Source organism: Periplaneta americana, chromosome 5, assembly GCF_040183065.1.
Source record: "Periplaneta americana isolate PAMFEO1 chromosome 5, P.americana_PAMFEO1_priV1, whole genome shotgun sequence".
In the NCBI taxonomy this organism is placed as follows: Eukaryota; Metazoa; Arthropoda; class Insecta; order Blattodea; family Blattidae; genus Periplaneta; species Periplaneta americana.
The window spans coordinates 86,863,163-86,935,251 of NC_091121.1; the positions used below are offsets into that span (position 1 = coordinate 86,863,163).

At 35.1% G+C, this 72,089-nt stretch overlaps 2 protein-coding genes and 2 non-coding genes across 4 annotated transcripts; 3 read left to right on the forward strand and 1 right to left on the reverse strand.

The window, feature by feature from the left end:
- Positions 1–1,253: 1,253 nt before the first annotated feature.
- Positions 1,254–34,892, forward strand: Rab1 (RAS oncogene family member Rab1). Its single transcript, XM_069826193.1, has 7 exons — positions 1,254–1,430; positions 9,782–9,854; positions 22,292–22,339; positions 22,902–22,949; positions 23,851–24,078; positions 30,972–31,183; positions 32,786–34,892. Exons 1-6 carry the CDS (start codon positions 1,408–1,410, stop codon positions 31,167–31,169), a joined length of 618 nt encoding a protein of 205 aa, XP_069682294.1. The 5' UTR covers positions 1,254–1,407; the 3' UTR covers positions 31,170–31,183; positions 32,786–34,892.
- A 6,456-nt stretch (positions 34,893–41,348) lies between these two features.
- LOC138699958 (uncharacterized) lies at positions 41,349–50,655 on the reverse strand. The gene is made up of 2 exons (XM_069826194.1): positions 49,043–50,655; positions 41,349–42,860 (listed from the first exon to the last, which is right to left on the reverse strand). Exons 1-2 carry the CDS (start codon positions 49,961–49,963, stop codon positions 42,738–42,740), a joined length of 1,044 nt encoding a protein of 347 aa, XP_069682295.1. The 5' UTR covers positions 49,964–50,655; the 3' UTR covers positions 41,349–42,737.
- A 570-nt stretch (positions 50,656–51,225) lies between these two features.
- On the forward strand, positions 51,226–51,298 carry TRNAV-CAC (transfer RNA valine (anticodon CAC)). The gene has a single exon. It is a non-coding gene; the product is annotated as a tRNA-Val (tRNA).
- Positions 51,299–51,620: 322 nt separating this feature from the next.
- Positions 51,621–51,692, forward strand: TRNAM-CAU (transfer RNA methionine (anticodon CAU)). The gene has a single exon. It is a non-coding gene; the product is annotated as a tRNA-Met (tRNA).
- Positions 51,693–72,089: the final 20,397 nt, after the last annotated feature.

Genomic DNA, 72,089 nt, shown 5'->3' on the forward strand with positions numbered 1-72,089 from the left:
CTACCTCTAACGCTTGAAAGTGGAACTAGCCGCTGGCGCACAGAGAAACAAAACACAGGAAAATTCGCTCAGTGTCCATTCTTTATAATCTCTATTCGCTGGTTCCACTTTCAAGTGCTAGAGGTTAGTGTAATCGAGCATATGCAAAGATAATAATTGAGAATAAAGTTGAGACACGGGATCCAAACATCACCTACCATATTGCATAACCCAGTAACGCTTTGCTTCAAATAAATTCAAGTTAACAGCTTTTCCTTATTTCTCAGTGACAAACTAGTTGTAATAATAATTTTTTATATTTCAGATATAATAAATTATGTTATAAAAATAATATAATACATTATAAAATTATGTATCAAATTCGATTAATATTTATATATAATATAATATAGGTATATGGTTTTACTTCTCATAAGAGTTTCGTTTTTCCATTTTCAGTGCTATCAAATCATTACATATTTCAATTTTTGTTGAGGTCAACGTCTCAACTCTCATTATAAAGGAACTCTAGAGTCTAGACATTACAATTAATGTCGGATTTATTATTTTATGGATCCAATTTATTTTATTTGGGTACATAATGTACCTAGATGTATTAATTATATGTGTTATATTTCCGCTGTGTCGACTGCTAGCTGGTGTGATGTCAGCGCCAACTCTAGGGAGAAAGCAGAATCTCACGCTCTAGCTGGCTTGAAGGTAATTGAAATCAGTCCGGCTACATCAAAGGTACCGACGCGAAGTGTCCATTCTTTATAATCCCTATTCGCTGGTAGCATTATGTTCGAAGAGCACTACAGTCTAGCACATACAGTCACGAAGGTGGAGTTGTTGAGGGCAGTAGGAACAATAGACTGTGCCGGAATATTTCGCATTATCTGTAATGAGGCGATAGTAGCGATCCTAGTGGTTAGCAACTATCTATGGATGCATATCCCGTACGTATTGACCTTCGTGACTGGCATATACTGTACTGTGGTAGGACCTCCGAATGTAGCGCAGTCGTGGCTGTTAACGGAAACACAATCAATTTTCAACGTTCACCTGGTAATATGGCTCTGAATATGTTTTGTATTTCTCATAAGATTTCACTCTATTAGATTAATTGAACGATGTATCAGGAGTAGTTTGCGGACTTCTTTGTTGGAAAATATAATTGTCAACATCGGGATATTATTTTATTCGATTTCTGAACACTGTCGATGTATTTTGTATGATTATGTTTTCATACTCGCTGCCACTTTGGCATTACGTCAATGCTCAAGACCCCTATAGGATAATATTGCTCGGCCTGGGACGGTAGCCATTGTTGCTGTTTAGATTTTTGGGAATCATTGAAGAATAATTCAGAGTTCGTATCAGTTCGTGCCATCTCGAATTTAAATCTCTGTGTGTAGGGACTAGGTGATGTCTACAATGAATCCCGAATAGTAAGTACAAATGATTTTGTGAACTTCCTTTGTTAAAAGTGACTATATTTAGCAGACAATTTTATGCGTCTTTAGTTTTCAATTTGTCATGTACAATTGTTTTGGAAAAACTTGTGATATATTAGCTTCTGGGGATTTTTTTTCTTAAGTTAATGTAAGCTATATTATGTTCATATTTTTTATAAATGTTTAGTGAAATGTGCGTTAAACTATACATGAACTACACCCAGATAGTAACCATACTGCACAAAATAATGGGTGTCTCAAGCGTAACTGCTGTCCATATGATTCATGAGTCATTGTCATCCATGACAGATGAAGTTTTGTTATAACATTTAAAAGTATGAGAGGAAATTGGCATAGGACTAAATTAACTAGTGAAAAAAGCTGTTTTTGGTTATTAATTTGTAAACATATGCACAGCAGTAGCAGTTCAGTCACCATGAAATCAGAGTCAGCTGATGGAGCAAGCTGTATGCAAGTGATAAAGAACTCAGAAAATGTGTCTATTAAATACAGTTTTTTTTAAGGAAAAGGGCAGAAATAAACGATGAACACCGTTACAGTTTTCTTAAGTTTGGTTTCATAAAACGTCATATATTACATCGTTAATACTAAGGGCCAAGGCCTATTCGACAGTTTATTTTGTAGTCGTGAGATTATTAATTTGCAAGCACGTCTCTACAAACTTTAAACATCATTTGCTGATTTATGATACTTTAGTTAGAAACAAATACCTAGACTAATAAATTATGTTGAATTGTGTGCTATGTATATGCAATGATGCAGTTTTTTTTGTGTAGGTACCCTACCTAGGCCTACACTTATTTATTCTGTGGGTGAAACTAGCGCTGAGGTAGTTTCTGTGATTTCGACTGTGGAAATAATTGAATTTATAAGAATTTTTTTTTCTTGCGGAGTTGCAGTTTATAAGAGCCTAAACTAACCAAACCTAAACTGTCACAGATTCGTATATGGAAGGTGTATAAGCGGAATACGAAGGGAACTACCTCAGCGCTAATTTGGCGGAATTGCCTATAAATTAACATTTATAATTTTGTGAGTTAGACATAATAGGTCATATTCAGCCCCACCGAAAGATTGTGTAAGCTATATATCTCCCTCGTTTTCATGTTTAAATGTTAATAGGATTATTCTAGTTGAAATAAATCATTACCCAGCTTATTATTGTGTAAATACCTATTACAATTCCCAAACATGAGACTTCAGTGGCGCATCCAGAAATATGGTTTGAGAGGGGCTATGTATTACCAGTGTCAGGTAGATTTCAATTCAAAGATTGAAATTTCAGTCAACCAGTCACTTATTAACCCACATATTCGTGAAAAGTATGGTCGTGAACTACCATTAAGTTCCGAACATTGTCCAAAGTTCGAGCTTTTTAAAATACCGTAATTAAAAATATCTATGTTATAAGAAGTTCATTCATATACAGGCCTAGTTTAAAATTGTTTCAAGAACACACGTTTTCCACAATACAGTAATAGATACAGACACGTCACGGTATTAAAAAGCTTTCTCGTTCTATTTTTTTTATTTGGAGGGACTTGAGCTCTCTTAGCCCCCCTCCCCCCTCCCGTGAATGCGCCACTGTGGCTTTCTTCGTATTGAACGAATACTAGAGGTACGTAATAAAATATTTCTCAGATTAAAATGAATCCTGGAATTCAAATTGGAATTTTGTAAGGTTATTGTGATACAGTTTCCGTACCGGTATTATTGTAGGCTATTTATGTTTCGGTTTGGTAATTCTGGAGGACGACCACTCCACGATTTTCGAACTTTTTTTTTTCACGATGATTTTATGCTCTGTTTTTGAAAGGTAACGCAAAAAGAAATTCGGAAACACATAATTTCGACAGCAACCTAACATATTAAGCTCTCACAATCTAAAATAACCTAACCTTAACTAACTCAAGTAAAACTAAGCTATGGTTATTAGAGGAGAAAAATTCGCTCCGGCACTGGGGATCTAACCCTGGTTCTTGGTGCGATGTACCAAGTACCTACTCTAACCACTGAGCTACTCCGAAGTTCAATCCACATTACCAGATTGAATCTCTCTAGTTGACTTAATATGTGTCTAACATGGGCAAGGCCGTAAAGGGGAAAAAGATTAGAGGAAAGAGATTCGATCCAGTGCTGTGGATTGAACTTTGGTGTAGCTCGTTTCTCCTCTAATAACCATTGTTACCATAACAGGTGAATTCTGTAAGACCAAAAATTAATATTTACGTAGATTCTTCGCCCAACAGAGCATCATATACTGTGGAATCCCAGCCACCAAGACAATTGAATGCGCTCCTTGTATAATGGCAGTTGACTTAATATATTATGTCGAACATGGAGTAAGGCCACAAAGGGAATAATAACACAAGAGGAGAGAGATTCGATCCAGTGCTGTAGATTGAATTTCGGCGTAGCTCAGTAGTTAGTGCACTTGGTATGTAGAACCAAGGACCTAAATTCGATCCACGGCGCTGAAGCAAATTTTTCTCCTCTAATAATCATTGTTACCATAACAGATCGTTCTTATGCAGACCAGTCCCACTTCAACTTCTACCAAACAAAATCTGTTCAGTGAAAGTATAAAACATAAAAACTGTAAGAACATTGTGCCAAAGTAAAAAAATTACTTTAAGACCCTTCATTTGGCTGCTTTCAGAATTTTTTTTCTCATCATGCATGATACTATTTATTGTAATGACTTCACTTTTAATTAGAAAAGTTTAATATTCAGTTCAATTATTTGATTGTACCAATTATTATTATTATTATTATTATTATTATTATTATTATTATTATTATTATGCACAATTTACAGGGGGAAAAAAAAAACTTTAGTTTGAAAAAAAAGTCTTCAAATAATTTATGGGATCGATGTAAACCCTGCAGTGACTACATGTAATACATCAATAGATCATAAGTGTATGAAATAAATTTCAATTATTCAAGTTTGAGTTATTTCCACTATTATCCATCTGTGCAGTAAATCATGATTTGTCTTAAGTTGAAAGAAATCAGTATACAGAGGCTTTCATAAGTCACGAGTCTATAAAAAAATTAACTATTTTGGATAATGTTTTGAAATGATGTTCATCCTCACGAGAAAGAACCCTTCATTGTGTCGTACAGTTGATTTGGAAACAAACACCTCCTTCCCTTGCTGCCAGAGTTATTAAACGAAAGAATGGTTAGTGTTTTAAACCTAAAACACATTAATATGAAAACAGTTTCAATTGTTGACAAATTATGGTGTACAATTTTCAAAATGTCTTCCATTCTACTGACTGCACAAATGTAAGCAACATATTATCAACTGTTAATGGACTCTGGTGAGCATATCATACATAACCATTTGTATCGTGTGTTCAATTCGTTCCACTAATTCAGGAATAGTGTGCGGCTTAGTTGCATAGACACAATCCTTGATGAATTCCCAGAAAAAGAAGTCCAGGGGAGTCAAATCAGGTGATCGCAGAGGCAAACTGATTGAGCTGCGACCGATTCACCTGCCTGGAAACACTTTGTCTAGCAAGGCGTGAACATCACATGGATAATGGGTAGGAGTCCCATTTAATTGGAAATGTGTTTCAGGAGTCATGATGTTTCATTCTGTTCAACTCTGGGAGGACAAACATTGTCAGTATGTCATAGTAATCCACACTGGAAATTGAATTGTTGGAAAAATGAAAGGACCTAACAAATTCTGCGGTCAGGAGACAAAACATATTTACCTTAGGTCTGTTCCTATCATGCTCTCTGATTTCAGGTTTTTCCTGTCCCCAAATGCGACAGTTCCATATGTTCACTTGTTCTGATAAATGAAACGTCGCCTCATTGCTCCAGATTAGGTTATTTCTTAGTTCAGGATCCATGACGAACATTTTCCCAAGAACATGACAAAACATAATTCGTTTCTGGTAATCATCATGATGAAGAGTGAAAAATTGCAAACAATATGCTCGGAAATTGAGTACCTTAAAATGTGTTACACAGACAGTGAAATGTTTAATTCCTGAGCAGCTTTAGCTATTGACTTTTTTGGACTATCAAGAAATGCTCCGTGGACTGTTGCAATGTTTTCCTCGCCTGATGCCGACCGACGCCTCCTAGGTCTGTTCTTGTCTCTCACGGACCTGGTTTCTTGAAATCTTTAGCCAACTGCAAGAATATTTGTTTTCGTAGGTACCTGGCAGCGACCATCGAAATGTTAATGGAATAAATGCTTAATTTGAGCAACACTGTTTCCAAGTTCAAACCAGGCAGCAATTTTTCTCTTCTGCAATAACGTTAAACGGCTGCGTGGCATTTTATCATTCCAATCTGTCACAACAATGTGTGTAGGCATGGCTGTGTGCCATTATCCTTTGCGTATAGAAGGCGATGCTCCATCATTTTAAGTCCTTGACATATGGAAGGCCATGCTCCAGGTCATTTTAAGTTGGCATTAAATGCACATTAACATGGATAAGTCTCCTCTTATTGACGTTTCTGGCTGATATGTACATATATTATCAGGCAATACATCTCACTTGATGATATGTGTCAGAGGAAGAACAATTGTTTGCATGCATCTGAAGTCTGATCAGTGTAATACGTAGCTAGTCGGCGATGTATGCAATGGAGGGGGAAAGGAACTGGCCACCCTACCCCATTATCTCTGGCCTAGTTGTCTCATAAGAGTTGCCTTCTTGGTATCACTGGTGAGGTTCAGACTTGTCTTCGGACAGTTGACTAAACAACAACATGGATAAGTAGCTTTCTCTGGTGGTGGCGGGCTTGTTTCCAAATCGACTGTACAGCACCGGGGAGGGTTCTTTCTCGTGATGAATGCCGTTTCAAAAAATTAACCAAAATAGTTGATTTTTCGATAGACTCGTTACCTATGAAAGATTCTGTATTGTGCGTGGTATAAAATTTTTCTCATTGTAGTTTTTCTCGCTAATTAGGTCTAATGCATAGGTCTGCTTCATAATTTCATTTTGGCAAATAGTTAATTGCTATCAATATATTATTTTCAGTTGAACTGATTATTTTCAGATTTTGTAAAGGGTATGGCTTTTCATTTACAGGACGATATTACCAATAAAGGTGACAGAGTTTTCGCTTGCGAATTATTGAGCGTTATCTTGCATGTTCATGACGAGTGCAATGCTCTTGCAACTTTGTAACAAGACTTCTACAAATTTTTTAGGTATGTAGGCCTACTGCGTGAATTAACGTGCGTTAGAATTTGAACTGTTATAAACGATAAGAATTGGACTGAACAGTCAACAGCAGGCACATAAGTTGTTACATGTCTTAAATTAATAGGCAAGGTTACATTAATTGTGAATTGAGTATTAGCTTTGTAAGTTGCGCAAGTCAAAAGATAACAGCTGTATTTTGTCAAGTTTTGTCAAAGTGCAAAGGTTATTCCAAGAATATATTACATGTAATTACTGCGTATGTAATTAAATGATAATCCAAAACTGATATGCAGTAACGGTTTTAGAAAAATATTTTGGGTGGAGTCTGGCTCCAACTTGCATCTTCAGGTACATCTTTGGTACATAAGCATAACATTTATAATTTGAAGATAAGTAAAATGAAAAGTTAAGTAGGCCAGAAGTATCTCCAGAATGTAATGCAGCTTATATTTTTCCTGTTAAGATATTTAAATAGGTACATTGAAGTATAAAGAAACGCGATAAATTTGTTGAATACCATAGCAAAAATTATTACTAGTTGTTGGTTATTTATCAGCTGTCTGGCAATACCTAACATCACAGTGACTAAGAAATGACTCATCAAAAAAATTCTTAAAGGATCATGCGACTACGAAGTGTTGATTTTATGACTTTATAATCAATAAAATAAATTCTTAAATGATCATGTGACTACGTTAGTGTTGATTTGATGACGTATAAAAGTGCACTCCATTAACAGAACTTCGAAACACTATCATTCTACATTACTTTAAGGAAACTGGATTTTTCCTTCTTAAATATAGAATCCAGTAATTTTTATAGCTACAGTAGCAGGTCATTGAACATTGGTAATTATTTGCTCGTTACCTATGTCACTACAGTGGAGAAGAATACTGTAAAAAATAATTTGTGCGTAGTTTCCGGTTTTATTTACACATTTCATAGAAGTATTTTTAATGGTGAAAAAGTTAATTTAAATTTTTGGACGAACCGTTGCTGAACATATTGTATGTAGTTTTGAATTTGTATCTATTTTCGTGCGACTTGGGCTTATGGAGGGCCCAAAACAGGAGCTATTCCTGCTTAAACAACATTACCTAGTTGTACTTGTAATGTTAAGCCTCAGCCTCTGTTAGTATAAGTAATTGAAATATTACATGCGCCGAGACAAAATATTTTTATCCACGAAGAAGATGAGACGTATGAATTCGATCATGATTGATAAAATAACTTCAAGCTTTACATAGTGAAATGTTGCAATTTATTTTAACAGCTGTTCTCGCTTAATTCCGCTTGGAGGAAAATTTTGGAGTATCGTAGGCACTGAAACACGATAAATAATTTAAAGCATTGTTTTATTACTTCTTGATGATCATCAAGAAGTTAACTTTACGCGTTGGTCTATACCGCTGATTGTGTTATGTCTTTCTTGCTCATTTCATTTAACGAAAGATTTGTGCCACTTTAATAATTAAATACAAACGTAAACTATTCGAATATATTCAAGTAGGCCTAATAAGTGTTTTCCATCTCAGAACCATGCATGTCTTCGTATATCGAAGAAGGGTTTGTCATTAACAGGAAATTGATATATGACCATATTGTGAAATAGTAGAATGACTTATGGAAATATTGTTGTCCAAGAATGACGTATGGAAATATTGTTGACCTTGGACAGCTCCAGTCTTCATTTGTTTAATTTTCTTTGCTGTTTTTTGTTTAACTTGGCAAGGTTTCGAAGTATGTTGCCGAAAGGTATTCTCTTGGTATTGATCATGATGAAACCTGCCTTCAAGAAGTACTGTATTGTGTTTAGTCGTACTGGTACAGTGTAGAATACTAGTATATTAATATGTTTAGGAATTTGTTTAAAAGATTCCGTCATAGGAGACGTGTAAACTTAGCAGAACCGTAAAAAATGTACTGTATATATGTAATTAATAGGAAATATATATTTACAGACAATACAGTATTTAAATACGTATTGTTGATAAACCTTTTGTTTGCATCTATAAGATTGATTTTTTATGCACGTAATTAATTACAGAGGGTTGAGAATTTAATTGTCGAATAGCCTAAAGACAATGAATTTAAAATACACTAGCACAAACTGCTAAAATTTCTTATTTATTGTTCAACTACTATGGATGAACTCATAATGTAGTTTAATTTTTGTGAAATAGCAATTGTCCTTTAAATTCAAATTTAGATTTTCTGATTTATTGCTTATCCAAATAGCGTTACAAAAACGTGTGATCTGTGAGAGCATTCTCTCTTGTTAACGGAATTATTCAAGAGTTTCAAATTGACTATCACTTCGTTGGTTTCTGTGTAGGCCTAAATGTATTCGGAAGTTTGTACAGCTCATATAGTCGAAAACTTACGAAGATTTAAGGAAAGAAATTACTAGATACTGGAGAATTCATTATTACGTAATAAGTGGCCAGTAGGAATGTTTGACATTCTGTACTACTGGCGAGATTATAAAAACTTTACTGGTGTATGTGACACGGGAAGAGTCGTGTTCTAATAACCCATACACTTAACATTTATGACTTACGTGAAATGTTAATTGTAGTAGTTTCGCCAGTTTAGTTTATGGGTCATTTGAGTTGCTCTCATAATGTGGGAAGGAATTGGCAGTAGAAATAGGAAGACTGATAAGCGGAGAGGAGGAGTGTGGGGAATAAGAGAAGGATGATCAATTCCACATTGATACAAACTTACTCATCGACTTGCTCTTCTAATTATGTTAATATGTCTCATTGACTTCACATATTACTCTTAATAATATTAGTATTAAGTTTTTCATTCATTTCAAGGCTTAAACAATTCTATGGTGGCTCACCATTCAGGGAAAAATTCCACTATTTAGCATGGTTGAACTACAGAACCGCAATTTAAAAATCAGATTTTTTTTCACTCTTCACATCACAGACGAGCAGACAAGTGCTTTTTTCAAGCCCTGTTCATGTTGTTGGGAATGTATAATAGGTATTTAAATTAACCTAATACACTAGCCTAATCTTTTTTCTTGTTGCGAGAGAAGAATGCAACTGGTATACTAGGCAGGGCATGAATTGATGTAAATTGGCTTGTAAATAGACTTGTGTAATTTGTTACTGTGTTGTGTTACAGTGATTACCTGTTCAAATTGCTGTTGATTGGCGACTCTGGAGTTGGAAAATCATGTCTGTTGCTCAGATTTGCAGTAAGTGCAGAGAATTCCTTTCATATTACTAATCAACCATACATTTTCTACAACTTGACTTAAAATTTCAACACAGATGTTTAGATGTGTTGTGTTCATTTGTGTTTGGAAGAATGTTTGTCATCTAAGATCCACATTAAGACCAATAAATTATAATTCCTCATACGTCATCTTCACCAGTTCATATTTACTTGGTTCTTTCTTTAATATTTCAAATGTCTAATTTTTTTATGATGAACGAGTGTTAGGCTACTTATTTGTATTGTATTGTGTCTTGTAATTTTCATGTTGATTAGATTGTAAACATGAGATAAGTGGTTAAGAGATAACTGATCAAATTATAATTTTGGGAATTACACTTCAGCAGTTTTTGCAAGATAGGCTTTTAAGTTTATGTCACAGAAACAGATTTCACATAATTTTACACACAAATGCAATATAATCTCGGATTGAGATTGCATATTAAGTAGGCAGTAGGAACGTTTCCTATTTTTGTCGTAGTTAATGAACAATTTAAACCTAATTTTATATATATATATATATATATATATATATATATATAAACATAAACAATTTTTCACAGTTTATTTCAATTATACTTTTTTTTTTGTCATAGCTAATGTTCATCTGTTTGTTAACTTTTTTCTTACATGCCTCAAAATCATTGCGTGTGTCATAACTGTGTAACTGCTTATAAGAATATAGGTCAGTAGTTAAACTTTTTCACTATATGGCACTTCTTGAATGATGTGATAAATTTGGAAGAATATTTGGGTAAAATTGAAAGAATGAAAATATAAAAAATGTATGTACAATATATAAACAATATTCATGTATTTTCTTGAATATTCACAACAAAGTCTGTTTTCGACTGGCCCATTAACTAATTTGCTGTAGCAATGTTACGAAGACAATATATGGAACAGAGTCAGTGTTGTCTCAAACATGTTTGATGTCACTGTTTTTCCATCATTAGCCAAACCATTCGTCTTACACACTTGCATAACAGGAAATATGCTAAATAAAACATTTGAGATGCAGTTCTTGGAGCCAATTATTTTAAGTGTAATTATAAACAGTAAGTTTTCGTATTTTTTGTTCCGAAATTTTAGGTCGAGTTTTGCATGCTTTCCCGCTATTTCTTCACAACCCTCTTAAATATCTTTTATGCCTCCCCTTCGCTCTTTTCCCTCTTCCCTCTGCAGACTTGAGTCTCAAGTATTTGACATTGCATGTTTTAAATTTTCCATAAATCACTAAGTATAATTTAATACATTTACTCATAGATTCATATACAGTGTCTTTTGCTGTCTAGTCGCCCATTGCATGGCGGTGGCCGGCAATAGCAACCATTGATAACTGAGCTCCCACTGTGAGACTGACTGAATGATCCTGCTCCTACGAAGGGGAGGGGATTCAAATTGGCTGCAGTGCCGGGAGCTTGGTTATCAATGGTTGCTGTCGCTGGCCGCCGTGTAATGGGCGACTCGACAGTGAAAGGTACTGTAGTATTAATCAACTGAGCCATTTTGTAGGAAGATTTCACTTTGTTTCTAGATGTTTGACATACATAGAATTTATGTATATTTAGAAATAGTGTACTCACTACCCCTTTCTGTAACTTTCTCTTCAAGAATTCTTTGTTTTGAAACAAATTTTAAATGAAAAGTTGCTCCCTTGAACTAGGAATTTTTGACATCATGACGTGACTATTAAGGAAAACACGGGAATTTTACTTGAAGCAAATAAAGAAATAGGTTTGGAAGTAAATCCTGAAAAGACAAAGTATATGATTAGGCCTATGTCTCGTGACCAGAATATTGTACAAAAATGGGTGTATAAAAATTGGAAATTTATTCTTTGAAGAGGTGGAAAAATTAAAATATTCTGGAGCAACGGTAATAAATATAAATGATACTCTGGAGGAAATTAAACACAGAATAAATATGGGAAATGCGTGTTATTATTCAGTTGAGAAACTTCTATCATCCAGTTTGCTCTCAAAAAACTGAAAGTTAGAATTTATAAAACAGTTTCATTACCGATTGTTCTGAATGGTTGTGAAATTTAGACTCTCACTATGAGAGAGAAACAGAGGCTAAGGGTGTTTGAGAATAAGGTGCTTAGGAAAATATTTTGGGCTAAGAGGGATGAAGTTACAGGAGAATAAAGATAGTTACATAATGCAGAACTGCACTCGTTGTATTCTTCACGTGACATAACTAGGAACATTAAATCCAGACATTTGAAATGGGCAGGGCATGTAGCATGTAAGGACGAATCCAGAAATGCATATAGAGTGTTAGTTGGGAGGCCAGAGGGAAAAAGACCTTTGGGAAGGCCTAGATATAGATGGGAGGATAATATTAAAATGGATTTGAGGGAGGTGGGATATGATGATAGGGACTTGATTAATCTTGCTCATGATAGGGCCGATGGCGGGCTTATGTGAGGGTGGCAATGAACCTCCGGGTTCCTTAGAAGCCATAAGTACTAGTATAACTAGTAGGCTATTTTTCAGGTTCATTCCTTGTGTAGCAAAAAATAGTGAAAAGAAAATAGTGTACTTACTGCCTCAGTTCTTCAGATGAAGTTTCGAAGAAAAGGCTCTACAGACAGACATACAGACCAACCTGCTGTTTACCAAGGGCTTGTTTCTCGCATCAATATTGAAAGTGTTTACTCCATCAAAATCTTAACATTGGTTCTTAATACATTGCAATTCTTTACACTGCATACAATATAGGAGCAGTTTCATAAAAGGGCCAATCAATTCGTCATATTTTAAAATTGAGACAATAAAGGTCTTTCATATAACATTCTGTAGCTAACAGTCCCTGAAATATTATTTTGGAGTTGAAGAACCTACACATGTAATGTCTTTGATGTGAATGGTAATTATATGCAGTCATTCCTCACTTTCTGATAATTTAAGATGTTTCTTCTAGCCCTTATCGATAATATAATAATTATTAGACACTGTCTCTGTGTTAAAGACATATTTCACATCTGCCACTTCTGATTAGAATGAAGGCCTTCGTAATGTATGGAATTCACCAATATGTGCTACAAAACTCCGCAGAGAATTTTATTTATGTCCGACATGCATACGTGCAGAAAAGTTTATATCGAGTAAACTAATAAACTTATGAAAGTAAGGTGTCATATACAAAGTAAGAGCTAAGACTTGATGTTTCTTTTTAATTGTTTTTATATGTGAAATATGTGGTGTCAGGTGTAAAGGCAGCAGGCCCAAAAATTTTGATTATATATTACTCAGGAATATAATTTGTATTTTAGTATTTAGACGTACAATCTTTTAGCCTATTCTGGTTATATTTGTAATTGCTGTGTATACATTTGAATCACTTGTTTATGAAAGGCCCGTTGTCCAAAAACATATTTTTGTGGGAAATTAAAAAAAAACTGTTTATTGAAAATACTAAATATTTAAAAAATCTGAAAACATGATATGTTATACTACAAAATAAAGGGAACATGTTAAGGAAATTTTCAGTTACTATCATCAAAATTGTCAAGCATACAGCTTTTTGAAAAGGTTGGACAAAGGGCCTTTCTTAAATAAACACTTTTTTCTATTCTTCAATAAAACATTTATTACAAAAATAAGCATAAAACATGAGATGTAGGCCTGTGTTTCATTATTTTTTTACCTCTTCCCTTCTGTGTTTCCTCCACTTGCCTCCTACTTTGCTTTTTGGCCATGAAGATGTGAGAGTGCAGAACAATTCGCTTTTGTCTTCGGGAATGTCGGGCAAAAGCGATTTCAGGTCACGAACTTTGTCCTCTGTAATTAGTTGACAATCAGTGTAAGCCTTTTGGTTTGGCAGAGCTATTTCTGCTCCAAATGCAAATAGAGGTACTTGATTTGTAATCCTCCAGTGTAAGGTAATGCCTCTACATATCCATTTCTTTCTTCGTCCAGATGAACTCATGGTATGTTGATATTGCAAAGACTTCTCTTTCCTTTCTTAGAATTCTTCAGTCTGTGAACTTGGCTTTCTTCTGATACAGGAGATTTCTTATACGTTGTGGAGCACCAGGTTTGGAAGTCCAAGATGTCTTCAATTTTAACAAGCCTAACACGAAATTTGTGACTTGCACTTGCAATAATTTCTATCATATCTCTGATTGTATAATGTCTATCCACTTTGTTTTGCCTGCGCTTCACCGTACCAAAATCCCAGTCATTTGGCAGGTATGAATGTACACGTATTGGTAATCTGTACACAACTCTTGAAAAGCGACCCTTGTAGATAAGTGCCATCAAGAAGCAAATCATGGAATGATGTTTATTTTGCTTTGCTGAGTTATCACTGTAAATAAACAGCTCATCGATATTACTTGACACCTCTTCCCTCACATATGTGACAAGAAAGAGCACACATCACTACTCCCTTTGCTTGCAATGCCTTCATGATATACAAAAACGTAGGCCTCACCAGACTTAACATTGTGAATAGAAAATACATTCAGTGTCAGCGGCCTTAAGTAAAACGCCTGTTAGAATGGAATATGAGGTCGATATGTATTCTGTATTTAATCAGTGGTCAAACATAAAACATTGTCTTTATCTTTGCAGTATTCCTTCATTTGCTTCGTCGGTCTGGTTGGCGCAGTTGGTATAGTGCTGGCCTTCTATGCCCGAGGTTGCGGGTTCGATCCTGGGCCAGGTCGATGGCATTTAAGTGTGCTTAAATGCGATAGGCTCAAGCCAGTAGATTTACTGGCATGTAAAAGAACTCCTACGGAAAAAAATTCCGGCACACTGGCGACACTGATATAACTTCTGCAGTTGCAAGCGTCATTAAATAAAACATAACATTTTTCATTTGCTTCAGTGATGCATACGAGTAAAATTAATTGCTCCTCCTTTTGTGTACAATTAGTTGAGCTTCTGCCACTCTCTCAGCAGTTTCATTAAGAGTGAAGCTCCTCGCATTCACAGTATGTATCTATCTACGGTCTACCAAACAATACTCTTTAAAAATGTTATAGTAAAAACTATATTTTACAGAGCAATCAGAATATTTCTCCTTAAAAAGAGTATACATTTTTTAATGTCGAACTTTGCATCAAGGTAGTGTACTTCCTTGGATGAATAATGACTTGTTTTCAAGGAAAAACTTGCAATGTGAACTTTCACTTGCATCACTGTAGTGATTGGAATAGTCTTCTGGTTCTGTTGTTTGCCTCTGTTGTCCTTTTGGGATTTATCCAATAAAATGAGTTTTTGTAACCTTCTCACCAATAGCTAACAGATTCATGAATAGCTTTTTTTTACATACTTCCAATTTCCGTTCACCAACCATTACAACCCAAGTTTATTTATGAAAGGTCTTTACTCCAGGACATAAGGCCATTCGTAAATAAACAGCTATTATGAAACCCCATATTACACACACAATGAGTTGACATGTGGCCTTTCTTGCCTGTATGAAGCGCCTTGGTATAAGGATTTCATCCACACAATAAAATGAAAATGCCTATTTTGTGGACAAATGGCCTTTCTTAAATAAGCGATTCATTTATAGATTATATTTTTAGCTTCCTAAGAAGTGCATTTCCCACTATAAGAAAAGGCAACATCTTTTTTGATGGTGTCTGATCGCAATTTAAACCAAGATTTCTGTTTTCAAATCGTAAACATTATGGAAACAGCTATAACATAAGACTGCAATGGAAACTTTTTTTTGTCACCTTTCATGGTAAAGGGGTTGTAGATTGCCTGGATGGAACAGTGAAGAGGACAGTATTGTGACAGACAAGGGGAAATCATTTGTCACATCAACAAGTGATTTTTTATGATAGCTCAGTCATACAATCATTCAATTCACATTAAATATAATAGACAAAGGAAATTCTCAAGAATATCTCTTTTCTGGAAAAAGATTGACACAATATCCTGTCTATCAGGAAGTCCATTGTGACAAATGTTCGAGTGAAGATTGTTATTTTAGTAAGCAAGACATCTAGTGGTTCAGTAATGAGGGCAATCAGATTTAGAAGCACAGAAGATACTTTACTATACAACAGAAAGGGATAAAAAAGCAGGAGGAAATGTTGAGTACTGTGAAAGTGACTGGGTTATTGTTAAATATGAGAGCTGACGATCAATTTCAATCGGCGCTATGCCCTGTGCATTCAAAAACTTTATCACTGACTGCAATTCACACTTGGCAGAGCTGGAATAGGAACGTCAATCTTCAACCAATGCAACGAAGCTACTGAGAGCACTTGAGAAGTTCCGCTAGCGCATGCACCATGCCAGGACATTACTCTATCACGTACATGCAGTCGCTTCGCGCAACATTGGTTTGCTAGCTGTGGGATGAGTGGGAAAGTTACTTTATGGACGCGCCTCGTACATAATTTAATCTTGAAATATAAAAAATGTTGCAATTTTTACACCTGACACCATGAAACTGCCCATAGATTATTCATATTTTAATATAATATGTGTTTGTAGCGAAACAAAAAACTGTGACTTCACACAAAAGCTAGGATCATAGTAATGAAATGATATAGTACTAGTACTGGTTTTCTGTCTGTATTAAGTATTTTTATGAGGGGGGGGGGGGGAGGTGGAGGAAAAGAAAAAGTATGAAAAGTATCGAATCATTTGTTATAAAATGTGAACTTGTAAATTCTACTTATACATTCTACAAGAATACAAATTATGTTACATTTATCTCCAGTTCTTTGTATCATACAGTAGCAAAACTATTGTGAGGGTCTTGGTATAAATTTTCAAGGTTGATTTTCTGCAACTATTCATGAATTAATTTACTAATGCGTCATCCTAGTATATTATTACAAAATACTGAAGTAGCTGCCAAAATGAATAAAATGTCTACAACTAACAAATCAAGAATACAGTAGAACCTCAATAATCTGGACCTCAATAATCCAAACGTCTGATAATGTGAACACACTACCAAATGGACATTGAATACTGGAAAGCACAGAAAACGAGAATTCTTTTTGTTGAATATTCTTATACAGAAAGTATGTAAGTAGAGCTGTTCGTAGTGTTTGTATTGTTTAAATAGAATACGTGTATAATTTATTTTGTTTCTACTGTTGTGTATGTTTTGTTTGTTTGATTATTGTACTTCAAACATTGATCTTTACAACTTTCTATAGTAGGCTGCTTTACAATTGCTGTACTATCCTGATCCCAATTCGTTCAGATTATTGAGGTTCTACTGTATTACAAAAATTAATGTCACGAAGATAGCAGTGATTCCTAATTACATGTTTTATGCATTTCCAGATTTATTTCTTTATCATGTTCCCATTCATATTCCTGCATTGAAAAGGAATGCATTAATAATACTATTTACTATGTATTTTTTTTATATTCCCAGCAAGTAAGATACCAGGCTGCTGTTTACACAGTTTAGGTAGATGTAATTTTGTAAAAATTTATGTAGTATAGTAATTCATGTATTATAAATTGAGTCTGTTATTTGAGAAACCACATAAGTCCATTTTTAGTTAATTCGAATTTATTGTGTTCAACATTAATACATGTATTTGCATGTCTGTAGGAGAAAGTAGACATGTGTGCCTTATTTCAAGTGATGTCATGACAATATTTCCCTGAAGAGGATGATATTAATAGATTTTCATTCATTCATAGTGTTCTGCCCAAGAGCAAGTCTTTCACTGCAAGCCCAACTTTCTCCAATCTTCTTATCTGCCTTCCTCTTTGTCTCCGCATATGGTCCATCTTATCTTAATGTCGTCTTAATAGACTACATTAAGTTATCTGATATCTTTGCCCCAAATTCTTCTCTCATTCACCATTCCTTCCAGTGCATCCTTCAGTAGATAGTTTCTTCTTAGCCAGTGACCCAACCTATTCCTTTTCCTCATCCTGATCAGTTTCAGCATCATTCTTTCTTCATCCACTCTTTCTAACACAACTTCATTTCTAAATTCTGTCTACTTCACATGTTCCATTCTTCTCCATATCCAGATTTAAAATGCTTCTAGTTGCTTCTTTTCAGTGAATCAATGAAGTACAGTCGAGAGAGAGAGAGAGAGAGAGAGAGGGGGGGGGTGGAAGAGGAAGGGGAGATAATATGGGTGTGCAATATGCAAATAGGGTAGCATTTGCTGGAAAAATAAACTGTCAAGGATATTAATTCACCTCACTTCCCTTTTCTCTGGAAAGATTGAAAAAATTAGATGATCTTGCTGCCATTAGTTGCTTCTTCAGCTTTTAAAAATTACCTCACTGTATTTGCAGTTCAAAATTTACCAAGAGGACGCATAAAAATAGAGTTAAGGTTTGTTATCCTACATAATTTAATTTTTTCCAGTGGATAGTAGATTTAAAAATCTTATTTTGGTAGTTTTCTGTTCCTTGGACATTGATTTCCAAGATTTTTTCATTAAATCAGTTTTTGCCAATATTTTCAAATTCATTACCATCTTACTTTTCTTGTTCGTTGTAAACCATTACATATGAAAAACGAAATAGTTGCAGAATGTTACAGAATCATTCACAGACCAATTTTCGAATCTTTCTTCGTGTGTTAACTTAATTCAGAAGTTTTAATACAGTATTCAAACCTGAAAATAACAAATAGGGAAGCATTTAAATATATTACAGATTGACACTATTGTTCAACATAAATACTATTATGAAAAGACTTAGTGAACGAAAATAATTTTTTCAGGATCATTATCACGTGATTCAGCTGGCCAGATCCTATCTACAATGAAATTACATCTAAAAATAATAAACATTTTCATAACATCTTGTACACAGACCACATTGATATTCAGAATTCCCTTTTTGAATTACTACCAGTTAAGGTTACAGGTCATTGTAATTAGAACTTCACACAGTAATCATGAAATTCGTTATGAACTCCCCTCCACTCTTCCACTCCATGCGTGGGACCTCTGACATTTTATCACTTCCTGCTAGCCATAATTATGCCACTGATTTTACTGCGCTGATTAAAATGTTCTACGCCAGAGTAATGTTATTCTAAATGTGTACATTAGACCACATTATTTATATGCATCTGTTACAATAGTGTGGTATTGAACTGTGGTACATTGTGTTTGTGTATTTTTTTATTTACTGTTGAATGATTGCTTCCTCTCATATATAAATTATTCTCTGTTCCTGAAAACTCGCGAATTTTTATTTTTATTTATTTATTTTTTAATGGTTATATAATATTATGGCCACTGGTGTGATATGAGAGTAACAAGCAGGACTCATGCTGTGAGGTTAGCTTGAGAGTGGGTCTGAATCCCACTTGAACTGATAACGTGGTTGGTTCCTCCCTTCCCTTCGAGATTTTCTTCCCAACTGTAAGACGAATATGAGATAATCCCATGACAAACCTTGAACTCGGTATTCCCAAATACTTTTTTCTTATCGACACTAGACAACTGCATAATTAATACAGCATCTTTACTATAGATAAATTGAGTTGTAAGAGATTCTAATTGCGAAAAGCTTTCAGAATCTGTTCACAGTACATTTTTTTTTGTAATTGTCCCTATAGATTCAATATGAATCATTAGTAATGCTGGCAAGCAAATGATCAGCTCACATAAAGAAAATATATTATTGAATAGCCTGATTTGCCAGAGCCTTTAATATGATTGCCCTGCACTATAGCATCATGGTATAAAGTATCATTCTGGACTTACACAGAACGAACACTATATTGAATCCTCATGGGGAAAGGAATTTTCTAATGAAATTTCGGCCAGTGTATGAGACCAGTACCCACTCAGCATCAAGATGAATTCGGGAAGCTATGCTAGATTGCAAAATCTGGTTTCGAAAATCCCTAATATTAGCAGAGGGGCAATTGTGTTGATCACATGTAACCCCTGTATTGATTGGATGATAGTTTACCTTTGCTGAAGCATGTGGATGCGATTCCAGGAGTCAATTGGTTGGCGTTAGTCCTTTATGGGTTGTCGCTTCATGGATTGTTGCTGCTATTATTATTATTATTATTATTATTATTATTATTATTATTATTATTATTATTATATATCGAGGTTTCAGTGTCATCTTCTGATTGTCCTTCTCCATTCTTCTCTATTTAATATGATTGGAAATCTATTGTTAAATGCATACCTTGCACTTATTGAAAGGTTTTTAAGCACACATTATATTTAATGGTATGTAGTTAAGTTAATCATTTGATTATGAAATGTCCATTTCCAGATCCTGCGAAGTTTTATTTCATGGAATGGACTTTATCTTCTACATCAGTTCATATAGACGTGAAAATCATGTGTGTTAAGAATTGGGGACCTGAGTGACCACTAATTATGTCTTGTTTCGTCATTGAAGAAAGGTTCCAACATATATGAAATAATTGGTATCACTCTGTTGAAAATATCCTACAGTTTTTATAATATATCATTTGTTCATTGAATTACTGGAGCATGTTCTTTATATATGTTTCGCTCACCCTCACAGAAAATTCACCCATTGCGATAAAGTTTAGTTCATTTCATAGTAAGTGCAATTTTAGGAATTCGTTTCCGTGGTACTGGTAACATTTGATATAGATAGAATTTTCGTTTTTGGATCCAAACATCATTTAGCCTACGCAACTTGGTACATTGATGGTACATTTCAGACTGCATCTGCAAATATTTACGCAGATTGTGACAATTCATGGAGAGTATGCAGGTAAGGCACTTGTTTTTGTGTACTCCCTTCTACCAAATAAAAGGTAGGAATCGTACGAAGTAATACTCCAATCTGTGTTACAACAATTTTTGGATTATGGCTGGGATAATTCAGAACCATCTGTTGTTATTTGTGACTTCGAGATGAGTATAATAAGAGCAATTCAACGTGTTTTTCGACATGCAATACTTCGACTTTGTTTCTTGCACCTAAAACAAAGTGCCTGGAGGAAGATACAAGAACTAGGACTTCTAGCTGCATACACTGATGAAAATGATACTACCATCAGACAATCTTTCGGTGATTGCTGTCTTTAGCATTTGTTCCTGTCAAAGATGTACCAGCGTGTTTTCATACTGTTCTCGAGACGATGCCCAGATGGATGACGGATTTCGTCAAATATTTCAAGGCCACCTACATTGGGATTACTGCAAGAGGTCGTCGGCCTGCTGCAAAAGCTCAATATCCTCCTCATTTATGGAATCAGTTCGAAGCAGCTAGATTGAATGAACCATGCGTGAATAACAGAGAAGCATGGCACAACTGCTTCCAGAACATTGTTTATAAGAAATATCCCACTTTATACAAACTCATAAATTATTTAAAGAAAGAGCAAGCCAATGTTGACACAGTGATCCAGGAGTTGTGTCTAGAACGAAGAATAAAAGAACCACAAAATCGAAAATATAAAAGCTTAAATATAAGGGTGTAAAATATTTCACAAAGGTTTGAAGAAGTCAAAGACCAAGGATGTGTCGTTTAATATTTGTGTGCCTGTGGTTACAACTTTAAAATCTGAAGAAATCCATCCAAGACTCGGTTTCTGCAATAAAATAGGCCTAAAGTTTTTCAGGAGTTATGTAAATCATTCAAAATTTCGTTCCATCTAAATTATTGCATTATCAACTAAAAGAATATATGTGAATTTTCTTTGTTTTAATTTTCTCTTGGGTCAATTTATTTGGGTGCATTCTCTGGTGCATCTATTGTCCATGGGTCAAATTTCATTTGGGTGAATGTTCTTTGTGTGAATTAGCACTGAATCAGGAGGCCTGTGTGATAGATTTACAGCACGAAAAAGAGCTCTCTACCACTGTAGTGTAGTGGTTAACATATCCAGGGTTTCATCCTAAGGATCAACTATCTTGACTTGGTTTTTGTGGTTTCCCAAGTCTGCAGGCGAATGCTGGATATTAAGATTAAAAGGACCATGATCACTTCCTAACCAAACCTTCATGACAATTTCGTATGTCATCTTCTAAGCTTCTACAACAGGCTGGCTATCTGTTTTAGAAGTACTATATCCGGCTCAGTGTGTGACCTCTGTTAAGGGGAAAGAACATTAGAGACAATTGCTGAAGGGTAGAGACACCTTAAAAAGTCTGCCCCTGACATATTTCATCCATGTTGAATTTGAATACTTAATGTCTGCAGTTGGAAGTACTGTTAAATAAAATGCTACTATTCATGTTTAAAATATCATGATTGTAATTTAAAGAAATGATATACAGTACTCCATATTGTATTTCTGAATTATGTTTCTTGTAATCTTTCACTTCGCATATGAATTATTAATGTAGTAATTTGCATGTAAACACAACTTTCACAAGTGTTCGTAATACTGGTATATGATTCACTTTGAATCATTTCTTTTTTTAAGGGATAAGCTTCAAACAATGCTAGTCACCTCAGTATGTTGAACATTGATTTGAGCTTTTATTTGTTACAGGATGACACATATACAGAGAGTTATATCAGTACTATTGGTGTTGACTTTGTAAGTATACTGTTCATGGTTTTACTTAACTAAGGTTCATTTTAATTCGTTATTTTACGTAGAATTGAATAACCTGTTTTGTTTGATTTATGATTGGAAAGCAACAATTTGCAACTTTTGCAGATGCACTTTCAGATAATTTCATAGATTCTGTGTATTGTCATTTTACAAAATTAGTGTTTCATTTTTTATGCTCAGACGTAACTTATGTCAGCCTCTTATTAGACCCAATAAAGAGTTTTTTTTTTATAATTGTTACAGTAATCTGCTGGGTTACTTGGATTGTGTATGCTTCCAGATGCGACTTGTGCAAAACATTTTGAATCATAATGCAAGGAATTTGGAGTTGCAAACTTGCTTGTCGAATTCCTTTTTTGGGCGTTTTTGAGGTTCAAACCTGTTCGTTATTCTTAAACCACACTCTTCTCACATAAAGTAGTCACTCCTTTAAGTAATAAGTATAATATCTGACATAAAATGATTTTATTTATGGAATATTGGAGAGGGGTTCCTGGATTATTGCTATTTGGATGTTGTTACTGACTCTAAATCTCTGTTTCAGAAAATAAGAACCATTGATCTGGATGGAAAGACGATAAAGCTCCAAATTGTAAGTATTTTAATTAATAGATTTAGTCAGAATTATAATTAATAACTATAGAAATTATCGTATCCTTTCACGAATATAGAACTAACTACTGGCACAGTATACATATTGAAACAGTACCGACACTCTTCTTGCTAGATTTCATGCAGAATGAATATGCTCTTGCATCTGACTAGCAATCCTAGAAGTGCCTAACTACAACTTTTTATCATTGTTGAGTGCTGAAGAACGTGTAGAATTTCATAATATAATTATTACATTATTCAAAATAGTCGTTTTAAACACTCACAAAGAATAAGTACATATTGCCAAAGATGAAGACTGTCGTGTTGAAGACTTTATTAATTTGTTAAAGTTAGATTATTTTATATTATTAAATTGTCTACAGATTTAGTATAGCATTGAGGAAAAAGAAGAAAAAACCATTTAAGTTTAAACGAATTGATTACATTTTATATGTCTTTCAGAAATTAAATTTTTGTTGAGATTGTGATTGTTATTGCATTTTTCATGTGTGCTTCTAAATCGTGTAACTTAAGGTGAGTTATACATGTATCCAAAATATTAAAAGTTGTCAAAATTGGATGTAATTATGTATTAGTAAGAAAGTTTTGACACTTTTTATTGTACTTGAAATTCCAGATGTTCAGTTGAAAATAGGGTGCTACACAGTGTAACACATTAATGCCGTCTGCGGTACTAGTCAATAAAAGTAGTCTACATTTCTGACCAGCTGAAAATTTTTTTACTTATTCTGAACATTCGCTGCATGACATAGTTACAATAGAGCATGACTGTAAATGTAGTGCAATCAGTGATCATACTGAAATTACACTGAATTCAGACATTACACTTTGAAAGATGATCATTATTATTATTGGTAATATTTGTTGTTTTATTTCAGTGGGACACAGCTGGACAAGAACGGTTCAGAACTATTACTTCTAGTTACTACAGAGGTGCACATGGTATTATTGTGGTATATGACTGCACAGATCAAGAATCTTTCAACAATGTTAAGCAGTGGTTAGAAGAAATTGATCGTTATGCGTGTGATAATGTTAACAAACTGTTGGTAGGAAACAAATGTGATCTCACAACCAAGAAGGTTGTTGACTATACAACAGCAAAGGTAGGTATGAAACTTTTGGAGAAAGCATTGTTGTCACATAATTGTTTGTCTTTACTTCGGTATGGGATTGGCAATTGTGTAGTCCTGTATAAAAGCCATGAGCTGTTCAGTATATTGTGGTATACTCGAGCAATTGACATTGATTGGTTTTCACGATATTAGCATGGTTATGAATAGTAAAATTATGCTGGCAGTTATATTATATTTCACACTTTCCACAGTTTGATTACATGACTGTCAGCACCCGAGTATTTTAATTATGCTGTATTCAGTGTGGAAAATACTTAAAAAAATACAGGGTTAAGCCAGTATCAGATTTCGTGTAAAATTTTACTTTTGTACTGTGTAATGTTGTAGACAACATTTACTTCCATGATATTAGATAATGTACCAATCCATCTGTTCTTGAAGTTAACTCAGAATGGTGCAATGGGTTTGTACCATTCTGAATTAACTGAATCTCAAGTCAACTGTTTCTGCCAAAGGGACTATGTTTCGATGTTTAGCAGGTCCTGTCGTATTTGTAGAAAATTTGTAGCAGGTTTTCTCGAAATTGTTTGGTTTTCTATAAAATTCTATTGTAGCAGGTTTTCTCGAAATTGTTTGGTCTTCTATAAAATTCTATTGTAGCAGGTTTTCTCGAAATTGTTTGGTCTTCTATAACATTTTAAGTCTCACTTTGTTGCTCTAGTTTCTTACTACATTTGGATTATCTCGTATAATTCAAAAGTTTAAGACCAGTCAACCTGCAATCTGTTAGTCTTTCTACATGTCCATCTAATCACCACCATTGCCATTGTCAATCACGAATTGGGTCATTATATTACATACCTGTTCCAGCCTCGTTCAGGAGATTTTAAATGTCTTCATCTTTTCCTGGAACATTTTGGTTTCCAATCTTCTGTTATTGTTTATTTACATTTGTATTTGCATATTTATTCTTGGGACACATTAAGTTGTTTTCGTATATTTTCGATTTTATCTGTGACTGGTATTAGTTTCAGTTCTTTAATCATCAAATTGATTACTTGGTCCTGATTTTGTGAAAAGTTCACTTTTAGCTGCTTTGTCCGTCATGGTGAGCTCAAACATTACTGCTTTACAGCATGTTGGGATGGACTGCGGTTATTTTTGTGAATTGTATAACAATTATGTCTGAACATGCGTGCACAATTCTAAAATTTGTGTGCAGTTTTTCACAAATTGTTACGAATACTTACTTAATTTCCATGTGGTAAATCCCTGTCCATGTAGTTAACCTTCTTGGAAACATTTTATGTTTACTATAGTAGTTTTTGAGATGGGCAAAGCATGTAGCACATTTGGGCGAATCCAGAAATCATATGGAGTGTTAGTTGGGAGGCCAGATCAAAAAAAGACCTTTGGGAAGGCAGACGTAGATGGGAGGATAATATTAAAATGGATTTGAGGGAGGTGGGATATGATGATAGAGACTGGATTAATTAATCTTTATCAGGATAGGGACTGATGGCAGGCTTATGTGGGAGTGCCAGTGAACCTCTTGAGTTCTTTAAAAGCCATTTGTAAGTATATATTTTTTTTTAAATCGAATTGAATCACTTTCCAAAAGTGGCATTGTTTTGGATTTTATCAGTGATATCTGCATTTCAAAATTTTGATAAGGTTATGTAATGTGAATGTTTTGCTTTGTGTATCATCCTTGGTATTGAGAATTACGTTCACTTCTGTGGAGTAACAGCATGTCTGATTGTGAAAGAGTGGGCTCTTGGTTGGGCAAGTTAGCTAGTTGAGGTTTTTTTCCTTGGTTTTTCCTCAGCCCATTAGAAGCAAATGCTGTGTAACTTCGGTACTGAACCTGGACTCATTTTGCTGGCATTATCTTCATTTCACTCAGACGTGACAACAATAATACTTGTTGATTTTATGTTGCTATAATATGTTTACTAAGAAATGTGACATCCCAGATTATAAGGATTATATGTCTTACTATGAATTTTTCTTTTAACTTTTAGCAAAATACACAACACTTGGATAAAATATTAGCCTATATACAATTAGTTGCAAAAGTAGCTTTATTGCACACATGGGTCTTAGAAAATTCCCTACATTGTATTCCAATCTGAACCACTCTTGCATAAAGCTAAACTTTTGTAACAATTTGTCTAATACACTATTATTAGCATCAAATCTTTAGAAATATGTACTGTATTGCTTTCACGTGTTAAAATTAGGTGCCTTGTTGTTGACTAGTTTCAACCTGTTGTAGATTATCTTCAGAACTGGATGTTCCTGGTTTTCACGCCTTCTGATTGTGCTTTCTGTGGGGTTGTGTTTGTGTAGTGTAATGTGGAGTCAAGTAGTGTGTGTGTTTTGAAATTGAGATAGTGTGTGTTCTGAAATTGAGTTGTGTGTTGAGAATATCATGAGGGTGTGTTTTTGTGTGTCTGTATATTTCATATTGTTCTATGTGTTTAGTTTCTGGTTTTTTGGTTGAATGTTTAGAATTTCCATGTGTGTTTATGTTGCTATAGGTGTGGTTAGCATTAGTGTTTTGTGATTTTGTTATGGCTATGATGTCTCTGTAACGTGTTTGAAATGATTCGTCTGTCTGTCTTACATAGAATTGTTGCAGGTGTTGCATTTGAGTTTGTATACGCCTGTGTGATTGTATTTGTTTGTTTGTGTTGTTTGTATGTTGGGATGCATTTGTAGTGAGTTTTTTCTTCTGTATGCAATCAATCTTCTTAATGTATCCAGCTGTTTGCTGACTACATAAAGTCCACTATAGTCCATTGTAGTCTATTCAGTTTTTGTTTTTCATGAGGGGTATTTTGATTGGTGTTCATTATAGATGCCTGTTGCTAGTAGCCAGAGTTGAAGTGTAGTCAATATATACTGCAGGACGGTATCTTCTGCAACTGGTACTGATGATTTTAATTTACTTCTTTTGTGGTTTATGGATGGACAGTATAGAAGAATGTGTTCCAGATCTTCATGATTATTACACCACAGACAAGTAGGATTATCAGAAATGTGAAATCGGTATAGTTACAATTATTGTCTTTAGAGACAATATTAGGCACCCTCCACAAAACTGGCTTCATTTATACACCGACGGATCCTTGATCTCCAGAGAACAAGGTGCCTGTGCAGGTGTTACGTGCTGTCTCTTCTCACTTTATAGATCTCTTGGGTATGGAACAACAAGTTTTGATGGTGAAATCATTGCAATAAGTGAATGTCTCAGGAACCTTCTATGCCACATCAATAAATTTAGGAATGCAGTTATATTGTCAGACACCAAAGCAGCTATTCTATCAATCGTCTCTAAACACACACCTTCATCTCAAACAGCAGAAATAACTAAAATGCTCTCTCAATTAATATCACTCAATAAAAGAATTGTATTCCAATGGATACCATCTCATTGTGGAATCCTGGGAAACGAGAATGCGGATGCTTTAGCAAAGAAGGGCAGCACTGCTACTTACAGACCTGTTACTAAATCTATGTATTACTCTGTGAAGAGATTTATTAAATATACATACTTAGACTTCAACAAACAAAATTTAATAACTCAATCCCAAGGGAAAAAATGGAACTCTTTGCATCAAAATCCACAGTTAATTCCCGATTTACCACGAAAATCGTCTGTAGCTGCATTTAGATTGGCAACAGGCCATGATTGTTTGGCCAAACACCTGCATAGAATTGGAATATATCAGTCCCCTAACTGCCCATTGTGCAACTCAAACCAAGAAATGGATTCGGAACACCTCAAAATCTGTGCTTCAGTGGCTGGTCATGATAATATCTTTGAAAAATATTGGAGTGCAAGAGGTCAAATGACTTTGTCAAACGCCTGGCATTAGAAAACAACAACAATTATTGTGTGACAATATGACCTGTTCTGGCTCTTGATAAAAATGTCTGAACGTGTCTGGGCAAGTTTTTGTACATTTCCAGGTCATTTAGATTCTTTTGTACGGACTGTAAAATTTTTCTTTGTCAGAAGAGAGCCAATTATTGATCCATAGGTTTATAAAATGAGACTTTACTAAAGCAAAAGCACTGGATAGAGATATCACTTGAAGAGGTCTTGGTTGCAAATATGTTGCCTGTTTTGCAATATTATCGACTTCCTTGTTTCCAGGTATACCACAATGACTAGGTATCCATTGAAATGTTATTTCCTTTTGGAGTTTTTTTAGTTTACTTGTTTCTGAATTGGAATAATTCTATGTGCGTATAGGTTTGGTACATATTTAATTACATTAAATATAGCCCCCTTGGAGTCGGTAAGTATGCAAATAGATTTTTCAGACATTTGAGTAACACATTGAAGATCAGCATCAATAGCTAGCAATTCAGTGTCAAGACTGTAGAGGATGAACGTGGTATGAAGTAACTTTCTTGATATTTTGGAATATAATACCCTGCTCCTGATGTCCCATTATTAGGATTTAGAGATCCATCTGTATAAATTTGAAGGTGAACCTTACATGTGCTGCAGAGTAGTTCCATGGCATCTAACTTAATGTATGGAGGATCATTTTTGGAATGATTTCCTGGAATTTGTATGCTATGTTCTGGAATAACCCATTGCCATGGAGGAATTTCGTTCATAACTGGGTTTTAGCAATGAGTGTGTGTGTGATATAGATAGGTATTTCTTCTTTGTTTATTTTATAGAAATTACACAGGATATTATTTGACAGTTTGAAGAACATCTGAGATCTGGATGAGGCTTGCAATTTTAAATGTATTTTTAGATCCTTTTGTAATACATAGTGTCTGATTGGTTGAATATTACATTCAATTTCTAGGGCAACAGTTGATGTGGTTTTTGGTACTCCTAGACATAATCTTATGGCTGAGTTTTGAAGAACAGACATTGTTTTTTGATGAGTTGCTGAAGCTCCTCCCCATATTTCACATCTGTAGATCAATTTTGATCGTATATAAGCATTATAAAATAGACGCATAGTCGTGATATCTGATCCCCATTCCTTATTAGCTATGATCTTCAAGAGATTTAATCATGGTAGACACTGCGAAGCAACATTGGTTAAATGTGTTTTCCATAAAATTTTTTCATCAAAAATTAAACCAAGGATCTTAGGAGTTGGATTGTACTGAATTTCTTGATTATTCAAATGTGAGGTTTATAGTTTTTTAAGCTATATCTTCTTGTGAAGACAGTGTATTCAGTTTTTGATTGTGAGATAGATAGATTCCTTTGGATGCCCAATTACTGATATTATTTACAGCTGTTTGTATAATGCAATGTATGCAATGTTGTAATTTAATTTCTTGAATGAGGTTGCAATTTTGTGTGTTTTTGTATGTTAGTGTAATGTATTTTTTGTGTTTGTGTTACATTGCTTTTTTTCGTAATTCTGTTTTGTCTTATTATGTTGTCTGTTATGTTAGGGTTATATTTGTTTTCTTGTGCTGTGAATTTGATTGTGTTTAACTCTTCTTTGTAGTCTTATTGACTCATTGGTATGTTGAGTAGTCTGTATACCATTGTTCGGAATGCAGCTTGTTTGTTTTGTGTTGTGTATGTGTGTTGTTGTTGGTTTTCTGTAGATTTTGAATGTGTGTTTTTGTTGTTAACTTTTGTTATTGTGATCTCTAGGAAATTTATGGATTTGTTGCTTTCAATTTCTAATGTGTAGTGAGCTTTGGGAGTATTTTGTGTTGATGTAGGTTTTGCATCTGTCTTGTTTCCTTTATACAGTATTAGCACAGTCTAGTATATACAGTCACGAAGCTCAATACGTAATAAATATGCATCCATTGATAGTTGCTAACCACTACGATTGTTAATCACCTCATTACAGGCAATGCAAAATAGTACCGGCACAGTCTATTGTTCCTAGCACCCTCACAACTCAAGCTTCGTGACTACATACTAGACTGTGGTGTTAGTATGTCGTCTACTTATGTGCCATTATATGATGTCTGTGTATTTATCGTCTTTGTTTAGTAATTATGTCTGTTCTATGTTGTGTAAGAATATTTCTGCAAGTGTACTGGAAATAGATGATCCCATGAGTAAGCCTTTGGTTTGAGTTGAATACAAATTGTTATTGGAAAATCTCGAAAGGATTGTAGTAGATATACTTAATTTAGTTGCGATCATCAGCGGACGTAATCTCAGAGGAATGTCTGTTACACAACACAATACACATCCTGAGAATGAGTCAAGCCTCGACGACAACTTGCTGCAATTGAGATGTGTGGCTGATGTTTACGGCACCATTTTAATGCAACTGTCCCTGATGCAAGTAGTGCCGAATTAGCACCCATTAACCATCTTCGTCCACATATGAACAGTGTCTTTTGTTTACATCAGGATAAACCTTGTCCGGGTTTAGTGTAATAGTAGTATTTATAAACATAAATCCTTATTTTTACCACACTGACTAAGTTGGAATAGTCATGGGATATTATTTCCATGTCGCCCTGAGTGGCACAGTTGGTATAGTGCTAACCTTCTGTGATCGAGGTTGCGGGTTCGATCCTGATCCAGGTCGATGGCATAAATACCATAGTGTTCTTAATTGTGACAGGCTCATGTCACTAGTTCTAGCGGCATGTAAAAGAACTGGGACAAAATTCCGGCACACCAGCGACTCTGATATAACCTCAGCAGTTGCAAGCGTCGTTAAATAAAACATAATTTAATTCATATTTCCATCTTGCCTGATGACTAAAGTATATGCAATCTCTAAAACGTCATATTTTCAGATATATTAGCTATGAAATACTCTGAGCAAAACAGTTTCCCATTATTCTTTTCTTCCTTGAAAATCGTATCACTTAATACTGGATTCATAGAAAATTCTTCAGAATAGGTACTGTTACATTTTGAATGTTAGCCACACTGCTTTCTCTGTTCACAGGAATATGCCGACCAACTCGGTATTCCTTTCTTGGAAACATCAGCTAAGAATGCAACAAATGTAGAACAGGCATTCATGACGATGGCTGCTGAAATCAAGAACAGAGTGGGACCACCTTCGTCAGCAGCAGAAACAGCTAATAAAGTAAAGATAGACCAAGGACGGCCAATAGAGACAACTAAATCTGGATGCTGCTGAAACTAGTAAATAGAGTAAGTGATCTGAGAAGATTTAGTTAAATGCTTTTCTTAGTGCTGTTGTGTATTTGTGCAAAGCACATACTATGTTCTTTCATTAATGTTACTACTGTATGAAGGGGACTACTTCACTTTAGATGGATGTTAATGTAATTTTGTATAGTAAAACTTCATTTACATGTAATTTTGTACAGTAAAACTTAAATTACATTTTTTATGGGGTGCCAAAGAAAAAACGTTTATTGAAAACTTACAACTGAAATGTCATTTAATAACGTCTGAAATAGCATTTGAAGACTATATCGGAAGAACAAGTTAAGTCCGTTTGGTAAGATTTTCACAACGATAATTTAAAACTCATAGTTAAGTCATCTTTGAGTCTAATATATTACTCAAATTTATAATGCCTATTGAAGAATGTAAGATTATTTGTAGGAAATCTTAGCTGCTTAGAGCTATATTACGAGGTAGTATCCAAAATATTCGGGACTGGTGCTGCCGTCTGGACAGTAGTTGCAGTAATGTTCTGCAACGGTAGATGGTAGCACTAGCATATCCTGAGAGTTTGTGTGCAGAATTTCATGCAGCTAGGTGGATAGGTTGAGAAAGGAACAGTGAATATGCATCAAATTTTGTACGAATTTCGGGAAAAGTGCTATGGAGATCCTGGTAGTGATTAAACAAGTGTTTGGGAACAAAGCATGAGCCGTACCTTGCCAACCTGGGTAGTGCAGTTGGTATAGCTCTGGCCTTCTGTGCTCAAGGTTGTGGGTTCAATCCCGGTCCAGGTCGATTGCATTTAAGGCTCATGTCAGTAGATTTACTGGCATGTAAAAGAACTCCTTTGGGACAAAATTCCGACACACTGGCAACGTTGATATAATGTCGGCACTTGAGAGCGTTGTTAAATAAAGCATAATTTTTTTATGAGCCATACCTGCGTGTTTGAGTGGCATGCTCAGCTCAGGACCGGCCGGACATCCATTGAAGATGACGAACACAAAGTCAAGAGCATGCTTTTGGTTTTGTTTGATGCCAAGGGGATTGTGATACTCTAATCCAGAAAATTTTACGACACTGACGTATCTTGTTCTTCATTTAGTATCATGTGATTATTTTACAAAAGTAGGTTATTTTGGACTGCTTGCTCCTAAGGAATAAACCATGCCCTAAAATTGTGTTGTTACAAAATGTTTCCTTTTTTCTAAAGCAGTAACAGTGTCATTGAAGGATACGAAATAGGTGGAGGAAAGCATGGACAGCTTCGAATTTCCACGAATTTCAAAATGGGCCACATCTTAACAATGAACATGTATTTTTGTGTCCTTTTCGAAACAAAATTGATTTAGAACATATAAATGACGTTTCGTATCTCCCAGGATTTAAAGTACAATTGTATAAGCATTCCTAGGATTTAAAATACGATTGTATAAGTGTAAAAACGTATAATCAAAATTAATGGATTTGCAGTTACCTGGTTATGTACTGGACCCACAATATAGTAATGAGTGTTGTCATGACGTATTTTTTTTTGTTTTTGATTAAATGTAAATTAACAAGTAGTTGCATGGTGGGACGTTACATAACATTGATGGTGATTTGTGATGTTTGTTGCAGATTACAGAGCATGTGACCGTTTCCCATACTGAAGTGTCATATGAGAGGTGAAGAGGGGCATGGTTTTCCAGATACTTAACACAGGTGTATCAAGATTTTTGTGAATAGAATTCGATCGAAAGAGTAACTGGAATACCAATTCATGAGAACTGGACGGATGGTTTGATTTCCAGCAGGTTTGGTCCGGAGTGTTATTTGTAGCAGTGAGGGCAGTTGTGCACCAAATTTTTAGCTCTAGCGTCGTCGTATTCCTGAGTGTGTCTGTAGTTGTGTCTGGAGCAAATCTTGCTGGTGGGGAAGCTCGCTTTCTTCTGGAATAGCCCCATTATGTATGTCAATTTGAAGAACATCATCTAAATTGTATGGTCATTGAAGTGTATTTAATAAGAAAATTTGATATTTCTAAGCATTTCACATATGTAAAAAATATACATAGTATACATACATATATATAAATACATAATATACACACTACTTTTCTTTGTGATTTGTGAACATTTTTTGGAGGTTTAGGATTAAATTTCCCAGGGGGAGAAAACTTATTTTCTTTGCACACTTTGAATGCTTTTCGTGTATAATTTTTATTTTTCAATTACTTCACCTTTGCCAAATGGACATGACTGCGAAGGGCTTAATAGGTGTTGTATGGAGGTGTACAGAGTAGTAGTTCGAAATCTGTCATTCCATAATTATAAGAACTATTGTAGTTGTCTGTGTTTCTCCTGAATGAAGTAAAATAAATGTTCTAAATATATAATATAGAATAGGTTGTCTTTTCCTTGGTAATGATCCCACAAAACATTTCGTCGTGCATTTTGTTTGAATGTGTCAGAATTCTCATGCTTTGGATAGTCCGTAGTTTTGAGTTTATTAACATGTTTTATAACATGTATATAATAGCTATTGAAAAGAGTAAAACATCGGCAATTTGAAGTTTGCTGCTGTTGTGTTATAGGCCTCTCTGACACCTGTTTTAGTGATAGTATTGATAAGTTTCACATTTTATCTGTACGAATTTGACGTTTATTCAATTTAAATTTATTTATCAGAGATTGTAAAGTAGAGATGTGTACATTTTGTGCAAGGTTGCCATCCATTTGATATTTCTCATTTTCTTTGCAATGTTTGTAAGATTGTGGATTTTATTTTCTATAATAAAATCTAAGTCGTACCTACATTTTTAAATGGTGGTTATAAATATATAATTTAATATTATTTATTTATTGTGGTTTAATTTTGATATGCCACATTATTCACTATAAAGGCATGCTAAAGAAATGCACTGTAAGAGATTTGTAATGGTACGAGTTCTATGGTCGAGTTGGTGTGAATGGAGGATATCACCTGTATATTGTATTAACTATTGTGCCTACATGATGTCAGTTTCTATTGAACGAATCCTTTGCCTCCTCCGCAACCCCCAAAGAATGTTAACTATTATCTGGAAGTACTTGTTGATATTAATTTTAAAAACTGATACTATACATTTCATTATAGCTTTATATTAAAGAAAATCTAAGATTGTGTACACTGGTCTTTATGAAAAATATAAGTTACAAAATGAGAATAGAAGTTATATTTTGTTGTAATACTATCTGGAAGTATAACAATGTAACAGTAATGCATTTTAATATTCAGAATTGTGTTATTTGTATGAATGCACTAATGGAGCTTGTCTCCATGTGATGAATTTGGCACTTTCTGCCATTTTACTGCATCATTACTACAATTTCGTAATAAAATACATTGTTTTCAGAATGCTGTATTTGTAGGACAAATAGTTTTAAATATCAGTATGTAACCAGATCGATGCTTTTGTTGTATTTATTCTAAATTATATCTAGTGAATAATTCAATCCCTTGATTTTTCTATGAAATTGCGCTATTTTAAAATGTAAAGATGGTAATTGAGTGACCATGAAAAAAATTGTAGATTTCTCATGTAATTTATGCACATTTTCCTCTTTGACTTGTGCATCTATTATGTGAAGATAAAATAATTTGAAATAGTAAATACACGCCATTTGGAATTTATCTTGTCTAGTATGAACTTACTATTATGAAGAATTAGTACAGATCTCAATTTGAATAAAGATCGATGAAGATAGGTGTACGCGTTACTTTGATGTTGAAAAGTTGTGGTATATGTGGTTTCGAACTTATGTGATACTTCCTCTACCTTATTCCTCCTTGAAGTTATCAAAACTACTGTCTCTTGTAAGTTTTTTGCTATATATTACGTCTGGCTGAATGATATATGGGTCACATTCCATGTCAACTCAACGAAATGTTGTTGCATCACCAAACTGGCCCATTTTTTATTTCATTTTTTTTTAGTTCACGCTAAAGAACTTGTAAACCCCGCAGGAAAAGTATTCATTGCAATTGGCACATGGGAAAAGTGCATTAACCCTATAAAAGTTGTTTTTGAGGAAAATGACTTTCAAAATTCAAATAGTTTTCCAAAATCCTCATTTGTGTATTTTTGCTTCGTGATCCTCTTGCAGTGTTTGCTAGAGTATTGTTAATCTTTCTTAAAAATATCTGAAAGTTTTAATTTAAGAATCTAAACGAGTTTAAATGTAAGAGGATGCTGTGAAAAATTGGAGTTAACACACTTTTCCCACCCACCCGCCAATTCAATTTCTAAAACCCATATTTTTTTGACTAATATGTAATATTTTTTTAATGACAACCGCGTCATCAATCATTGCATTTATTTTCATACATTTTATCACTGAATGTTGTAGTTCATTATTGGGGGGGGGGGGAAACAACACACTTGTTCCCAACATTGCTTATTAGACATAAGCAAGAAACTTCCAAAATTTTGTGAAAATATTGAATTTTAGACATTTATTTTCCATTTATGAACATGAAGTCTAGTTTTTATCTCCAGAGCAATGTAATCTACATAATATACAGGGGAAAAAAAGTATTCTATTACAGCTAACCATATATGCAGATAGGATGCCCAGAAGCTGGCAAAAATAAAATCGCAAAAATGGCGTTTTCAACTGTTGAAAAAAAAAAAATCAAGTCTGATACCTTCCACGAATGTCATTTTATTTTTCACACTTATGATTATCTGTGTACAAAGTTTCATCTTCCAACTCAAGTGATATAGGTAGTTGTTACAATATTTTTTTTACTATTTTTTTTTTTTATGTGCTGTAAGTAACGAACTCTGTTTTTAAAGTCTGGAAACACAATATATTGCAATTATAATTGATAAAAATATCCCTAAGTTATGCTTCCTTGTGAAAATTAATAGAGATGATGTAGGCTTGCAAACAGAATATTCTTCGTCAAGTCTTTCTGTCGGGTACCAAAATTCTGGTACAAGATATTGAATGTGTAATTCTGGAACTGTACAGAGAATATATTTAGGTTGAATCCAGTATGTATCTACACTGGTGGGCCAGAAGAAAGAAGCATTTGAAGCTTTTGGATGGGGAAATTTAATTCTATAATTCTGAGCGTTGTGAGACTTTTCGAGGACTATACCAAAACACCATTTGCAGTCACATTTTATGCTACATTAGGTTTTCTCCTTTACATCCTCAAATGTGACATAACAGGTTGAATGTATATCATCGAAAATATAAACTTCTTTGAATTTTGGGGATGTTGATGCTACTCGGTCTCTGACTTTATATATTTTAACTATGGTATCCCCTTGTCCCAGAAATTGCATATGATCCTTTGAATCTGTGCAGTAGTGTATTACTGTGACTTTCAATATCTTCAGATAGAACAAAAAAAAAAAAATACTGGATGTCTGTTATATATTGATATGCAAATAAAAAAATTTTTCGACTGGGCATTGTAAACTGGCTTCAGCTGTAAGTTCCTTGACTGTTCCACCAATTCCATCATGTGCACCCTTGTCCTGAATTTGGTGCAAAGAAATGCCATTTAGCCTCTATACTGAGAAAGTACCTTTTTATGGATCAGCATACTTGTGAAATTCTTATTGTTTTGTACTAGCAGCACCATAAAAAATATTTGCAGATTAGGATGCTTTCCCCTAAGATACTCAGTTAGGCCTACAATTTGTTGAACGTAATGGACTGTTACAGTGCGGAACATAGTTCCATCACAGTCTACTATATATAGTCACGAAGGTCAATATGTAGTAAATTTGCAAACATGGATAGTTGCCCACCACTAGGATTGCTACTATCGCCTCATCATCACAGATCTCTCCTAGCAGACGACAAAATATGTTACACTTTCGTTGTCGGGTTCTTTTGCAAAAATCTTTTGGAAACCTTCCTTCCATTATTGAAATATTAAATGGATAAAGTTAATTTATTATTTTAATGAAGTATATTAAATTCCGCCATAAACTCGAAGATACCTGCAAGAAATAGGTTAATATTATTTTTGTTTGTGCAACACGAGCTGAAATTTACTATAATCGCTTCACTCATTCAAGATTATAGTGATAATGAACTATGAAACCAATAAATATTAATTTGCATTTCCCTTTACAACAATAATAATGGAAATATGAATTAATGGGAGTAACTTACGTGTACCGGTACTTGTAGTGTAGGCTTACGTAGTTAACAAAGTGGGATGAGGTTAAGCAATAATAATCACATAATCAGACCAGAATTGGAAATAAAACGTGATCAATAAATTTTATTGTAATAGACTTACTTTTTCTACGTCTCTAGTAAAGTAAAAAATAAAAATAGCAACAAAATTAACAGCTATAATTAAAAACAAATCCTTTGAAAAAAAAGTAGGCCTAAGTTGTCTGAAAATGTACAATTATTCAAGGAATCAGCTGATACAGACGTAGAATTAATGCAAAGCTTTTGTTTCTCAGCTGCAGGTAATAACAGAACAGGTTTATGTGAAACATCAAATAAAGCTCGAACTGCATTCCAGATTAATTTATTTTTGTTTTCATTCATAAATTGTGTGTTTTCGAAATGAAGAGAGCAAAACTTTATATTATTATAAAGATATGCTTCATTCTTTGTCATTAGATCTTCCCTCCTGCTGTTTATTAACCACTTTTTGCATCTAGAAGTAAAATAAGAAATAGATGTTAGGATTTTTCTTCACAAGCATCAGTGCGAAATACACAGTGACCTAGCACTCGATGGAAATACGACACAGTTGACTCTAAATCCAAAGTCGACAGTGGACAGTCTATTGTTTCTAGTTGCTAACCGCTCGGAGCGCTTTATCGCGAGATTTGCAAAAAATCACCTCAAGCTTCGCGACTGTATATAGTAGACTGTGGTTCCAGATACAGGATGATTGTATTCAATGCAAACCAAAACAAAAAGTGCAGTGTAGAGTGATTATTGTCCCAATGAAAATCTTGAACAGCATGTTGGGCAAGGCCCTCAGAAAAATCGTCTAAAAACTGGATTGTTGTTGGGAATATAATGGTGGTTACAGAGGTGGCAGAGTTTGTCAACTAATGTTTCAATAAATTCGTCACGTGTCCATATATGTCACAAACATTGATCTATCTCTGCTGCTGACCCACAGTTTGTCCACTATCTGATCTCTTATTATTTCTCCAAAGTTGTCTAACATCACCTTCACAGCTTCAATTCCTAGACTAGCAGTCATCAGCACAGTGCACCCTCGGGCTAGCATCCAGGTGCACACAATAGACATTCCAAGAGGAGTTAAGCTGTTTAGCTGTTTTTACGAATGGTATTTGACCTGACTTGTTGGCATCAGATGACTGACAGTAGGGAATGCAAACTTGCACTGGGAATTCCTGACAAGGAGCTATAGCAACAAACAAAGTCTTGCACTCTTTTATTTAGATTTACTAGTTGGGATTGTTCTCAGTCTCTGTTATTTTTGTTTCCCCCCCCCCCCCCACTTGCCATGCATTCCATGGTCTACCACAGTGGTCATAGCACAAAGCACCCTGGGGCTAGTGTGTCTTACGGTGAACACACTGCACTATGGTGCAATCATAGCTGCTAGTTATGCTCTCTACCTCTTCCTGCTGCACGACAGAGCACATGGGACGGCTCTGCTTACCCTTATCCATTTCAGCGAGTGCTGACGACCACTGGTTACCTTAAGACCAACTATACTAATCAAGTATAATAATTATGAAGTATATTGAATTTAACAAATGAGATTGCAATTAGATATTAAACAAACTCTAGAAATAATAAAAGATGTAGAAGAAAAACATTTTTAGAGAAAAATGAGTACTGTACTATACATTAAAAAAAATTATGGACTAAAATTCAGTCAGAAAATGTGTGTGTGTGTGTGTGTGTGTGTCTAATGCCTATCCACCTCACTTGCGTGATTCGGGTTCCAAATATTGCGGACAGTTGGCAAGACTAACCCATTTTCAAGTTGCACACCAATGGGCTGTATCTGTGGAGATTTATGTCGTGTACTAGGATGAGTGCATGTGTAAGTGTAAAAGGTAAAAAGGTAAAGGTATCCCCGTAACATGCCATGAAGGCACTTGGGGGGCATGGAGGTAGAGCCCCATGCTTTCCATGACCTTGGCACTAGAATGAGGTGGTGTGGTCGGCACCACGCTCTGACCGCCTTTTACCCCCAGGAAAGACCCGGTACTCAATTTTATAGGAGGCTGAGTGAACCTCGGGGCCGTTCTGAAAGTTTGGCAACGAGAAAAAATCCTGTCACCACCTGGGATCGAACCCCGGACCTTCCAGTCCGTAGCCAGCTGCTCTACCAACTGAGTAGGATAGGGAATGTGTGAGGATCATGAGGGTAGAGGGAAACCCATGCCAGCATGTAGCCTACTATCAAATAGCACCAAGAGGGTTACCAGGCTTAACGTTCCCATCTGACAGATGAGTCATTATCAACAGTGACATGCCTTCTCTTCATATGCACTGTGGAGAGATTTGGGATTTAACCAGGCATTGTGGTGCACAATCTGGTGATTAAAAGATTTGCACCACTACTTCTCATCTCAGGATAGAAACTTTATACGAAAATTTCTGATCCCACTGAGAATCGAACTTGGGCCAGATAGTCTGGAGGCAGACATGCTACCACAGAACTAACTCAGTAGATTAGACAGAAAATGTGATTTCTGATATTTGATGTTCAGATAAAATAGAGATTTGACTATTTTTTTCATTTAGGCATGTCTTTTGAATAATATTTGAAGAAAGTACACTATAAATGGTAATATCATTGTTAACTGAAGTATTGTAAAGTAGGATTTTTTTTTGTGATATACTGTATTACAATAAACTTACAAGTTAAGTATTTCTTCAGAGAAATTATTTATAGAATTACTTCTACCCTTGCTTATGATTTTGTATCAAAGAGTACCACTTCTGATACATAAATGTTACATCACGCGATGGGGATGAGTAGCTTTTTCTTAAAGAATTTGTGGTCATGAGTTTTAAGCTTCTCCCCATCCCCCCTTTATGGACGAGGGTCAGAAGAAATTAGCTATATGACTTCTCTTCAGGAGTTCTATTAAGCAATATTGCTGGTTGCCTATTTGAAAAGCTCCCTAAAAATAGAAAAATGTTTCTTGGCATGCCATCTGTGCACAGTATTTTCTCTGAAACTTGGTTTGTTTATTTTCAGCAATCGAAGAACCAGTTTAACCGAGAATGATGCTCAACAATTATCCTTTTTTTCTTAAAAAAATGACTTCATTAAAAAAAAATCATGGTATATTTAAAACAGCTGTAAATTTTTTTCCGCAATATTTTACCTACAGAAGATATAGAAATAAATGAAATAGTATAGATAGTATGTCTTTAAAAACATTTGTGTCGGAGAAATTAATTATTATTAACGTGATTGTTTTTGTTCTGTTAGAACATTTCGTTTTTACGTAGGAATTCTATCATTTAGTTAGTGGTTCCTTTTCCATTAATCCAAGAACATATTGTCTTATTATACTACAAGCTGAAAACTAACTTTGTGGTGTCTGCCATAAACTTGAGTGTGTACGAGTCTTGGCACTGTGAGTGCTAGGGTTGTCAACCCTCCCTATTTCTCGCGATCTCCCATTTTTGGCAGTAATTTTCAATAGTCAAGTTAGTTGGACTCTCACTTTGAGAGAGAAACAGATTAAGGGTGCTTGAGAATAAGGTTCTTAGGAAAATATTTGGGGCTAAGAGGGATGAAGTTCCAGGGGAATGGAGAAAGTTACACAATGCAGAACTACATGCATTGTATTCTTCACCTGACATAATTAGGAACATCAAATCTAGATGGACAGAGCATGTAGCAAATATGGGCGAATCCAGAAATGTATATAGAGTGTTAGTTGGGAGGGTGGAGGGAAAAAGACCTTTGGGGAGGCCGAGACGTAGATGGGAGGGTAATATAAAAATGGATTTGAGGGAGGTGGGATATGATGATAGAGACTGGATTAATCTTGCACAGGATAGGGACTGATGGTGGGCTTATGTGAGGGTGGCAATGAACCTGTGGGTTCCTTAAAAGCCATTTGTAAGTAGGTAAGTGGAAATTTTTAGAACGTTTTTTTTTTTTCAGAAGGAAATTTAAATTACTATTTTGGTTGCAGGAAATAAAACACATCTGAGTATCTTGCATTAAAAATTGTCATTTATTGAAAATATAATTTATGATTTGGACTAATACACCAGTTACATTGCAGTACAATAAAGGAGTCCTGATACTGTACCATTAGTATTCACTGCTACATTTAATTCGGAATATTAATACTGACAAAAGTAATGGTGCACAAGTAATTTCAACAGCATTAACTATTTTTGTCAAATTTCTTGTGTCACTTAAAATTAAGTTAATGCAAATGCATACTTACAGGAATAACTCGTACAAATATTGTGATACATTCAGAATAATCACGAATAGCACAGAGTAGATCTTATCTTACAAATTGTTAGCGCCTTTATTCGGTTATTACCCTTTCCCTGAGAATTTTCACAACATTCCTTGAGATGAATGGTCTTGAAATTGAAGGTATCTTTACAATTTTGCTGTAATAAATTGACATTCAATTAGCTATTTTAATGTGTCAGTAAAATGTACCCCAAAATGTCACAAAGTGCCATGTTTTATACTCGTATATTTTACGAATTAAATATTTTGTATAAGTCTGCATTAAAATTACGCAGATACTTACTCATTTGTAAGATTTCTTGGAAATTGAGTTCATTCTCTACAAGAATAGAGAGGATAGAGCATTTAAAAATAAGAACCTGCCTTCATTTCATGAAAGAAAAGAGAATATGAGAATCTGAACAAAGTAGAATGCAGATTTAAAATTTCGTATACATTTTATAATTTGAAAACTGCAAAAATAATTTGATTTGGCAAAATACTTTTTGAAAAGTAAGTTTTCTTAGGAGTTCTTATGAAAATATTAATATATCGAAGAGAATCTTGTTAAATAGAGGTTTTCAAATACTGGTACCAGTATATAAGACAGAAAAATATGGGGAGGAGGTGGAACTGTTTATGAAGTAGAGGTTTTTAAATATTACTATGGAATGTCCTGCATATTTTTTATCACTGTGCATTAAAGTAACAAAAGTAAGAAACATTTCTTGTGTGAAAGAAAAGTTTTCTGACGAGGATTAAATTACTGCCTAGTTACGGTACGGTATTTTTTTAACATAGATGGTACAAGATACTGAATGTGTAATGCCATATTTTGAAATCTGTTTTCTATTGGAACTAATGTACTTAGATTATTGTGTGTTTGAGATGTACGGAAGTATTTCAAAATTCACTTTGATTTTAAGCAAAATCCTAATTCAAGGAATTAATTTAAGACACGGGGATCTAATTTTGGGTAAGTTTATGGTTGATTTTCCTCTGATACATCTTGTAATGAAGGAACAGAGAAGGCTGCCAGTGATTTATCTTCTGCTTTCTCCTGAAGTTCTGGATTCAAATCTTCCTCTCCTTTTTGTACTAATGGAAACTACTCTTCCACGACACCACCAAGAATAATCTAAATATCTAATGTAATAAATGCCCGGTCTACAATATTGTCAACAGCAGCCTTGGCTTCTTCCTTAATACGCTCTTCAGCTTCTTTAATGGCTGCTCTTTCAACTTCAAGCCTCTCTTTCTCCTGCAATGATAAACAGTTTCAATTTTAGAAAGTTTTCTGTATTCGTTTTTGTAAACTCACATGAGAATAATGACACATTTTCCCAAATGAGGATTTTATATAACTCTGATTATTATGAATTTATATCAAGAACATTTTTATTTGTTTAGTCAACTGTCTGAAGATAGGTCTGAAACTCACAAGTGATAACAACATGGCACCACTTATGAGGCAACTAGGCCAGGAGATAATGAGGTAGAGTGGCCAATTTCTTTCTCCTTCGATTGTATACATCGCTGATTAGCTAAATATTACATTAAACAGACTTCAGATGTATACAAACACTGGCGCAGTGAGGTGCGGGTTGGTAGTAACCCCCTTCCCCCGTCAGAGCCCCATAGAAAAAAAAAAGAAGAAAGAAACGCTGTTGAAGCTCTGAAATATTATAACAGTGGCTTACTTTCAGTAATACACAACATGTTCATAATAATGGCAACTTTCGCTGTAATTACTAGTACTTCTGAATGGTCATTTTCATCACAAGAAAATGTACCTTAGCAACAGCAAAGGAGAGGAGCGCTTAATATATTGGCTGTCATGCACATATATATGTGAGAAAATTTCTGTGAATGAAAACGATCAGCTCAAGGAACTAGCTAAGAAACGCAGAAGGTTGAAATACACTGAGTCCGACTTAAAGGTATAATAAAAATTATGGCTGTCGGTCATTTCCTCACACCTTAATTTTTTTTTCAATAGATAAATGTTTATCATTTAATTGCTTGGCAACACTGTAATGAAAATTTAAAACTGTGCTTACTTATTCTTGATATTCCATGATATTTGATGTTGTAATACATCTACAGTTCGAAATTGTGGTGCTTCACCCCATAACTCAGGAGGGAAGATTGATGTTTCAACATAATTTTGCAGAATATAATTGCAAAATTAAAAATATTCACTAAGGGCTACAAGAGAGGCCTCTGATATTAGTTTTACAAAAACAACTGATACCTCTGGTGGTGGTAAATGGGAAAGACCAAAAAATAAAGGTTTTTAATTGCGGTATTTTCGAATTTCAGATGTTTTGTTTCGAAGCTCCTTTAATTTTCCAAAGTCAACTCTGTCAGAAGTGAAATTACACTGGAAAAATTAATTTTGGTAGCATTATGTAATGCTATTTCATAATCTAACAAAATCTTTGAAATTATGTTTTCCACATATTTGGAGACACAATTTCTTCAGAAAGCACCACATGTTGTATGTTTGGGTATTAGAATTTGGAAAAAAAACAAGTAACCATAGGAATATTGAAAAGCATTAACACATGAATATATGGTGTATATTTAGTAGAAATGGTTGGGAGCATAATAAAAAGTATGTCAGCCAAAATGATGCATTCATTATTCATGAGGAAAGTTAGATTTGTTCTACAAGTTATTGTCATTAAGACAATTTTACTATTGCCGTCCACATAAGAACTATTCTCCAATATGTATAACTACATTTTTGGCAGAAACATATTATAAGGCTTCTTTGGAAGAAGGAACAGGAGGAAGCATTTTACAAAGTGCCATATAAATTGTCTGCCCAAACGAATCAATTTAAGAAAAAATTTCAAAATTAGTATTATTATTTTCTTTAATTTCGGCTGTAATCACTTTTAAGACAATATACATCTTGAAGATGACCCATAAATAGGTCGAAACATGTAAACGAGGTACGTTGAAATTTAACACAGGTAAGTCTTACCATACATATTCCACTTTTAGGAGTTTTGCATATAAATCACCTTTTGCCTTTTTTTTAATGTTGTACGAATTTTTTGTTTTTTAAGTTATTACATATGAAATGTTTCCAAGGTCATCTTGTTTAGTCAATTGTCCGAAGACAGGTCTGAACCTCACAAGTGATACCAACAAGGCACCACTTATGAGGCAACTAGGCCAGGAGATGATGGGATAGGATGGCCAATTTCTTTCCCTCTCCATTGCATACATCGCTGACTAGTTGCATATTACACTAGTCAGACTTCAGATGCATACAAACAATATTGTTCTTCCTCTGACACATATCGTCAAGTGAGATGTACTGCCTAATAACAGATGTACAGTTACCCTTAAAAAGAATGAGACGATTCTTGGTCGTCGGAAGTTAAAGTTCTACAGCGCGGTTCACTCGATATCGACGTAACGATACATAACATGAGAAATAGTACAAGAATTGTTACGAGGACCACAACAAGGACAAGGACCAGAATAAGGATCACGAAGAAGACTGCTATTTAAGGCCAGGATTTCACAACATAGCTCGAGTCACAAAATATCATTGCTTCACTGTACCGAATGGCAAATGCCTGCTAAGGGATCTACATTCTGGACTGCTGCTGTCACTGTCTTGTCTCGGTAGCTCATATAGTAGCGTGTTGGTTCCGCTGTATAACCGAAACGTCTCGTGTTCGATCCCGGGTAAAACTTTTTTTTATTGAGGTGTAATTAATTTGTTCAGAGTTCCTCGACTGTCTAATTTGTCGAAAAATATGGAATAATTTATGCCCAATTTCTGGGTCTTACAAGTTGGCTGAACCTCGTCAAAAAAAAATAAAACTTACTTGGAAGTTAAAAGTATTCTTCCTCAAACAAAAATCATAAGAAACAAAAAGAGACCTGTTAACTTAAAATCTTGTCCACATGCCATCAGCTTCTATTACAGATCTAAGTCGATCCGGCATGGATGTCACGAGATTGTGAAATAAGTTCTGATCCCCGGCGAGATCTTCCCAGGTGTCAACAACTTGATCCCACAATTCGTCTCGATTTCGAGGGCGTCGGTGGGCATAGGGACTATCCTTCTCTTTTTCAATTCCACCCATAAATTTTCGATGACATTCAAATCAGGTGACTTCGGAGGCCAATTAATGATTTCGATCTCGGGTCTCCTTTGAAACCATCTTTGAATGCTTGCAGCATAGTGCACGGGATGGCTATCCTGCTGGAAGAGCAATGTTCCTTCGGGAAAACGTACTCGGGCGGAGGGAAGGAATATATTTTTTCCAGAATGTGCTCGTAAGTTCCCGCATTAAACCGGCTATAGATGCTTCTATAATGCCAGGTCCATCGTAAGACATCCACCCCCAACACGATATGCTAAAGCGCCCCGATCTTTCACGTCGGTGCACATAGCACTGATCATGTCGGAGACCATCCTCACGATAGACACGGACAGGACCTTCGTAATCACTCGAGATGGTTGTTTCGTCGGAGAAAATTACATTTCTCCAATCGAAATCCACTCGATTGGTAGCGAAGGCAAGACGGTCGACAGCTTGTGCTTCCCCCAATATTTCCATTTGCGCACTCCTCCGGCTCCTAATACCGCGGTTCCTCAACCTGCTGATCACAGTCTGTGAAGAGCTGGGAAAGTTAGATACTGCTCTTATTTCGTTAGCAGTCAGAAAGGGGTCCTGTCGAACTGTCTTGAATAAGAGAGCATCCTCTTCCAATGAAGAAATCCGCGGACGCCCAGGAATAGGGCGATTTTCGACCTCCCCTAAATTTTGGTAACGATAACCCACCTCGCGGCTGTACTTCCAGGAACACCGACCAAACGGCCAGGAGATCTAGCCCCATATCCAGCCTCAACTAGAGCTATAACTCGCTGTCTCATGTCACGTCGGTTCGCCATTACGATGAGAAATGAGGGATGACGATAATACTTTAGTGTAGACAATGACTATTTAACGTGATATAGAATTATTGAAATAAGAGGCATCTTGCATAGTAAGAGTTAATAAATCAACCCTAAATTAAATATCTAAATAACAGGATATAACAGGAAGTCCAACTGTTGCGAAACTAATCAAATTAAATCTAAGCTGAAGTAACATGTTTTGTACAAAGAATTAGACTGAATTCCTTTTCGACAGAACCTATAATCAATGGCTTGTCTGAACATGATAAACAAATCCTAAGTGTTTCCAATGTCACTGAACAATTTCAAAATATTAATTTAAAAACTAAGAAAGGATCGTAAATGTTGTATCTAATGATTATTTACATTTATGTCTACAAAATGAATCTTGGAAAAACGTATATGATACTGGTACTACTGATATTAAGAGTTAATGTATTGCATTTTTCACTTAATTTCATAATCACTCCATTGGATTTTCTCCACTCAATCTTGTGAAAAAATTCAAAAGTAAAAACATGTAGATAACGCAGGGACTTCAAAATCTCATGTATTAAAAAGAAGAATCTATATGTAATGAGTTGCAATGTAATGATCCTCATGTTCTTAAATACTGCAAGGAGTACAGTGTAATTTATCAAAAATTATGAAAGAGGGAAATAGAATATATTTGAATAGAAAAGTACAAAATTCAGATAATGCAATTAAATCTATTCGGAATATTATTAAATTTAAACTTGTAGATATCCTAAGAAAGAAAATATTTTTTCACTAAAACCAATGATTATAAAGTAGAGAATCCCAAATCTATTGCAAATTCTTTTAACGTATTATAGTATATAGTACAGAAATATTGACAACTTAAACATTCAAGATTTTGCAAAAGATACTGCAATTGGTTACTTAACAGATGCATTTAATAATTAGTATTAATATATGTAATTAGTCAATAACTGCAACAGTGCTTTTCCATTCAATCATAACATGAATAAAATTGAATGCATACTAAATTAAACACTATTGCAAACACGTAGATAAAATAGTTAAAATTAACTGAAGGTGTGAGAATGAAATAATATCTAAAGCCATACTTTTAACAAAAATTGTTTTGCGCGAGTGCATTTCTTACACATATGGGAAAGCTATTAATAAAATATTGTAATAATTACTCAACAAATTACATAGCCTAAGGACTCTAAACCTTTGTAAAAGTTTGTCTATTATTATATATATTTTTATAATTTCATTTTAATTGTTAGTTTTTAATATATATGCATTTACATTGTATATGTGTGTGTATAAATGCATTCATTAGATTAGATTTATAATATTATAACTTGTAATTTTGTATTGTTTGCGATCATTAACACTTAATCTCAGGACTTTGTAAAACTCTATTTCAACGTTACTTAGCTATTTCAACGTTATTTAGACAAAAAAAATCGTTGTATAGACTAAGAATCGAACTCGCACTCTTCTACACAACACGCAGAAGTCTTACCGTCTGAGCTATTGAAACGACATGAAAGCTTTCCTTTCTGTGTGGAGTGTCGATCTAGTCATGAAGGTCCATTGTCGATTTAACTACACGATTTATGTATATATTTATCTTTCATTTACGTAATATTATCATATTTTTTGCAGTTTTTGAAGTGAATTTCGGAACGATGCTAGTAACAAAACCAAATAGTCTGAATTTAAGTAACTCAATATTCGTTATCTTGTGTATCAGTGCTCTGGTCTCCGATCATGCGCAGTGTCTCACATCTGAGACTTAGGAATATTCAATCGTCTCATCCTTTTTCAGGGAAACTGTACATACCAGCCAGAACTTCAGCCAGAGATAATCAGAAACATTATATGAAGTATTACTATTAAGTTGCAACGGGAGTTTGTTTCATCTCTCCAGGTGAATTGAATACTTTCCTGACCCCTTTAATACCAGGCTACCAGGCATACTATTTCAGCAGAAGTGTTCCCAGATGCTACTCATGAACAGTTAGAAATAATGGACAATGGTGATATAAATCCTGGACCAATAAGTCCAGTGCTAAGTTCTTATACACTGTCACAATTCGGTAAATAGTATCATTCATTTTCTAAAATTTATTTGGAACGATATAGCAGAAAAAAAAAGGATACAGAAGAAAGGATGTGATATTCTACCATGATTGTCAAATATCATAGAAATCTTTTTCTTCCGATGATGCAGTTGTAAAATCTGGTTTCAAACATTGTGGGGTGTGAGGGGAAGGAGAAGGAAAATAGAGAGAGAAACTTAATAAAAAAATAAGTCATTCAAAGTGAATGAAAAAATAAGCAATGCATCAATCTAATTAGGAGAGAGAAAGTGTCATGTCTATGATTTCAAGTGCACATAAAGAAGAAGTAGAAAGGACTATAGAGTAGGCTACATTTTTTGTGAAATTTAACGCTTATTGTCTGTGCTCTGTATAATATGATGCAAAATTGTATCACAGAAAGCGTCTTCTAATTTATTGTAAGCAACTAACCTGACGTTCCTCGTGAATTCGTTGACGTTCATTATTCAGTGCAATAACTTCATCTTCTTTTCGTTGTTTGTTTTCTTGGTTCCACCGCCACTTGAAAAGCCAATGAGCTAAATAGTGTATGGGATCCAGAGGCTGTTTGATAACTATTTCAGCAAGTGCATGAGTTAAAGGTACTCCTAGATATTTTTTTAAATATTCATTATCAGGAATGAGTTCTGCAAATGGTGTTTTGGTGGATGAATCGCTGACTTGCGTCACTGATTCAGGACTTTCAAGGTTAGCCAATTCTTTTGATTGATCTCTTACAATAGGTTTAAAGGTTCCATCAATATATTCTTGTAGAAATGTTTTACTTCCTTCGTATTCCACTATCTCTTGGACACTCTCTTGAGTGGGCATTTGGCTTCCATTAATTTCATAGCTGTCGAAAATTTTACATGGACCTGCACTACCATATGAAGCTGTGTTCGATATTTTACTGCCAACAGATTTTTGTAAATTTCCGTAACTTACATGATTTTTTATACTCTCATGGCTTCTGATGGTGCTCTTAGAAATTCTCACATTTCCTTCACTTTTTACAGAACCTGTGGAATCTCGTACACTTTCGCTGTCTTTAATGGAACTTCGTGGGCTTTCATAGCTTTTAAGAGAACTGCTAACAATATCCTTGGAACCTTTTGCGCTTGTTAGACTTTTAAGTGAGCCTTCGCTCATTTGTGGAGATTCATAACTTCTTATAGACTTTAAACTTGATAATTTACTGGCAGGTGCACTATCTTCCTTCACATTTACCCTTAATATCTCAGCTCTTTTAATATCTTGGTTGCTGCCTTCACCAGGGATATTTTCCTTTTTGAATTCCACATTATTTTCCTCTAGAGATTCTGGAAAGAATTCTGGCTTTTCTCCTTCATCCATGGAATATATCACTAGTAGGCTATTATTTTTATTATTTAGAAGTATTTGATTTTACAAGTTATTAATTAAATCAACACGTAAATCTACCTACAAGTAATATTCCTTATAATTGAAAATCTTTGTTTTAAAATATGAACTTTTATATTATTTTCACATAAGCTAACAGTACCGGTATGTAGTGATTGTTGATTTGGTCAAGGCCACCTCCGTTTTTCACCATACATAGCCTACACATTAAACACCATCCAAGGCTATCGGATCTGTGGTTATCAGTAGCTACCAGTACGTAAAGTTGTGATGAATAGGATGAATCCGGTCCGGTGAATCAGTTACTCTTTAAGATTATTGTAATAAGTTGCCTATATGATCAAATTAAAATAATGAAAGTAATCTTCAAATATTATGCTTTTATGTCTTTTTAGTTGAAGTTTTGGCTAAACTAGCGCTGAGGTAGTTCCTTTTGTACTCCTCTTATACACCTTGCATATACAGTACGAATCCGTGACAGGTTAGGTTTGGTTAGTTTAGGCTTTGGTTAGATCTTGCACATACGATCAACCACAAAGAAACCCTTATAAATTCAACGAAACCACCGGAACTACCTCAGCGCTAGTTTCCCGAAGTTTTACATATGAAATTAATAAGCAAGAGAAAGAGTTTCTGCCGATAATTTTTACACTATCATATTCACTTTAGACTACATACCCAAATTGAAATATTAATAAATTTTGTTCATACTACATACCGGTACTTAATTATAGGTATATTCATTTCGCGATAATTTCTGTTAGGAATACGTTGATAACTTCTGCATGGTACCAATATATCGTTACTACCATGGTTGTGGACATTTTTAATATATATAATAACGGTACTAATCTAGAAACCAGGGACCATTTTCATTTGAGGTGAAACTAACGCTGAGGTAGTTTTCGGTGATTTCGGAAGTGAAAATCGTTGAATTTATAAGGGATTTTTTTGTTTTAGTGGAGATGCAGTTCATCGTATATGCAAAGCATAATAAAAGCCTAAACTAACCAAACCTAACCTGTCACAGATTTGTATATGCCCTGTATGAAGGGAACTACCTCAATCAAAAGTTACCAATTAAATGGTAAAGAAGTATGGAATAAGGTTATGTGATCTATGGTATGTAAATAATACATTTTTATGAGTATGCTATACGGTGAAGTCAATTCTTGCAGGGCAGACACAAAATTTAGCTAACCTGATATTGAGTACTTATGGAACTCTCCCCCATCGTTTCCGTAGTGTAGCGGTTATCACGTGCGCCTCACACGCGCAAGGTCCCCGGTTCGATCCCGGGCGGAAACATACTTTTTGTTTTCCGCTGTGCTAAGTGTAAAGTATTGTGTTCATTTTGTTCTTTAATTAATAATATGGGTATGTCTTTTACTTTTAAATTGCTAAATAGAGAGCCTTGTATAATACGTGAGAAATCGTATGAGAATTAAAACGACTAAAGACTTCATAGTGTCGTGTTTGCATTTAGACCTTAATAATTATAAGTAATTTTCAAAATGTAGCAACAATATTATTGAATATATAAAATTTGGCAACTAAAATATTACCACATAAATAAAGAAGTACTCTACTGTTCATGAAGTACCTAATTTGTCAACACTCGTAACCCGTCAGCAGAGTGGCGCAGTGGAAGCGTGCTGGGCCCATAACCCAGAGGTCCGTGGATCGAAACCACGCTCTGCTAATTTATTATTATTATTATTATTATTATTTTAGAATTGAAAATTGGTTCATGCGTAGATTATTATTATGTTCTTGTATTTCGTAAAACTGATTGAATGATTGTCTTAAATGATCCATGACATTGTGAATATTACTTTAATAATAATAATAATAATAATAATAATAATAATAATAATAATAATAATAATAATAATAATAATAGCAGAGCGAGTTTTTCAATTTTCGATATTTTGTAATGCTCTTCACAAACGTGTATTGCATAACATTTTTTCCACGGTCATATTTTTAAAATTGCAAATACAATATATTTTACATTGAAAATGTAGAGCAATATTATTCGAAAGCCTTCGTAAAACTATATACTGTAATGGTAACAATAAGTGCAGCATATGTAATGGGTCTATTTCAGTATAGTTTTGTGTTATGAAAAATGGTTTCCTTAGCAACAAGTGTCTGTGTGGGAATTCAAACTTTTGAGACATAACAACAGTAGCTGTAAATACAACAAAAACACGATGTAGCCTGCGTATCATCCAGTATCTCAATCTGAGGTAAAAATGATAGCAATAAAATTAATTCTTCTGTTACTAAGCCTACTTCAGTGAATGCAATAAACGAATAAAGTATCGACCTTATCATTGGTGTTAATTATATTTGATACGTAGTTTTGTTTTAAAGGAGATGTGCGTAAAAACTTCGTAACTCCATTACAATATTATTAATGCCATCTATGTTTAAAATCGATTACTAGTCAGCAAAAGTAAAAAAATCGTAGAGCTTTGAACGAGTTTCTGTCCTTAGGCCATTTCAGGTCATGGCTGTGGTAGTGAGAGTTGTAGTGGAAGAAGTCATAGAAGCGGAGAAGATATTTCTGATATTGGAATGGATGCTAGAGATAATGAATGTGTTGGTAAATACAGTACATTGAATTTGCTCTTATTTTTAACTGTTTTATAATGAATTTACTACTATTATAGGGTGACATTTATAGACGGTTATTAGAGGAATAATGACTTTTATGTTTACGTTTAACTAAACTTAATTAAAATTTCATAATTTTAATATTCAATAATTATCAAATAAGGTAATAATAAATTACCTCAAATAAAGAGAAATTGCAATGCGACATGCTATTGCAGAATTATATGTAAAGTAATTTAAATACAAAATAATGTTCACTCGCGTCACGAAGGGGAATTCACAACAGCTTTGATCATCTAACAACATCTGCAAACTGAAATATCGGAAGATTAATCTGCATATGCACTTAATTATCCGTTGTCACATAAAATTTATTTAGGGTTTTCCAAATGAAAGAAAAAAAATCTACGTTACGCGGTCGAACATCTGAACCAGCGTCGTGGTACTACCACTGAAGATGGAGGAGCATTCCTCCGAAACATGTATGTTTTTTAACCGATTTTATTAATTTTATTCAGTCATTGAAAAGTGTTCATATAACTGTATTATATTACTTTTATTATATATAAAACTATCTTACTCATGAACACTGTTGCATCTGACCTAACTTATGTAATTTAATCATGGTTACTAGTGAAGAAAACTTGGTCAATTAGTACCACGACATGCGTCTCCAAATTGAACTGCTAAACAAGAAAATTTGGGTTAACAAAACATGCCTAAAGGAAGATTGTCAGTCTTCCTTAAGCTACGTTATGCGGTCGAACATCTGTACCAGCGTCGTGGTACTACCACTGAAGATGGAGGAGCATTCCTCCGAAACATGTATGGTTTTTAACCGATTTTATTAATTTTATTCAGTCATTAAAAAGTGTTCATATAACTGTATTATATTACTTTTATTATATCTAACTATTTCATAAACCAATGTTAGCGATATGAATAATTCGTCCCTCCTCTGGCAAAGTCGGGGCTAGTTTAGCACGCTCGTAGCGGGGCTAGTGAAATGTCTATGAATAGCACCCTTAGTGTTAGTATACAATAAAATTATACAAAACTTCTAATAATCATCAATAAAATTAACTATTTAAATGTGCAGATTATAAATAAGTTTGTATTGTGTTAGGTTCCTGATTGTTTACTTCTCTGATGACCTAATTTGTTTGAGCAGGAATATGGTTTGTCACCCAGTAAGTATTCGTAGAAATCCACTCGAGATATGTCTCTTACATTAAATTTTATAACATAATTTCTTTAATGAGCTCCAGATGCAGACAAATTTCTCTCTTGGTCCACTGAGATTAGACAAGAGAAAAAAGCAGGCTAATTTCTGATTTTCTGCCAGATGCAGAAAACACACCTGAAAATCAGGACATGTTCGGCGAAATTGGGATGTCTGTTAACCCTAACTTTATATAACTTTTCACATTACGAAACGTCAACAACTGCATCATCTATTTAACTTTCCTTAGACGTACCGTTACCACAACCACTGGAAAAACCTGACTGAACGCTACGCTTCGAGCTTTATTTGTTTATTTTTGTATTTTGTTTACTGTGATACTAAAAATCTGAAGAATTTCGTGTTGAATTAATATTAAGAAAGTTTATTTTTTAACTTCAAGAATTTAACAATCGATTTTACGAACTGCTACAAATTTAACAAGCGGTTTGGGAGGAACGGTGCGAACAGGCTGAATGATACTACCGGTTTCCACAAGAAAATAAACAAAGAAATATCGAAAATATTTTTTACGTAGAATAAGTCTTTCCCCACACCGAGTATGGACCCTCTTTCTGGAATCCGTGGTGAAACAAAAAATGACGATATATTTTAAGTGAATCATAGTGCAAAATTTTTTGTGAGCTGAGACTAACGTTTCTTCATATGAAGAGAAAGTGTATTGAATTCCCTTTATTAATTACGTCTTTTATTATAGACCCATACTCTCCATTTGTAAACTGAAAAATAAACCATTCGAACCAACATAACTGTAGTTTAATTCCCGAAACTGAGTGACATACTCTACATCCCTGATACAGCGCAGCATTTTTTTTCATTATACACTCACGCAGGGGCTAATAAATTATCGTATGAAAATTGGACTTAATTGTATAGATATTGTTTAATATTGACGTCGCACGAACTATTGCCTTTGTGAAGTGTCTCTTCCTAAGGGTACGTACACGTTGGAGCGACGATAAACGATAAAAGAAGCAGCGATGCTATATCAGAGAGAATTGAAGCATGCATTGTTGTTGAGATGTGCATATTGGAGTAACGATAAAAGCGAAGATACACGATAAAAGCGACGAAAATGAAAAGTTCCATTTTCTTCGCTCTTGTCGTTCATATGATCTCTGATTAAGATAATATTAATCTGTATAATTACCGGTGGTTATCAATAGGGCCTATATTCGAATATTAATCGATTTATTATTATTTCGGCGTATTAAATTAATTATTGTAGATATTGGTAAATTGGTCAGTTGTGTATTTATTCGTCATATGTTATGTGATCACAAGAACCAATCACAACACAACGAATTTATACTATATTTGGGATGAGAAACGGGTTTAATTTTATACGTATTTAAGTTATATTAACCTTGAACTTGGCAGCTGATATTTCCTATATATCTTATTTCATTAAGTGGATGCACAGAATATCTTCTAGTGATAAATCAAAATGTTCTCTTCTCGCGTCCTCATTGCTCCGAAATGAACACTTGATTCTTTGATAATACCAAAGCATCGCTAGATCGTTTCTTTCATCGTTTATCGTTGCTCCAACGTGCACGTACCCTAAGGGTACGTACACTTTGGAGTGACGATAAACAATAAAAGAAGTAGCGATGCTATATCAGAGAGAATTGAAGCTTGCACTGTTATTGAGGTGTGCATATTGGAGTAACGATAAAAGCGAAGATACACGATAAAAGCGACGAAAATGAAAAGTTCCATTTTCTTCGCTCTTGTCGTTCATATGATCTCTGATTAAGATAATATTAATCTGTATAATTACCGGTGGTTATCAATATATCCGAATATTAATCGATTTATTATTATTTTGGCATATTAAATTAATTACTTTAGATTATTGGCAAATTGATCAGTTGTGTATTTATTTATCATATGTTATGTGATCAGAAGAACCAATCACAACACAACGAATTTATACTATCTTTGGGATGAGAATCGGGTTTAATTTTATACGTATTTAAGTTATATTAACCTTGAACTTAGCAGCTGATATTTCCTATTTATCTTCTTTCATTAAGTGGATGCATAGAATATCTTCTACTGATAAATCAAAATGTTCGCTTCCCGCGTCCTCGTTGCTCCGATATGAACACTTGATTCTTTGATAATACCAAAGCATCGCTAGATCGTTTCTTTCATCGTTTATCGTTGCTCCAACGTGCACGTACCCTAAGTGATTCGCATACTGAAGTTGACCTGCCAATGGCAGCAGTTTGTTATTGATTTCTCTTTTATACGGCAAACTACTTGTTGCGTTTCTTTGTCTCTTTCTCTTCTTTCTCCTCCCAAACATAACATTATATACTGGCTTCTTTGCAAGTACTACGCATTCAATGTTACGTGACCGCTGAGCGCTGTTTTCGCCACTGTCGTATACAAGACACTTAAGCTGCATCTAACGGTTCAATTTTCCATGTATCCATCGCCGTTGTGCGTATTTCGTTCAACAGTAGCACGTAGCGAGCAATTGATTGCTTTAGATGACCACGAATAAAGTGAAAATTATTTTGTTTGGTGATGGTGGGCTCACAGATATAGTGGGGGACCTTTTAAGCTGAAAATGGCAGCAAGTACGTTTAACTTTATTGAAGATTATCACAATACGATGCCTATGGAGTATTCAATCTCAATTTTGCGAATCAAGTAGGCCTAAGTATTGGAATGATATTTAATATTTATCGCTATTCTAGAGAATTAGCACGGTAGCTTTGAACTGTGCCATTACGTTTATCACCAAATTTAACTAAATACACAATGTCGCCAACATAAGAACATGACGGTGTGTGGCGTCGTCAGAAGGAGAAATTTGTTTTTTTCCCTCTCTCTCTCTACCTCCTTCGTTCTGAACATTAATGAGAGATAGAACCACTTTTAGCGACAAGGTGTATTTGCGTATATATTGCGAGTAGATTATGTGACTTGGATGAGAGGGTCGGAACAAACAGTTTTGCTGTAGCACATGCGCGGACCTCTCATGCAGTGGGAGCGTGATCCTTACTTGAATTTATTTTCGAGTGTACATTGCAGATCAAATGAAGATGATCCCTTCTTGCTCCGGTTACACCCTTGCATATACGAAGTTTAGGTTTGGTTAGTTTAGGTTTTTATTAACCAAGTGCGCGCATGCTCAGACAGACAAGAATTACACCTTTTTGTCATTTCCTTCTGTAAACGTTTCACTATGTCTTGTAAAGTGCCCATTTTATCTCGAACTAAAATATTTGTAGCATTTTCTTTTGTTTCATCACGGTCGAATTGGTTTATCTCTTTGGTATTAATGTTTCTAGTTGGTCATGGCCTTTATGACAGTTTTTGTTTCGTAATATTGATCAACAATAATATAATGACAGCGGTGAATAATTTCATGGCCCCTAAATTTTTTTTTCGTAAAAGGCTAGGTATTTTTCCCTAGGCCACGAATAAAACGGCAACGCGGTCATAATTACGTACTTAACGCTTTGGCGACCATTAACCAGAAATTTACTTTCTGTCAATTGAATGATATTCCGTGAAACAGACCTTTTTCCTCTTCATTTCGTTGTGATAACCTACTTTAAGATCTTACTACATCTGCATTTTCTTTTAGTGCATTCAAAACACCGTCGTAGTACTACATAAAGCTTGCACTTGACTAATGGAGTGATTTATTTAAGAATATAGTCGCAAATTTCACTACCACCATTTCGATTGTCTTTTGTTTGACACGGCTCGGTACGGCCCGGTGACTAGTGGCCAGCGAGTAACGTCGACTACCGACATTGCTCAACCGTCCGTATTATCCAGTTGTTCCATATTTATTAATCAATATACAGTAGGTATATGAATAGTGATGTTGACATTCAACACGGCGCACTGTGTAGACACAAAATCTGCATGCATCTTAATTTGTACGTTCGTTTTCAACTTGATTCTTTCAGTATTCCCCCAGATTTCATGCGTAAACGCATGGAGAATTGAACCGTGTAGATGCACCTTTAGGCGATTACGGAACGTGGGCCATTGAGGGAATCAAAGCATTCGTGGAGGGAGATGACACACACTACTAGTTCGCGGAATCAACATCGGTCAATTTACAACGGATGGGAAGTATGAAGTTACGATACTACATATTATTCAATTTTAGATTATCAGGAACATTATATAGGCCTAAGAATTATTACATTATCTGTTTTGTCAACGCTGTTAAAATTCAAAATATAACCTAATATTATATAAAGCAAAGAAAAGATAGATGATCGGAAAGAGGGAAGAACAGACTTTTGATGATATTTCAATATGTAATAATTTTTTGACACCACGGATGCTGGGAATGGTATTTATTTATACAACAACCTCGAAATGAACTTTTGCAGTAACAGTGTTACTTTTGTTCTGTGTATGATGGCTGATGGAAACGCATTATGGAAAATTTTTAAACAAAGCACAAAATTAGAAATTGTCAATAGAAGTATTATTGCAGTAGAATATATATTATTTTTGCCGGAGTTATTATTGCAGTGTATGATTTTATGGGATTGAAAATTAGCAGTTGGGATTTCGTTTTTGAATAATGGACTATCTTAGTAATAGGAACTCAAATTTCATATCGACATACCATAATTTCTTTCGGTTTTATAGGCCTACTATTTAAAAAAAAATATTGTCTTCTAACTGATCATATTGGGGTAACCGTAATTGTGAAAGTGAAATTTGACTGTCTAAAGTTAATAATATAATAGTATATCGTGTGCACCCAAGTAAAAGTTTGCTGTATTTCAATCGGTAACATCTCATACAAAAATTCAACGTAAATGTCAATGGGGAAGTGAGAGGAAAAACATTTAAAAGGTACGCGAAATCGAATCTTTAGCAAGGGAAATTGGGGATAAGGAATGTGTCTATGTGAGCTCAAAGCCTGTTGACCATTGATCTCACTCTGATTTTCGCCGTTCCATTGAAGGGACATTGGATAATTTTGAAGGGAAAAGCCGAAAATTAACGTAACCTAATAGTTACAAGATAGGTGAGGGGAAAAGCAGATCAGGATCGCCGTAGATGTTAAAGTCTGCACATCGAGCGTGGAACATGGGCGCCGCGATCGTTGCGAGAGAAGGGGATCCGATCGAGTAAACTCTCCCCAGAATATCGAAGGCAATATTCTCAGGTATATAAAGATTACGTCTAGATGTCTTGTCCTAATTTGCTTATGGAATTTAGAAAATTTCTTATATTCGTTTGAGAACGTCAAAACATAATAACACACTGAGGTGCTTATAGGTTGTCAGCACCTACTGTAAGTCCGATACTGCAGATATTCATTATAATATTGATATCTTTTTTTTTCTGGAACACTTCGAGAAGCAACTGAACTAGAAGACTCACATCCCAACTGCTTATCAATGTCATCAAGTTCATATTTATTCGTATTATGATGACGATTCATTATAACAAAACTTACAAAATGTTCGTGTTTATTGTGTTTAAACTTTCAGTTCTTTGATAACACTCCATGGCTGTCAACAACAATCGAACGAATTTATAAATTGTACCAAAAACTCCAATGCATTTGTGACATTATTGTTATGTTACATAAAACGAATAAAAATCCTTCTGAAGAAAGAAAAAATTTTCTATCCACAAAATTCATGGACCCCCAGAATGAGTTTCAGGGACCTCCGAGAGTCCGCGGACGCCACTTTGATAACCACTGACTTCGATGATAGTGATCATTGCTAATGATGATCATGATGATATAATAATAATAATAATAATAATAATAATAAACTTTCAATCAACAGTAAACACAAGTATGGAGTGAGACTCTCAGGTAATATATCGCAAGATCACTCGTTAAAAACAAAGCACAGGGCAAAATCAATACAAAGAACACATGATACTTGTTTGGGGAGAGTTTAATCTCCTTGCAACCGAATCCGGACACTTGTATCTTATATTTGTAGGCTTGAATAATAATAATAATAATAATAATAATAATAATAATAATAATAATAATAATAATAATAATAATAATCATCATCATCATCATCACTCTGGCTTAGGCCATTTGGCCTGTTTCGTTTTCAGGATGTTATTGTTTTCAAAGTTGGTCTCTCCATCTCTTCATGGGTCGGTCCACTCTTCTACCATTAGGTTTATACTTTAATATTTGTAGAGGGATACGGTTTGTTTCCATTTTTTATTATGTGATTGTGCCATTGTAATCTGTATGTATCTATTGTTTCAACAATGTTCTGCATTTGTAATTCTGCACGAATACCACCACCACCACCACCACCACCACCACCACCACTACTTTTTTAAACACCAAAGATATCAAGTTTAAGGGAATTATAATTGTTTAGTTCTACGCATATGGATCGCATAGAAAAACTTGATTGTAATAATTTAAATATTATTTTACTGTGAACGGATGGATGAATACTTGATACTTTAATATTTGTAGAGGGATACGGTTCGTTTCCATTTTTTATTAGCCTATGTGATTGTGCCGTTGTAATCTGTATCTATTACTTCAACAATGTTCTGCATTTGTAATTCTGCACGAATATCACCATCACCATCACCATCACCATCACCATCACCATCACCATCACCATCACCATCACCATCACCATCACCATCACCATCACCATCACCATCACCATCACCACCACCACCACCACCACCACCACCACCACCACCACAACCACCACCACCACCACTACCTTTGTGAACACCAAAGATATAAGTTTAAGGGAATTATAATTATTGCGTTCTCACAGAAAAACTTGACTGTAATAAATTGAGTATGTACTTTACTGTGAACGGAGAAGCGAATACCTACTGTAAATTCCCAGTCATCTGAGGTTAGAAAGGTCCAGAGAGAATCAGTGCGCCACTGACATCCGAATGCGATTTCGTGGAAGGTAGGAAAACCACAGACATACCGGTCAGAGATTCGATCAGCGGTCTGCTAGAATAATGGTAGGGTTGCAACTGCCACCACACTCGGTTTCAACCTGTTGTGCTCGTATACGATCGCATCAATTCCAAAGCATAATATAAAGCACGAGACTTCCGTGCAGTGGCCACTCGCATTATACACCACCTCTTTGTTCTTGGGAGAATTAAACTTCTTGTATGGCGATGGTGTAAAACACTTCATACACTGTCTTCTACTGTTTGTGTGAAACAATTTTCCGTAGTCATCGTTATGAACAAAAACAATTGAAAGGTAAATGGGAAAAATTGGGAATATCTAGTTTTTAACCAGTGCATCAAATGTTAACGCTACTTTATAACGGCCATTTACACTTTTAACCCCTTTGTGATTGGACAGTTCTGTAGTTCTAATTGCCAAGAGCAGAATGCGCATACACAATAAAATTGCAAAAATGGACATTCCCTGCCTTTTTCTCGTACCATTCAAGTTTGCAGATCGTTTTCGACGTCACGAAATTGAAGATTACATTGTATCTACGTTGATTATGAAGACGCGCGTCAATTAGATATATTCAGTTTGGTTAGTTCCCATATAAAGGTTGTTAAAATAGGAAAGAAGCAATTTTATTATCTAAAGATTCAGTTGTGTGTCTGAAATCCTTCGCGCTTTGAATCTCTTTCAATTTGACTGAAAACTATTAATTGATTAATGTACGTATACAGGGTGTAAGAGGTATAAGTGCCGTTCTTTTCACAGCCGTCGGGGACGGTCTACAGCAGGCCTGCAGAAGTTTTGCGCTCTCCGAGCCGGCTCACAGCTCATGAGCGGAATGCAGGTATTAGCTGCGCTCTGTATAAGGGTGGACTGGAAGAAGGGGTGATCTCGTACAAAATGTACACAAGGTGTTCATGAAATGAATTCCCGTTCATTGTTTACAAAACTATCTTGGACTATTGTTAATTAATAAAGAAATATTTATTTTACAGATATAGCTACTTAAATGTACAATATCATTTTGTTATATTTTTATTTATCAGTACATGAAAACGAGGTTTTATGCTGTTGGCAGCTGAAAGCAACAGTAGCCTACTGATCGTAATGAAACATCAGTTACAGATGTTCGATGCCTGCCTTTATTAAAGTTGATTATAGAAAACAATTGCTCACAAATATAAATGTTGAGTCAAACATAGCAATCATTTTCACAGCCAGCCTGTGTAGTAGTGGATATTATTGCTAAGGTTTAATTTTGTAAAAGTCAACCAGACTAATAGTATTATTCAAACGCTCTTTAGCCCTTAGGTCACACTGAAGATCAGCAAGTTCAAGCTGTATATCGTTAAATGTTAAATGTTAAGTTTTATTTAACGACGCTCGCAACTGCCGAGGTTATATCAGCGTCGCCCGTGTGGCGGAATTTTGAGCCTATCGCATTTAAGCACACTTAAATGTTACGAATTAAATTATTTTTGAATTTCAATTAATATTTGCACATAATCGTTTAACATGGGTTCATCACGAGCAGTTTCTATCGTTCGAAAGTGAGCCATATTACCTTCCCGAAATTGACTTACGAAAAGTGTAAGTTTATGACTGAAATCCCGTAATTTATTCAACACATCAACAATGAGCTGGCCTTTTCCCTGAAGAGAGATATTTATAAACTGTTGAAGATGAATAAATTCTAACGTACCCTACCTCATGTAATAATGCAATTTTCAACTCCTGAACCTTTTCACTGCGATCTTCACCAACAAAACCATTGTATCTCTATGCGTGGACTAGTAATGACGCATTATATTATGTTTTCCTCTTTCTTTCAAACTCTTGTGGCAGATAAGTATTGACTCCAGCTGTTGTGAAACAATAAGCATTCTCCCATGCAATATTGAAAGCATTTGCCGGATGATCACTTTTCCGTCTTTTAGATTCCTCCATTATGTAGACGTAGATAGGCAAAGTGAAATAGCTACTGATAATACACACTACACCAGATGGCTGCGTGGACTATCCTCTACCTATAGCAGGCGTACGTCATTCCGACGTAACTTTCCGGCGAGCTGTTTGGACCGCTCTCCCGCTCCGAAGGAGCGGCCGCGCTCGACGAGCGCCGTTTGTGCAGGCCTGGTCTACAGGATAAACACGGCCGTACAACAAAGGGTCAAAAATTGATAGTCTTCCCAGAAAAAAATATTTCTTCTCTTATTCGCATTATACTGTTAGTATAATTATCGTTAGTAAAATTACGAAAACAATTACATCAGTAGGTATATCTAGCAAAGAGTTAATATTAGTTTAAATAAATATTTGTGTGTTCTGTTACGTTTTCGTGAAATGAAATAAAAATGCATGCTTAAATTTGATAATATTCTGGCGTGAGAGATATGGCAACGTGTTCAGCAGGCAGTACTCTGCACAGACATAAGCAAAGTTCGGAACTTGGGGACTTGTGTGTCGTGTGCATGAGTAAGGTTACAGGTACAACGTACACAAAGCTCACGCTGCAAGTGCTCAGGGACAGTCGTGTGTACTAAGAAAGTGGTCACATCGAATGACAGGAAGACGGACGAGGAAACTGTGTCGTGTCGAAGCCAATGACATTCAGATAATTAATTAGAGATAAACGATCTGTTTGAAAATAAGAAAATACTTATTATTCGAATGGGTATTGTATACGTTTGAAAATACATTTATTAAAATTTAGGTACAGAATTTCGTGGAGGAATTCTGAGGAGATACATTATTTTCTTCGAATGGAGAGTTTATATTTTGTAACTTGTGTCAAACACAAACTAGAGATTGGAAACGGGCATTCATTGAAATACATTGCAGTCCCTTAAATCGGTGGAAAATTTGTCCATGGCCATGGATCAAGTCGTAGTGGAACCTTCCCTAGTAGTGACATAGAAATTGAAAACTATTTTCGAGACAAATTTAGGATACTTATCTTTCTCAGATACGAGATCAGCTAGCAACTACTGAAAATCGAACCAGGAAACAGTGACAGTGAAAACATTCAATACTTTATTTCGGCCTAAGACTTTATAATACAATTACAAACCATTTTCCAAATTTGAAATTTTTTAAAATTGAAGCTTTTAAAAAATAAATTTGTAAAATTATCCACGATATAATATAATATTAACAAATGTATTTTTTTTACCTTTTATTTCTGTCTACTATATTCTTGTTTTTATTGAATATCACTGGCTTCTTTCGAATTGTCAATTTATATTAAATGTGTATTTTTCTCTCCTTTTCTCTTTCTTCTTTATTCTTGCTCTTGTGTTGTATTTATTGGTTTGAATTAAGTTACTTACTGTATTTAGTAAAGTGTCCTTGTAAATTTTATGTTATATTATTGACTAAGACCACACCGTACACGAGCCTGGCTCTTACGGTAGTGGCTAGAAACATTTTTGTTTTATAAATGTAATTTGTATTCAGTAGGTAGCTAGTTAAAATAAATAAAATAAAAAAATTAATTTTGCTCCCGTCACTTCATGTGACGTGGAAATAAGTTTCTTTCGTTTCAAATCATGTTTAACTAACAGACGAAGAAGGTATGGGTTCGAAAAATATTCGAATGTATGTAGTCATACACTGTAATAAAATATACAGAGCAGAACTGTAAATTTGATATATTTTGCATGTTTGTATATATATATATATATGCTATAAAATTGTTTCAACCTACCATAATATTATTATTATGTTGTTCCAGCCAGGAACCACTTTTATAGCAGACCTTACAGTACCTCTGTGCTGGAAGCGGGAGTTTGTTGACATTGAAGTCCGGTCGCTTAGCCACGTTCAAAGACACAAGTCCCCAAGTTCCGAGCTTTGGACATAAGTACGAGTCAGCTGAGTTCAAGCTCCCTGTCCATAGGTATACTGCCGAGCGGATGACAGTTCAGTACAGGGTATTCAATAAACAACTTACAATGTCATTTACAGTTTAGGAATACCATATGTTATTAATTTATGAAGAAAGTCGTCGTAATTGAAGTGAGATGTACCGTCAACGTTTTCCTCAAAGAAAGTTATCTAATCGGCGAACTTTTGTAGCGGTTTCTCAACGATTTTGAGAAACTAGGAGTCTCTTACTTCGTTTCAAAAATCACACAAACAGAAATTTGTTTAAAAATGATACTGCTTTACGGAAGCAGGAGAGATTAAAATTTTGAATTAGAAAAAAGTTCGTGTGATTTTTTTGCAGAAAACCATTATTGTTTATTTTTTAGACATATAATAAAATGGAGCAATATTGTTACATAGAATGTAAATTACCATAATGTTCTATTAAAGAGATTGAAAGTTTGTATTTGCTGCTCTTTTTATGTAAACAACAGTATTATCATGGTCCGCTCCTGCATTAGAACAGAGCATCTGTTTTGTAGCGGTATGTCTGTACCCGCTTGAGCTGTACTGTATACTTATAAACCCACTCGTCCCCATCCAGCAACGTTGCAAAACGTCTAATATTGTAAACTTTAATTATTAGCCAAATATTGCAATTAGAAAAAATTGTAAGGACATTTTTTTCTTCCTTATGACATGAACAATCCTCAGTTAAGATAATGGTACTTACACCCCTTACACTCCGTATAATAATAAAGGTCTTGGATGACGCTATCGTTTTCATTACTTCAGGAATGTTATTCAAGAGACTGCATATTAAAAACTTGACATGGCATGATTTGCATAGACAATTTTGACGTATACTGGTTTTAAACAGTTTGACCACTTGTCACATTTCGTGATTCACAGTCTTGCACAATTCCTTCCCGTGCATCCTTCAGTAGACAGTTTCTTCTCAGCCAATGACCCAACCAATTCCTTTTACTCTTCCTTCCCAGTTTCAGTATCATTCTTTTTTCACCCACTCTTTCCAACACTGTTTCATTTCTTATTCTGTTTGTCCATTTTATACGTTCCATTCTTCTTCATATTCGCATTTCATATGCTTCTATTCACTTCTCTTCACTTCGTCGTAATGTTCCTGTTTCTGCTCCTTACAATGCCACACTCCATACAAAGCACTTCACTAGTCTCTTCCTTAGTTCTTTTTTCAGAAGTCCGCAGAAGATGCTCCTTTTTCTATTAAAAGCTTCCTTGGCAATTGCTATCCTCCTTTTGACTAATGAAAGAGAATGTTGGCCCGTATAGACGTAAATTTTGTGAGACAGTATGTCATGTCATATGAGGGGGTCAGAAGCAAAGGAGTATAAGTGCACTTAAGTTATTTGTGAGAAAATGTGGTTGAAAGTACTTAAGATTTCGTAAATTCCGTTAAATTCTTTATTTCAATTTTAGTGTGTGGTGTGGTTAAAAGATGTACTTATCCCTTTGCCACTAAAATTTTAAATGTTTTAACTTGCTCTGGATGCACTTAACTCGTATCCTTAGAAATGTCACTTGTACCCCTTTGCTTCTGACCCCTTCATATATCATATCATGTCATGTCATTATATCAAATCATGTCACATCATATCATATATAGTCTGATACGTTTGGGTATGGATAATATTAATTTATTATTATAAAGCTATTAAGTTTATGATAGTAGGAACATTTTCTTGCTGGTTATATTATGATTAAAAGATGGAAATTTCCATATTTGACAATCAACAATATATAGTATGAAAGGACAAATGAAAATCGTAGATGATTAAAATGGCTACTACAAATCAACAGCGGGCACAATGTGCTCTTTGGTGTGCTAAATTTGAGAGTGTTAAAAGAGTTCAAAGGGAATTTCGACGTGAGTATGGTGTGCTTAATGTACCTAAATACGATTCCATAATGTTGTGATATCGAACATTTGTAGAAACAGGTTCTGTGTTGAAAAATATGCAGGAGGTCGCAGGCGAAACCCAGTACGAGAAGCAGTTATCTCTTAGCTTGGTGCCCAAAATCCCCAGATCTAACCTCTACTGACTTCGTGTAGGGTTTTGTTAAAGGCATTGTCTATTCACAGAAACCCAGTAACATTGATGATCTGAGAGTAAAAATTACTCAAACTTTTCAACAAATCACCCCTCTTATGTTACAACGGACATGGCCTGAATTGCATCACTGTTATGAGTTATGCAGGGTGCGCAATGGGGGTCATGTTGAGCTCTGAGGAATCTCCCATCTTTCAGTGTTGTATGCACAAAGTTTCAACAAATAAAGTTCAGTAATAAATGTTTTACGGTGTTTTTATTTTATCCATACCCAAATGGATCATCCTGTACATCATATCATATCGTATCGTATCTCATATATCATCATCATTAGGCTTCGAGACTTTGGACCCGATACAACAAGTTTACTGTAAACGCACTATAGGTTGTTGACTCGCTGCAGGTAGGTAGAGGTGTGTTGAGGTAACAACGTTGCTATTTAGAGTAGAGTACGGTAGTATGGGAAAACACATACACATGTACATTCTGAAAGTAAATATACATTACACAATGACAATGTCAAAAGGATGTGAAAAGCATTTATTCTCCTGTCTTTTATAAGCATTTGTGTTTAATTATACACAGTGTTAATGGTGGAAATAAACATGTAGCAATTTAATTTTTTTTTTTAATTTATCTTATTGGTTGTCTTTAGGAAGTGCAGTTACAGTACCGAATTGCAATGTACTATAAGGTACATTCTCAGTGTCTCAAACGTAAGTCTTTTTCGGTTATCAGCCAAACACAGTTTATATTGTGAAAAGCTGCGCTCTACGTCGCATGACGTGATAGGAGCAAAACGAAAAAACCTAACATCATTGCAGTCTCTAAGAGACAGTCCTTTATTCTCGGGCGACTCTATGTCTACTAATTTGCTGTTTATGTTACACAATGCTCCATACCCGTTATTTTACATAAAATTGATTTCCACTTCTGTTTTACATGTTCAGTAACCGGTGTACATGGTGTCTCATTAATTCCTGCGTCATTATCTCAATTAATTTGAGGGCTTGCTCTGATTTTTCTAACCGTGTAATAGTTTGACACAGTTTAAATATGGGTTTGTATGAAAACTAAATTATTCGTCAGAACCTTCAAATCCAGAGCGTTTTTCTTTCTATACTCAGTACGCCGGATTTCCCACTGAACTGCTCTATTGGGTCCGAAGTTTGAAGCCTAATCATCATCATCATCATCATCATCATCATCATCATCATCATCATCATCATCATCATCATCATCATCATCATCTTTTCTCGTATTATCTGACAAATTTCTTACGGCTGAGTAAGCCATGATCTTTATTTTCTTTCCTTCTCATTGAATTACAGTACCGTACCTCGCTTTCCTGACGGCGCTGAGGAATCTGCATTGAAATATTAATTCCCAGTAGTAGGCCTATATCTCGCCTGGACTTTCATCCTAATAGACAAAAATGATGCTTTTGCCGAACCACAGACTAGTCTGTTTTAGCTGTCTAGTCTCTGCGGCACGCATGTTTTCTGCCGTCAAACAGAATTGAAATTAATATGCAGACGGACTGCCAAATGTTGCGGTTCCCCATCTAGCTGTATGGTCTGAAACTTGCGTCCCCTACCTAACTCAGGTCCTGGGGCTTAACCCACTCTGCCTTTCAGCGACAAAAGGAGGTCAGGGGGATAGGGGTTGTGGGAGGGAAGCCGACTCTCCTGCGTGTTTGCTAATGATATTCCGCTGCGACAGACGCCGTCACCGCTGATTTTAATTGACTTGCGGTATCATATTTCATAATTAAATGCCCATTTAAATGCATGAAGATGCTCGACTCAGAACTGATTGTTGGTTTAGTGCTCTCAACAAATATTTATTCAATGAAACAATGTGATGCAGTTGCCGGAGTCTTGATTGTGTGCGATGCAGAAGGTTTAGTTAGTGTGCTACAACGTCTCCCGTGGGTGTCCTTTGTGATATAGTGAGGTTCAGAACTCTGGGGTGCACTAAGGTCTGCACACAAACTTAGCGCAAGTAGGAGAGAGTGAAAAAAATACGTTATCTAGCATAGACTTGGAAGTTTTACTTTTCATAATGTAGGACATCTTATTTCCTCTTGTGCTTACATATTATCCTCCGCACGTCCATCCACCCTCTCCAGGAAAAAATGTCGTTCTAATCCGAGCACTATGGTTACAAATAGTACTCGGAAACAACGCTGGAAATCCGTGTCAAAGAATGACCGAGTAAATTACACGTACACTTTGTAACTTCTTCACTGTATTAATATGAGGAATTTTACCTAGCTGACTAATTTTGAAGTGGTATTCTTCATTGTCCGAAGATTAATGAAGATCCTACGCTATCTTCTGGTTTCCTATTCCGGTGGGGTGTGTTCATGATTGTATCGAAAAGGGTGTGTGTTTTGAAACTGAGTTGAGTGTTCTGGATGTCAGTGTTTATGTTGCTGTAGTTGTATAAAAAAAAAGCTCGCGCAAGAAAAGGTACCCGAAAAAAAAAACAGCGGTGGCGTTACTGTCTGTTTTGACGTGTGTATGTCGGCACGCCGAGGGAGCGAGAGGAAGATGATCAAATGGGGACATCACCTGTGAAAATGAAGAGCGTAGCAAGAGAAAAATTCGAAGCGAATTAAACGCGCAACGTTATGTTTACGAATAAAATAATGACTCTGCGAGGGGAACGCTCCATCACTACATAATAAAATAAACGCACTTGGAACAAGACGCGTATTCACATGCAGTGGAACTGAAACTAAAATCGTAATGTAACTAACACAATGCAAGACTGAGTCTATCGATGTCGTTTATCTTCCGACTGTACTCTTGATTATAATTCAAGTTATCTCGTGATCTTTTCTGTCGCCCGCTCATCCTTATCGAATTGTTTCGTTCGCATTCCTGTCGTTGGTAATCCCTGCTTGCGAGACTTAGTGGAGTTTGTGTTCCGCCGCGGAACACAAACTCTTCCGCGTAGGTTGAATTGTATACTTTGGTTATGGCTGTAATATGTTCCTTGTAACGTGTTTGAAATGATCTTCCAGTCTGTCCCATGTAGAAGTCGTTGCAACTATTGCATGATAGTTTGTGTACTCCTGTTAAGTTGTATTTATTTATGTGTCTTGTCTAGGGTTACCATGAGAAGAAATTCTATAGGAGGAGATAGAATCTAAAATAAGAGGACATTGCTGAAAAAAGGAAGACTTTTTAAAAATTGGTATGAACAAAATTAAAGATAAAAACAATGGCTCACCTTAGTTCTCTCACTACTTGCTGAATCAGTATTACATCTGTACCCTACTTATCGGTGGAGCCCACTTTGTGCACAAGAGCCTGAAGAGACGAACTTGTATCTTGTAACAAATAACTATGGAACTGTTCACAGGACATGTCCTTGAAATTATATTTCACTATGATAATACCTCTGACTGTCTCCGTTAGCATGCGATTTCGTTCTTTTGTCCATTGAGCAGATATTAGGGAAAATACTCTCTTTGCACTTCCATTGTGACTTGGGATAAATAAATAGAATTGACATATTTTTAAGAGTTCTGAGAAAGTTTCAGTGCTCGCAGAACTATTGGAATTGAAGAATTTGCACCATTGTTTATCTAAACTTAAATCTTTGTCGAAATTAACTTGATTGACATATCTTTGTACATTGCAGGATAAAATTGATAAAATAGCTCAGAATCATGAATAGTGACGTTTTTAGAGTGTAAGAATCCAATGCATGTCAATAGGTCATCATATTTTATGTTTTTATGTGCTCCAGCTTCAACCATTGAAAGCAGTTAAATTCTTTCATAGGTTTTCACCATTTGTCTAGATATTCTATGCATAATATCGCACATTATTCAATATTCATATTAATTCTAGTTGAAATGCGAAATGCCGGACATATCAATTTTTTTTAAATGTCTCCCGGACAGGATAAAATGATTAAAAAAAAAAGAGGACAAATCCTCCTTTTGCCGGACGGATGGTAACCCTAGTCTTGTCTGTGTGTTAAGGTGTTTTTGTAGTGTGTTCTGTATACAATGTTGTATTTTAGTTTCTTGAAAGATGATGCAATCTTTTATGTGTTCTTGTTTTCGTGTGTTCTGTTAAATTAATAAGTTGCATACTCTTCTGTCTGCTTAAGACGCTTGCTTTAATAGTTATCGAACTACAAAATGTACATTTTGAGCAATTTTTATTTTAAAGTTTTGTGGAAATAAACCAAATTCATCATACTTCCTATGCAAAGGTCTTCCTGCGTACGACATGTTGTCTTCAACTTCTATTTTTAATATAGTATCTTACTAACTGAAAAATCACTGATCATAAACTCGTGTTGAACGCTTCTGAAATACGTATGCTGTGACTTATGTTGGTTATCTCACTCCATCGTCTTATAAATTTAACTATCAAAGTAAAATATGATCACGAAAAATCTAGAAGAGTGTAGTAAAGTCAAAGGTGCTGCCTCTGGGAAAGTGTCCACAGCGAGTTCTCAAAAGGCCAACAGATTTGGGTTTTATTATTTAATATTAACTTCTTCGGTCAGCGGATAAAGGAAAATAAACGAAGTCGGCATTATGCACAAGACACGTCCATTACCACAGTGATATGAGTTCGGCAAAAAATAAAAAGACAGAAGATACTGGTGGGAACCATATGAAACACAATGTCAAAGTGTACATGACGTCGGCAGCCATTTGCGGCGAGTAGCTAAGAAACACGCGGAAAACTGTGTGGTGTTGGCATATACATAGTTTTAAAGGATGGAGGGAATGAGGGCTTAATATGAAGAACTTGGCTGAATTACTGCAAACTGTGGGTGGGTGTCGTTATTGAGGCCCCACGTTGGGCGCCATTTGTGGGTGGAATCGTTGTTGAGTTCCCACGTTGGACGCCATTTGAGGGTGAGTGGTTATTGGGACCACACGTTGGGCGCCATTTGAAGGTGGGTGTGTCTCGATGTTGCGTGAGATTCACTCAGGGTAGCCGAGGTACGGTTGTGGTGCAGGTTGATGTCGGGAATAATACCAAGCCGGCTACTTAAATAAAAGGCAGCGTAAACTTCAAAACTATAAGTTTATTGTCGTATCCACTTGGTAAACCCTAGAATATGTATTTCCGGCTGACATATAATTCAATCGTTGGTCGCACTTCTGTATCGACTCTATGGCGGCTCTGAATAAGCTCTATCCGATACTACAAATTCAATACTCTGTCCAGTACACTATGACACGAAGCGAAATAGTAGTCCTGTCGACACCAAACGAAGTAGTTATTCTGCCCTGTATGTAGGGCCGCCGACACGAAGTAAAGTTGTTTTGATGATCTCCGCTCCGAAGCGGAATAGTAGTCG

Bases quoted from the DNA above. Each gene is read 5' to 3' on its own strand.
- Rab1 (XM_069826193.1), top strand. From the start codon at position 1,408: ATGTCTACAATGAATCCCGAATA. The intron at 22,340-22,901 runs GTAAGTATACTG...TCTCTGTTTCAG, and splicing joins GTACTATTGGTGTTGACTTT to AAAATAAGAACCATTGATCT. The intron at 24,079-30,971 runs GTAGGTATGAAA...CTCTGTTCACAG, and splicing joins TTGACTATACAACAGCAAAG to GAATATGCCGACCAACTCGG.
- LOC138699958 (XM_069826194.1), bottom strand. From the start codon at position 49,963: ATGGATGAAGGAGAAAAGCCAGAATTCTTTCCAGAATCTCTAGAGGAA. The intron at 42,861-49,042 runs GTTAGTTGCTTA...TTATCATTGCAG, and splicing joins GAATTCACGAGGAACGTCAG to GAGAAAGAGAGGCTTGAAGT.